The sequence below is a fragment of the Brachyhypopomus gauderio genome, chromosome 15, assembly GCF_052324685.1.
Source record: "Brachyhypopomus gauderio isolate BG-103 chromosome 15, BGAUD_0.2, whole genome shotgun sequence".
In the NCBI taxonomy this organism is placed as follows: domain Eukaryota; kingdom Metazoa; phylum Chordata; class Actinopteri; order Gymnotiformes; family Hypopomidae; genus Brachyhypopomus; species Brachyhypopomus gauderio.
The window spans coordinates 1,039,543-1,097,820 of NC_135225.1; the positions used below are offsets into that span (position 1 = coordinate 1,039,543).

Here is a 58,278-nt window from a genome sequence, read left to right on the forward strand (position 1 = left end):
TACAAACAAATAACTGGTAAGTGTTATTATGGTGTCCACGTCTGGACTGTAGGGAGTTGGCCAGAGGAACAAAACCAGAATGCTGTGAACCTCTCTTTGGTTTCATGGGTTTATTATTTACTTATTGATGAATTTGTGAGTGTGTTTGTGGTGTGTCTGATTCTCCTGGGCTGTGTGTGTCTCCTAGTGTGTGTGTGTCTCTCCTAGTCTGTGTCTGACTCTTGTAGTGTTTGTCTCTCCTAGTGTGTCTGTCCCTTGTAGTGTTTGTCTGTCTTTCCTAGTGTGTGTCTGACTCCTAGTGTGTGTCTCTCCTAGTGTGTGTCTGACTCCTAGTCTGTGTCTCTCCTAGTGTGTGTCTCTCCTAGTGTGTGTCTGACTCCTAGTCTGTGTCTCTCCTAGTGTGTGTCTGACTCCTAGTCTGTGTCTCTCCTAGTGTGTGTCTCTCTTTTGGATATCTTCCCCTTTTTTCCTTGCTAGTTTAGTTCAGTTTTCTGCTCACGGTGTCCGAGTCTTTTTAGAGCCCATGCTGTTGAATAAAAAGTGTTTTCCTAGCAGAAAATGGCATTCGTTGGTTTTCCTTCCACGCTGATCGTACAGTCTCTCGTTTGTCAACGCTAAACTTCTGTAGCTGTAGTTACTGTCCTTGCCTCAGTATTAAAGAGATAAATCAAAAGGAACTGTTTAGGTGGTCAGTCAAATATTTCTTTCTCTTTTAGCACTTGGGTTCAGCTTGCTAAGCTCCTCATGAAGCAGACACACACACACACACACACACACACACACACACACACACCCGCCACAGTAAATAACACGCTCATGTAAAACCACAACTCAGAACGATTCTGAAGGCAGATCTGGTGAACTTCACACCATGGCCAGTACATGACCTCTCAGACCAAGGCTTGATTTCACGTTACTGCATTAATTAAAATGACTTAAACACACCTGACCCATTAGTCAGCTGCCAGATTGACTAGGTGAGTTAGAGCAGTGACTAAACACTGCTGTATCTGGCCCACTTTCACACCCCAAGCTGGGATTTTTGGAATCTGCCTGTTTTATGACATTTATTTGCTTATGCAGGATTCTATTTGAAGGAAGTGAAACGAGTTTGAAGCTCCTGGTGTGTGAGTTAAACGTTTGGTGAGATTGTGTGTAACAGTGACGTCAGCCGCCATTTTCTCCTAAAACGTGTATTGAACAGATTCTAATGTTGTGTCGTAATAATTTGTAATAATTTACATTGAATGTGACTGCTTGAGTTCAGACTGCTGCAGGACACTACAGGACACTGACACACACACACACACACACACACACACACACACACACACACACACACACACACACACACACACACACACACACACACACACACACACTTATACACTTGCCCCTACTCTGACCTGTGGCACTGCACTGCACTGCATAGGACATGATGGTATCAGACCAATTCTGCCTTCCAGGAAGAACTGACTTCAGAACAGTTTGGAGTTGTGATTTTGCACAAGTGAATTACTTGTGAAGAGTAAGATGTTTATAGAGCTGCACAAAATCTTCAAGATTTTATTTGCAATGATGTGTCTTGTTTAGCAACTGCTCTTGAATTACATTTAGGAATCCAGCAGCACACACAGTGTATCACTTTGTTATATGCATATACTTTACACACACTCTACACACGCAATACACACACTCTACACATGCACTACACACACTCTACACACACTCTACCCAGAATTCAGCTGCTATTCATACTGTTGGGTACTTCTGGAAACACAAATACTGTTTTATCAAAATACTTAACTATAAATTATTCACTATAAATACGTCCCAGCTTCAACTGAAGGTTGGAGATTCTGGTCAAGAATTTGTTGATAGGTCTGAGAATTGATAGTTCCCCTTATTAATATAAAGTCCAGTTCTGGAGACAGAAAAACAGACCCAAACCTTCACATCTCCACCACCATGTGTTCACTGTTGGGAGGAGATTCTTCTCTTTATATGCAGTGTTGACTTTTCTCTAAACATGGCATCTGTGATTGTGGCCAAATAATTCAGTTTGGACCCATCTATCCAGAGAATGGACCTCTGGTTTGTCCAAGTGCTCTCTGGAGAAGTTTAAGTGGGCAACTTTGTTCTTTCTTGAGACGTCCTTCTAGAAACTCTCATGAATGCCACATGTACTGATTTGTCGCCTGCTTGTAGACACATGTACATTAATCCCAGATGCTGTCAGAGAGCTCTGCAGCTCTCTGGAGGTGATGTGTGGGTTGGTTTTAATATTTGTCTGGTGCTTGTTGGTGTGAGTTTTGATGTCCGTCCTCTTCTGGGCAGAGTTGTGGTGATGCATTTGTGAATGATTTGTCTTACAGTGGAATGATAGAGCTGGAATCTTTTGGAGATGCTCTTGTAGCTCCCCAGACTGATGGGCTTCACCACCTTCATCCTGATGTCCTCACATGTCTCTCTTCTTCTCTGCAGTGATGATTTGTGTGCTTTGTAGTTCAAATCTTTTCCCAAGGATGTCTCATTTGGTTGGTCTGCTTAACTGATTACTTGAGCACTCGCATGAGTCTTTTACCTAATTAAATATCAGTGTGTGTTATTCACATGTATCAGTGTGTGTTATTCACATGTATCAGTGTGTTATTCACATGTATCTGTGTGAATCGTATTCATCACTTCCCCCACAGGTTAGTGTAGAGGGCTTCTCCTCAGTGACTTTACTGGGCTTGGAGCCCATTGTATGGTTCAGCCCTGGAGTATCTCACACACAAGCTCTATCAGGTTCAATCGGGAGCCTTAATTGTGGACCCTAGACTACTGTACCAGTGCTCGGATGCAAGGGCAGCTGTCTTGTTTACTTAATGATTTCCTGGTTGTTGGTTGCAGTGGGATTGCCACGATTTAGTGCTCCATCACAAGAGCCTGCTTGAATAATCTACTCTACTTTCAGCTCAATCCCGCACAGCACAATATTAATTGTTGTGTGTCTAGTAATGTCAAGGAAAAGTGACGTGCTTTCATTCACGTTCAGTGTGTTTAAAATGGGCAGTATTTCTCCACATTGTTTTCGCAGGCGGAGCGAGGTGATTTGTTCTTGTCCAATTGGAAATGCATGGTTGGATTTATCACTGCTAGAGCCAGAGACTCATCTCATAAGTCACTCACACAGTACAACACAGTGGGAGTAAAAACAAGAGCAGGAATAACAGTCCAGGTTCCCCGGAGCTCCTGCTACAAAACACCAGCAGCTTGGTCCATTACGGCCATATTACACAGTGAGACTATTTTGCCACAAGGTACAAATTAGTATATTAATGCTTCATTTTTAGTCTCTGTTCCTTGTGACCTTAAAAAAGTCCTTAATGCTCTATAGATTACAACTTAGTGTTTTATAGATTATGACTTGGAACTCTTTAGAGTGCAATAACCCAGCACAGTGACAGTTTAAGTTGTAATTCACCTGTCCCAGATGCTCTGGGAGACACTGATACTGACACAATAAGACATTTGTGCTAGAACTGAACTCTTCCTCTTCAGGAAAACATCCCCAAACAGGCCGGGCCTTCCTGACAGATAATTTGATCATTTCTGTGTCCGATTGAGAATTCATTCTTTGCAGCAAAATTGGCCAATAAGCAATTTGCAAATGAGTTCGACTGTATTTAATCTAATTCACTGAACCTGGGAAAACCCTCTAGGAGAACGCCTCAGAATTGATCTTCCACCCACTTGACAGTAACTGAAAAGGACGCTCGGCCTGTGTATCATTCTAGATTAGCAAAATTACAATCCATAATGAAATAAAAATTGACCATTTCAGTAGAGTTCTTTGCACAGTGGATGATCACCGCAGGCTGCAGTGTGCCATTTAATCTGCAATCCATGAAAAAGCTTGATTAAGTTGCACAATGCCACGCTGCATCTCCGTCTGTTGAGGTAATCTACAGTAATGAAGAGGAACTCCATCCAAAGTGGTTTGTTTCACATGTTCTTAAATGTGTGTCTTGTTGCAAAAAGCAACAAGAAAAAGCAGTTGATGTCCTTGCAAACAGAGCGAACCAGAGGAAAAGGGAAATAATAAGAGGAATATTGAATAAAAACATTGCATCCTGTTTTCTAACAGCAACAACATGGCCTACAGAGACCTTCTTCCTGTCTACTGTTTACAGTAATGATGCGTTGAGCAGCACGTCTGCTCCACCGCTGACCTTCCTCCTCTCCGTCACTACAGGGATGTGTAGAATTGCAAATGCTAATTACTTGACCCCTTAAATTAATTTTTTGCAGTGCTTGCAGGTCACCAGTGCCCAGCAGAACACACCAGGGCTAATGAGAGGACCCAAACCGGACAAAAACTGTAAGAGATCTGCAGTTTCTCCACAGGCTGCCTGGGCTTCCTTCCTATTGCTGATTAGCAAAGCAGATTATGAGTAAATCAACTCATTTTGGCTTTTGATGTGTTTTTTTTTCCCGTTCATTAACCCACAGCAAAGTTCATTTCACACTTAGTGGCTGAACAGTGATGTGGTTAATGTCCAGGGCAGGAAATGTAACTTAGATGAGATGCTGTATATCTAAATGAGATTCTGTGTAGTTAAATGAGATCCTGCATGTTTCTGGGTCTTTTTTTATTTATTTTATTTTTACCTATTCTAGGACTTCACTCAAATCCAGATGTGCACAGTGGGGCAACAGATGTTCATCCAAATAACATTAGATGAACACTGTCTGTGAGAGTAATAGATTATTTTCCAGTAAGATACAGAACTTGTGCTTATGTGGAAGGTGGCGAGGTTTAGTGTGAGCACAGACGTCGTGGTCATCAGATGCCATTACAGTCTATACTCACTGAGAACAGCATTACGAACCTCCCCAGGGACAGAAATGCACTGCGGGCGAATGTAGGATTGTGTGTGGTTATAACAGACTAATGAGGAACAGGACAAGAGCTTCAGGACAGTTGGACATTCACGTCCTGTCCTCTGTGACAGCTCCCAAACCCAAACCAGCAAACACTGCATGTTAATGGTGAACATTCCTACAGGATCTCACATATGATCCAGGATCAAAGGACAGTACATCAGTTCACCTGCTGCTGGCACCACTGTGTTTGGCCTGGGCGGCTGTGTTGGTGAGGGCTGTGCTGTTTGCTTTCAGTAGATTAGCGGAGTGATACTAGGCTACTTTTCAAACACATGACACAACAGACGTGTTGCAGAACTCACCCCATACTGCACTGAGCTCATGTTTCAGGTGTAGCTCCTGCAGTGAGTGTTTGACGTGTCTTTATTTATCAGCCTGTGTGTTGTCTGGATGGTAATTCCCAGGCCCTGGATAAAGACGTGAGATAGCGGAAGAGGGAGAAAAATGAGAGATCTCCTCAATCTTCTCTGCACAGAATGAGAACAGATCCTTTAGCCGAGTGCTGATGACCGGTACTTGAAGCTTAAAACAATCCCCAGGACCCTGGTTTGGTTCCTGTGTGTGTGTGCGTGCGTGTGTGTGTGTGTGCGCGGCCAGAGTGCCTGGAGCCGTGTTATGGAAGAGGAGCTCCAGTTCTGTGTTACTGCTGCAGGGCCAAGCCGGACCCAGGGGGGATTCAACAGGACAGATACTTGTACCAGCTGCCTATATATGCTACAAACACAAAAACACAAAACAAACTTGAGCCCTAAGTCTGGATTCATTTCTCCCACAACTGTGTCCTTGTTACCAGCATTCAATATATTACTCTGTGCTTTCACATTTTGTCATATCTGAATGTGATATTTCTATCATTTCAGTTAGTTGCAGACAGCTAGCAAAAGTAAAGCTATTCCAATATTCTGTCTTTGGACAGTGCTCGTCTGGCAGACTAACAGCTCATCTGTGATAATGAAGGATTCTTTGCCAAAGGTTTATTCTTCAGGAAACCTTTCAGCCTGGTGCTTGTTAACACCACACAGTTCCCAACACACCTGAAGCAGCTCATTCTGAACACTGAGAGCAGTGATTGGTTTGGAGGATCAGTGGTTTGGAGTGTAAGTGAGGATCCTTGGTCCTGATGGCTCGTTAGGACTGTTCTACAAATGGCTTAAACGAAGAGGATGTGCAGCCCCATTAACATTACATTACCTGTGAAATTCTTGCACTCACCTTTCACAAAGCAAGATTTGTCACCGTGCTTTAGGATAACAGCCAGTCGATGCAACGCTTAAATGAGCAAGATATTGACCCAAATTCACAAGTCAATGCACTGCTGCATATGCGAAGAGGTGCTGCTGGTTTAAATCAGACCATGTTGTGAGTTCATAACCACCTTTGTTACCAAGACACAAGTCCACTAAACGCCAATGCAATTGCTGCACATTAATCTTGCATGTATTCTTACATGGGACAATCTCCCACTAGCTGTCCAGACTGCAGAGTGTCTTGTCATCCTCAAATGTAGGCTGCAGGTGCACCGGTTTGTTGAGTACCTAAATGAGCACTAATACTGCAGACACACCTGTTTGTTGAGTACTTAAATGAGCACTAATACTGCAGACACACCTGATTGTTGAGTACTTAAATGAGCACTAATACTGCAGACACACCTGTTTGTTGAGTACCTAAATGAGCCTTAATACTGCCGACACACCTGATTGTTGAGTACTTAAATGAGCACCAATACTGCAGACACACCTGTCTGTTGAGTACCTAAATGAGCACTAATACTACAGACACACCTGTTGTCCTTGTTGTCCATTTGTTTATGGATATTTGTGCTGCTAGGTATGAGTTTTAATTCCTGTTTAAGTTTGATCCCATATTTATTTGGAATACTAGATAATGACATTGATTCCTGTAGTTTGGTAGTAGTCTGGTCAAGGGGTTCTTGAATTCTGACCAATCTATGCTACGATGTAGGATGTATTCTGTGAACAGATGCAAAGGACTTTATAAGTTGCTCTGCATAAGAGCTCCTGTTAAATACCCTAAATTTAAATATAAATGTACGTCATGTTTTTTGATAAGGGTACTTATCCCAGAATATTTCCCAGAATTCCACATTAGTGTTGAAACAATACAGACATGAGTGTACTGAGCCTTTTTTAATTTTGTTTTGTTTGCATCATAGAAAGTCAGGAGATTGTGTGTGTTTGGGCGGCTATCTTACCAAAAACAAACAGTAGTGAAAAAAGCAACATCTGGCAGCGTGTGGCGTTTGTCCGTGGGAGGCTGCAGAAAGAGAGATATGAGAGTGTCCTCCTGTAGGGGCTGTCTGGCACTACACCTACTCTTCACTCTTCATCTCACTGTCTGCTCAACCTGCAGTGCTCTGAAAACCCCTCACACAAGGTCAGGAACGCAGGAGAAACTCTGATGATCACAGCAACCATGACTCCATCATCACATGCAGAATTGTGAGCATTGATAATGCTGCTCCTGACAGTCTGTCTGTCTGTCTGTTGGAGATTTAAACTTTACCCAAATGTGTTTGATCAACCAAGACAATTTTGTCTCCAAATTTTGCACTTGAGCTGCAAGGGAAGCAATGCACATACATTTATAACAACCAAACAAATTAGGATCATGTCTTAGGTGACGTTTGAGGTAAATGTGAATATATGTGATTTTCTGTAGAAAATCTCTGTAAATAAGATTTGGCCGATTCTTTAGGAATTCATTTTAAACTAAAGATGATTGTTTAGCAAGCATTAGTTAAAACACAAAACATCACACTCACTTACGTTTGTCATTGCAGGCACTTTTGGCTTCTTAACAATTTTGAAAAATTTGACCAGAACAGATTAGCACACTGTAGCACAGACACTGAGGATGTTGTTAACATACTGCATGCAGCATTTGGACAGGGCCAGTGTGCCATCATCAGTATACAGTGAGTGATCAATATACAGTGAGTGATCAGTATACAGTGAGTGATCAATATACAGTGTGTGATCAGTATACAGAGTGTGATCAGTATACAGTGTGTGATCAGTATACAGTATACAGTGTGTGATCAGTATCCAATCCAATCCAATCCATTTTATTTATATAGCACTTTAAAACAACAAATGTATACCAAAGTGCTGTACACATACTGAAAGAATAAGAAACATAAAACAGCACAAATATAAAATTTAAATTTTGTGTTTAAATAAAAACACCAAATTTAGGAAGAAAACACACAACACAACCCAAAGCTATAGAAACAAATAAAGCACTAAGAAAATCAAATTAAATCAAAAGCCAATGAAAAAAGATGTGTTTTTAAATGAGATTTAAAAACGGCGAGTGACTCAATCTGCCTAATGTGCAAAGGAAGGTCATTCCACAATTTTGGACCCGCAGCTGAAAAGGAGCGATCACCTCTGCACTTTCTCAGTGTCCTCGGAACAGTAAGGAGGCACTGATCTGTTGACCTAAGCGAGCGTGCTGGGCTATAGTGTTGTAATAGGTCGGACAGATACTGGGGGGCGAGACCATGAAGAGATTTAAAAACAAATAAAAGAATTTTAAACTGATATACAGTATACAGTATACAGTGTGTGATCAGTATACAGAGTGTGATCAGTATACAGTGAGTGATCAGTATACAGTGAGTGATCAGTATACAGAGTGTGATCAGTATACAGTATACAGTGTGTGATCAGTATACAGAGTGTGATCAGTATACAGTGTGTGATCAGTATACAGAATGTGATCAGTATACAGTGAGTGATCTGTATACAGTGTGTGATCAGTATACAGAATGTGATCAGTATACAGTGTGTGATCAGTATACAGTGAGTGATCAGTATACAGTGAGTGATCAATATAGAGAGTGTGATCAGTATACAGTGTGTGATCAGTATACAGAGTGTGATCAGTATACAGTATACAGTGTGTGATCAGTATACAGTGTGTGATCAGTATACAGTATACAGTGAGTGATCTGTATACAGTGTGTGATCAGTATACAGTGTGTGATCAGTATACAGTATACAGTGAGTGATCAGTATACAGAGTGTGATCAGTATACAGTGTGTGATCAGTATACAGTGTGTGATCAGTATACAGTATACAGTGTGTGATCAGTATACAGTGTGTGATCAGTGTACAGTGTGTGATCAGTATACAGTGAGTGATCAGTATACAGTGTGTGATCAGTATACAGTATACAGTGTGTGATCAGTCTACAGTGTGTGATCAGTATACAGTGTGTGATCAGTATACAGTATACAGTGAGTGATCTGTATACAGTGTGTGATCAGTATACAGTGTGTGATCAGTATACAGTATACAGTGAGTGATCAGTATACAGAGTGTGATCAGTATACAGTGTGTGATCAGTATACAGTGTGTGATCAGTATACAGTATACAGTGTGTGATCAGTATACAGTGTGTGATCAGTGTACAGTGTGTGATCAGTATACAGTGAGTGATCAGTATACAGTGTGTGATCAGTATACAGTATACAGTGTGTGATCAGTCTACAGTGTGTGATCAGTATACAGTGTGTGATCAGTATACAGTGTGCTGTTTTAAACAGCTGGTGGCTGCGTTCCTCCAGGCTGGGGGTGAAGAAACACTTCTTATGTTGACAGCTGTTTTGAATTCCTGAGATCTATTATATTAACTCTGAATGGGATTTTGCTGTTGTGGTATGGTGAGTTGGTGACCACCAGCCAGCTTAAATTAGGGAAATATTAATGTCGTGATTTGGACATTAATGATGTCAAATAAAAGACAATTCCACAAACATTTCCTTGTACACACAGGCTTATTCAGGAGAACAGACAGCCAGGAAACACAGGAGCCAATCTCACTATCCCTACCAGCTCACCGGACATTATGGAAAATGGCTGAGAATTCAATTTGCATAGTAATGGCCAGATAGTGTCATATTCTATGCTTGGCCATGGCATTGAGGACAGGGTTTGGTCTTCAGGCTGAAGTCCTGAAATGTGTGGGCCTGCAAAACGCTCCTCACATCCCCCAAGCATAAATAAATGAATGCAAAACAGCTTTGACTGACCTCTGTGATATCACAGGTCTATGATAAGGTTTAAAGGGGCACTCAGACTAAAGACATTACAGTGACAAAGAGTGACTGAAAATGACTGGCTCATAGGTAGCTTACGGTTACATTTACACCAGTTAGCAGACACTCTCGCCTAGAGTGACTTACAAAAGTGCTTTGGATCCTCTAAGGACATTACACCACAAACCTCCATACAGAATTAATTTACTTACTTATTAATAAATGCATTCATTTATATAAGTAAGAGAAGGATTCATTTTATGTAACTAGCAATTGTTCAAGTGCTTCTTGATCAATTGGTTGGTTTTCAGTCTGAAGACAGCCAGGGACTGCAGTGATTGGACAGTGGACATTCCAGACAGGAACTTGAGGGTGGAGCTTCGAGATGAGTCCATGAAGAACTTAAGGCTGGAGCTTCTGACTCCCACACTTCATTCACTATTAATACAAGCTGACCTTTCTCCAGTGCAAAACTGTGTGGTAGGTACCAGTAATCAGAGGCATGTTAGTGTTAAAATGAACAAATATCCTAAACCTAGATCATAAAAAAAGATCCTAGCAGTTTAGAGTCTGTTGTCAGCACCCAGAGAGAGAGAGAGAGAGAGAGAGAGAGAGAGAGAGAGAGAGAGAGAGAGAGAGAGAGAGAGAGAGAGAGCGCTGATCTCTTTCCTCCGGGTTTATAACTCCAACCCTTTTAAAACAGCACACCCAGCCGGAGACACTGGGGTAACTTCAGTGTGGATATGCTTCCTCTCTGATCACAGTTTCACGGGTTTTTCCTTCAAGCCTTTCGTTTGGTTTTATTCTAAAGCTTTCTGGACATAGCCCAGGATAGAGATGTGCTCAGCGTGCTTGGCACAGAGCTGGTGTTACACGTCCCACACGGAGATCTGCAGGAATTCACAGGCCATGATCAACACTCAGCACACACAGAAAGCTCATTTCTGTCACACTACGTGGTTTGTTTTGTGATGACTGTCAACGTTTTTCCTCACGCTGTGCCCACATTACACCCACAGCTGTAACACCCTGGGTCAGTCACCTGCTCCGGTCACACACGGTCACACCAGCCTCCACACTGGCCCACTGAGTCACACACTGGGATGTTTTCACAAAACCTCTCTCAGAGTCAGTTTTTGTTTTTGAATCAGTGTTTGACATATGATGTCTGGAAGGAGAGTAGATCCCAGATCTGATCCCAGCTCAGCACTTTCTGTGTGATGAACACTGTACAGGCAGTGTAACACATCTCACACAACTGCACACACAACACATAGACTCATGTCAGTAATCAAACCTGGCAGTAACAATTAAGCCCCGCCTCCTGTGGGCACATGTTGTTCTCGGATCTCTGGGCTATTAAGAACTTTTGCTTTAGTTTTGATGTGTGCAGGAGGACGCGAGACCACAGAATGTTCCCTCTGTCCACTGCAGTGGTGGGTGTGGTCTGGGTAACGACGGAGGAAGTTGATTGGCTGCAGTGCTGTAGGGAAGAACTGTGCTGTTTACACCTTCGTTAGTGCACTGCAGCCCGGAGGAAACGCTTATCAGCTTGTGACAAATGGTCACATTTACATTCACTGTACAGGCAGTTTGATTCGTTACACAGATACTATCTCCATAGGCCATTGTTGCCTAGCAGCATTTCTGAAAAGTACTTTTACTGCTCATTTGCTATCTCTCAATTATTAAGCAAACAATTGTTCTTTTGATCAAATAATTACATTTCCTATTTTATTCATATCAGGTTATGTTTGTAATTGAGAAATTAACTTACTCTGATCAAGATATTCTTATCACCTGCAGAGCGATTTCAGCCGTCTGTGCACAACCAAACTCGTGCAAGTGTGCGTGATTGTGAGCTGCTTCATACCCACACAGCGCTTGGGTAGAATATAATCAGAGAATTTGTTCATGTACTCCATAACTCACAACTTTAAATCATTGCTGGAATGCTGTTTCATTTTGACTGGAGAGATGATGTGATGTTGTTGCCTTCTTATAAATGCCACCCCCCCCCCCCCCCCCCTCCCCATTGTTTCTCTCAAGGTTTCTTCCGCAGTTTGTTCTTGCCACTGTCGTACTTGGCTTGATCACTGGGGGCTTGGACAATGATGTTTGTAAAGCTGCTTTGTGAGAACTGTTGTAAAAAGTGCTATATAAATAAATTTTGATTGATTGATTGACTATTCAGGTTTCTAAATGGCTGGCATATGTACTGTTCAGGTGTGGGAGGCGTGCTCTCATGGTCCCATAGTTTTTACCACCTGTGCTAAGACTCCTCGGTTCACTGCAGTGCAGCTAGCGAACCCTCTTATGGTTCAGTGACAGAGAAGAGTCTCCACGGAGCTCTAGCAGACATGCGTTTGGTGCTGAGGGTGAAGTGGAACCTGTTTACACTTCCTGAAGAAGAGCAGCCTCTGGTGAGTGTCCTTCAGCAGGTGGGAGGTGTTCAGCGTGAGAGATGTTTTCTTATGTGATGTTCACACTCTCAGCCTCCTCCCAGTTTATGTGGAGAGGGTGAGGAGACATGAACGTGGATGAACTGAAGTCTACAATGATCTCACCCAGAAGCTCTTCTACTGTGTCTCCTTAATGTTAGACACACGCCCCACTACAGCTGTGTGTGTAGTGAGCTTCACCTCCGTGCCTGTAGAACAGGCTGGCCTGCGTTCCCCAGTGAAGAGGGTGACGAGAACTGGACCGAACATTCAGCACTGCAGCACAGGCCCAGTTAAACACATCCGGGTCTTAGCCCAAGTGTGCAGCACCACACTCCCCTCTCAGGATGTATTTGCACATGTGTCAGAACTCTGTCAATAATAACCAGCTAAAAGAACTTCCAGAACTTTATTGTTTAAATTTTTTTGTTAATAGTAATTGAAAGGTGATATGTTTTCCTGAGCATTGATTTTATCAGTCCAATTAGAGATTTTTATTGTTTCATTTATTTTTACTTTAGTATCTGAAAATGTTTAGGGGGCTTTTGGACAATCGTCTAAGGCTTAAGCTCCGCCCCTCACCCCGCCCCTCACCCCACCTGTGCCCTGCAGCACCCCAGGACGTGAGTGTGTGTGACTGCCATGTACAAATCTACCGGTGAGGACATTTATAATACATGAACAGAGGATTCCCTGGTCCAGGTTGTTGAGGTTATACACCAGTTTTGTGGGATAATTGCATTATTCTGTGTAATTATACTACTGATAAATAGTATAATTGCATATGTATTTGCATATGTATTTGCACATGTGATGATATGTATTTCAGGTGGACAGGACACTTTACTGAGCTGCAGTCCAGTGTCTGTCTGAACAACTGCAGTCTGTGTCACTGGTTTTCCAAGTCCACCATTAACAAGACAGTGGTTGGGCAGAGTTAAACAGACAGCACGTTCTGACCTATCAAAGCACCCCACTGCAAGGTACTTCATAATATATTTACATTATTGCATTAATAAGGAAGATCATAAAAAATCTTTTAACAGCCTCTTTACAGTCATCTATTTGTGAAGCCGTAGAGCACCTTATCCACTCTGAGATTTAACACGGCCACAAACCAAATCTCTTAACGTTATTAACACACAGTAAATTCTGATGGATCAATAAAGGCCCAGAAGCAGAGTGCAGTAGTCTCAGCTCCTGCCCACACTAACATGTCTCCTCAATCACAGCAGCACACAGTGAGACCATTAGAGAACGTCGCTGTCGTGGTCTCTCCTGTCCTTTGGCGAGGATGATTTCTCATGCGCTGTAATGATGCGAGATTTGGACGGCCTGGCAGAGATGTGTGTGTCTGCAGGGCTGAGTGGTGATCAGTAGGGCTGGGTGGTGATCAGTAGGGCTGGGTGGTGATCAGTAGGGCTGAGTGGTGATCAGTAGGGCTGGGTGGTGATCAGTAGGGCTGAGTGGTGATCAGTAGGTCTGGGTGGTGATCAGTAGGGCTGGGTGGTGATGAACAGGGCTGGGTGGTGATCAGTAGGGCTGAGTGGTGATCAGTAGGGCTGGGTGGTGATCAGTAGGGCTGGGTGGTGATCAGTAGGGCTGAGTGGTGATCAGTAGGGCTGAGTGGTGATCAGTAGGTCTGGGTGGTGATCAGTAGGGCTGGGTGGTGATCAGTAGGTCTGGGTGGTGATCAGTAGGTCTGGGTGGTGATCAGTAGGGCTGGGTGGTGATCAGTAGGGCTGGGTGGTGATCAGTAGGGCTGGGTGGTGATGAACAGGGCAGCCTCCCCATGGGCTGATTCAAGACCCGTAAGTCACTTCATATACAAATATAAACCGCTATATGAAAAATGACTCATCTGTACATAGATCAGCAATTTCTGATCTGAGAACAGAAACATGACGGCACTGTGGGTTGATGTTGGGGTTGTTTTCACCCTTTCTGTACATGTTTGCCAGTCTTGACTGAATATGTAACATTTAATTTAAATAATATTAGTAAATATTGAAGAAAGTCAAATTTCTATTTTATAATAGAGTTAATATTCAGTTATCCATAGAGTTCCCTCCCCCTTTTTATCTTTTCATGTCTAAACAAGCATGAAGACTCTTCCTTCTTCAGGGGGCTTATGCAGGATCAGAACGGTGGTCGTCAGCCGTGGTCTTCTGTGATCCAATGCTGGTACCGTCTGAGTGTCTCACCGTCTCACGGGCTCTAGGCAGAGAGGATCTGCACCAGGTACTCAGCTGCACGTTCTGACACTGTGTCCTGCTTAACTGAACACAACACACCATTTTGTTTTCTGTAGCTAAAGGGCAGAAGAGGATAGAAGTTAAACAGTAATCGATGAGAAGAGCTGATTGGTGGGATTGTGTATCGGGGTGAGAGCTGATTGGTGGGATTGTGTATCGGGGTGAGAGCTGATTGGTGGGATTGTTTTGGCGTGAGGAAACCTTTTGTGCTAAGGGTGCATGTTTTTGTAAATGTGAAGGAAAACGCAGGTGAGGGTTAAATTATGCTGTGTGTGTGAGTGTGCATGTATGTGTTTGTGTGTGCGTGCGTTTGTGCATGTATGTGTTTGTGTGCACTGTGCATGTATGTTTGTGCGTGTGTGTGTGCGTTTGTGTGTGTGTGTGTGTGTGTGTGTGTGTGCAGAGCAGGGCTCCATGCGTCACAATCAGCAGGGTCTGGTTTCTCCATGAGTCTGGAGTGCTCTACAGGGAAGAGAGCTCCATGTTCCATAATGTTCTGATAGAGGAGAATCCTCCTCCTCTAGAGATTAGACACCTGCCCGTATTACACAAGAGATCAGACAAAGGGGAATGTCATTATCAGAATCATCACACACACACACACACACACTCACACACACTCTCACACGCACTCGCGCGTATTCACGCACACACACACACACATGCACACACGCACTCACATATATTCACACACACACACACACACACGCACTCACGCGTATTCACGCACACACACACACACACACACACACACACACATGCACTCACATATATTCACACACACACACACACTCATGCGTATTCACGCACACACACACACACTCACATGTATTCACGCACACACACACACACACACACTCACGCGTATTCACGCACACACACACACACATGCACACACGCACTCACATATATTCACACACACACACACACTCACACGTATTCACGCACACACACACACTCACACTCACGCGTATTCACACACACACGCACACACACACACACACTCACACTCATGCGTATTCACACACACACGCACACACATGCACACACGCTAGTGTACAACATCATACAACTGCCATCATACTTGGTGGTCATGCAGTATTGGTAAGTTGATTAATTTTAGAGCTTTTAAACTCAATTTCTTTCTATGGCTTTATTCATTTATGCAGGTCTCATTTACCAAGGATCATTCCCAGGAAATTAGACCCTAAAGTCTCTTTGCTCCCTACATCCGTCCTCAGAGTTCCCTCATTATTTTAATTGGTTACCAGTACCCATTCACTATCAAATCCAGTCTAAAGTGTCTATTTGAGATACACTTTTAATCACTATATTTAATTAAATTGAATGTCCTCGTTTAAATTCATAGCTTGTAGGAATATTTGCTTTTACGATTTTGTTTACACTTATATAAATGATTGATTAATAGATTTAGTAATAGATAGTGGCCCTTAATGCAGATTATACGGCTTCAGTTTCCTTCCAACTTTATCATCAGTGTATTTATGATCTAGATGTTGTACATACATTTTATGTTGTAACTAGCGTTGTTAATGTAGTCAGTGCATATTTTGAGGCGTGTGTGTGTGTGTGTGTGTGTGTGTGTGTGTGTGTGTGTGTGTGTGTATGCCTATATGTGTGAAACATAGAGCAAGAGTGTCCCTCAAAAATTTGATTTTGACCTTTAAAAGAAAGTTTAACAATATGGTTTGAGATATACAAATACACAGATATCATTTAAAATCTCCCCCGTGTTCCTCTTGTCTCTGTTCCTCTAGTTTGTCCCTCACATGGTTTGACAGAACGTTCACTCCACTGGCCACCGTACAGTTACTCGTCCTCCAAATACTATTATGATAATGACATTTCCAACATTGATGCAAAATGTACAATCAGGTATTGTGTCTTTATGCACTGGATTCAGACACCTGCCCCCCCCCCCCCCCCCCCCCCCAATATTTGGAGGACAACTTTGTTTTTATGTAAAAATCGAATTAAAACAATTCAGTATAATACAGTACAATAGTGATGAAAATACCATGCCAAATTAAAATGATACTGATGATTAATTAATACAAGATTGGGGTTAGATGGACCACACAGGAGAGCAGAGAAAAGAGGGGGAGAGAAAAGAGGAGGAGAGAAAGTAAAAAGGGGGAAAGACAGAAGGGCAGAAAGAACACGGTACAAATGACCACTGTGATGGTTCAACTGCTGCTCCTGTAAGAAGAACAGAAAGTGAACCTGAGACATACAGCACTGGGAAACTACACAAGTGATGTGTGTGAGTGTGTGTGTGTTTATGTGAGTGTGTGTGTATGTGTGAGTGTGTGTGTTTTTTGTAAGTGCTACAGAGGATAAGTTTGTCATAAAATGCACTTAATAATGAGGGTAGAAAGCTTGACAACATTTGCTACTAAAGACACCTGCACTTTTTAATGACATCACCTGCCATAAACCGCCAGCTCATTTCAGAACCTGTGCAGTCTGCTGGTGTTCTGAATCCTTCATGTGAAGATCTACTGGTTCTGCCCAGTGAATTTTGACGTGTGGCTAGAGTTGGTCCTTGCTGACACATTTCTTTGTTTGACATAGAAGATGTTGTCTTGACCTTCTGGAACTCTTGCTATTCACACATCTAATGATTCTGCAGATTCTGCATGCACCTGAAATACAGACGTTGAATATTTGGAGTTGGCAGTGCTGCCCGAGCTCGTACTTCCCTTATGTTCATCTGAACATTTGCACATCAAAGTGCTGTCAGACCTCTTAATCCTATCACACACTGCTAAATGGAAGTCAGCCTAATGTGTCCCTGTAGCTGGCTTTGTCACCGTCATTTAGTTCTTTCAAGCTTAAAATTGAGACGCTTTTTATGTGACATTTGGTATTTCACAAACATTACATCTTAGCTGTGTGTGTGTTTAAAAATAAGGAAAAGGCAATTGCCTGGGAGTGACTTTCTAATCAAACTCTCTCTCTCTCTCTCTCTCTCTCTCTCTCTCGTTGTGGTACCAAGTAAATTTGATTACTTCCGGTATGGATTTAGCAGACAGATGAGCATATGAAGAGACATATATTGAAGGTAGCACAACCTCACCACCCTCAGTGTGATGCTGGTATCTTCTCCTTGGTCGGTTCTGAAGCGTTACTCCTGCATGAGGTCCTGGTTCACTATGACTCTTTGACTTCTCTCCGTGTCAGAAGCTGAAAGCCCCTTCACCACAAATCTGCCATCCCAAACCCTCGTAGACGACGTGAAGTGCTGTCTGTTTATTTGGTTTGAGTAAAGAGCTTTATAGCACTGGTCTCTTCCACAATCTCCACGTCAAACTCTTGCCTCTTCTTGGACTGTGACAATCCGCCTGCGTGCGTGTCCTGCTCACTGGACTACACTTCCTGATCCTGAAGAGAACTGGTTATCCATTTGCTGACTAAACACAAATTTCCAATGTGTTAGTCTTCATCTTTTTATCAGAGGATAAAGGTAAATCATGCCATAATATCAGCTTTGGACAAAGTATAAATTCTAAAAGCATCAAATATTCATTTTTTTAAAACAATCTCAGCATGGTGTTAAAATGATCTGAAGCACGCAGATACAACCCAAGGCAAGTCTTTTTCTGTATGCGTTTAGTCAGGTCTGAATCCTCACCTGAATGCTAATGTTGCTTTGTTTCCTGCAGTCAGAAGAGAGCTGTGTTGATTGGCTGGGCCGGCCGGCCGCTGTAGGCTGCGTTCGTAACGCCCACTGGGCTTCAGCGTTTCCAATCTCTGCTTTTTTCACTTTGTGCTATTTGTGTTTAATAAGAAAGCCAGACAGGGTTCGGTTTGCCGAAAGCTTCAAACATTATGACTATTAAGATATGTTAGAGCGTGCATGTCTTTAAACACTCTCCACTTTCTCATGATTTCTGTTATGTGTCAAGGCTGCCGGACACTTTGCCTGCAGGAAGAGCTTCTTCTCTGTTCCAGATACTGGCAGCAGATGCAGAGCAGCGTCTGGTAGGTGATCATCAACCTAGCAGGTTCTTCTCAGCCCTGGGGAACATGGAGGACCTCTGGAGAACTGCATTCTTCACTGGCCACTCCTCCAATGTGATGTTCCCTCTGGGATTGACCTGGAATCCAGGAACAAGGAAATATAGGCCTAGAAACTCTCCTGAGACACGAGACGAATCAGCTGGTTCTGCGCTCCCTCGCCGCACACTCCAGCCGTAGAGGAGAAGTCACGGAGGTTGCATCGCAACTAGGGGAACCGCACCAGTCTACTCTCAGGGTGGGGAAGATCTCAGGAGTTCTCAGGATGGTTCAATAACAGTTGGGCATGAATCTCGAGATTAGTTGATTAGTTGATAGACACTACACTAATAGACACTACACTAATAGACACTACACTGATAGACACTACACTAATAGACACTACATTTATAGACACTACACTAATAGACACTACACTGATAGACACTACACTGATAGACACTACATTGATAGATACTACACTAATAGACACTACACTGATAGATACTACATTGATAGATACTACACTAATAGATACTACACTAATAGACACTACAATGATAGATCCTACATTGATAGATACTACACTAATAGATACTACACTAATAGACACTACAATGATAGATCCTACACTAATAAACACTACACTAATAGATACTACACTAATAAACACTACAATGATAGATCCTACACTAATAAACACTACACTAATAGATACTACACTAATAAACACTACAATGATAGATCCTACACTAATAAACACTACACTAATAGATACTACATTGATAGATACTATACTAATAAACACTACACTAATAGATACTACACTAATAAACACTACATTGATAGGTACTACACTAATAGACACTACATTGATAGATACTACATTAATAGATTCTACACTAATAGACACTACAATGATAGATCCTACACTAATAAACACTACACTAATAGATACTACACTAATAGACACTACAATGATAGATCCTACACTAATAAACACTACACTAATAAACACTACACTAATAGATACTACATTGATAGATACTACACTAATAAACACTACACTAATAGATACTACACTAATAAACACTACATTGATAGGTACTACACTAATAGACACTACATTGATAGATACTACACTAATAGATACTACACTAATAGACACTAAATTGATAGATACTACACTAATAGATACTACATTGATAGATACTACACTAATAGATACTACACTAATAGACACTACAATGATAGATCCTACATTGATAGATACTACACTAATAGATACTACACTAATAGACACTACAATGATAGATCTTACACTAATAAACACTACACTAATAGATACTACACTAATAAACACTACAATGATAGATCCTACACTAATAAACACTACACTAATAGATACTACATTGATAGATACTACACTAATAAACACTACACTAATAGATACTACACTAATAAACACTACATTGATAGGTACTACACTAATAGACACTACATTGATAGATACTACACTAATAGATACTACACTAATAGACACTAAATTGATAGATACTACACTAATAGACACTACATTGATAGATACTACACTAATAGATACTACACTAATAGACACTACATTGATAGATACTACACTAATAGACACTACACTAATAGATACTACACTAATAGACACTACATCGATATATACTACACTAATAGACACTACATCGATAGATACTACACTAATAGACACTACATTGATAGAAACTACACTAATAGACACTACAGTAATAGATACTACACTAATAGACACTACATTGATAGAAACTACACTAATAGACACTACAGTAATAGATACTACACTAATAGACACTACATCGATAGATACTACACTAATAGACACTACATTGATAGAAACTACACTAATAGACACTACAGTAATAGATACTACACATTGATAGAAACTACACTAATAGACACTACAGTAATAGATACTACACTAATAGACACTACAGTAATAGATACTACACTATCAGAGGTCATTTGTGCTTCACTGCTCACGTGGTAATTTACATGTACTCATTAATGCCAGAGCTTAAACTAATAAAAAATACTAACAGTCAAACATACTAACATAAAAATAACTGTATACTCACCTAGGGAATTATTTGCACCCTTTAATGACAATAAATGTAATTAGACACACGTATGTGCAACAACAACAAAACAATATTGAGGTCAATCACTCAAATTAAATAAAACTATTCTTTCAATATTTGTAATATTCTAACCACAGGGAATCGTGTGTCGTCCCCCTATCCATCAGTGCGGACAAACACAGGAACGTCTGGCAGACGCGCACAGACAAGGTCCTCCATTAATCTACACAGTGAGGTGTAATTAGGAGCTGCTGTATGAGCGGACATGATGCCATAAATAACCAGAAAACAGAAGGGCAGGAGCCCGAGGAGAGAAGAGCTTGTCTGATAATGACCCTACACAGGAGACAGAGGAGAGAAGAGCTCGTCTGATAATGACCCTACACAGGAGACAGAGGAGAGAAGAGCTCGTCTGATAATGACCCTACACAGGAGACAGAGGAGAGAAGAGCTTGTCTGATAATGACCCTACACAGGAGACAGAGGAGAGAAGAGCTTGTCTGATAATGACCCCATGCAGGAGTCAGAGGAGAGAAGAGCTTGTCTGATAATGACCCTGTGCAGGAGCCCGAGGAGAGAAGAGCTCGTCTGATAATGACCCTGCGCAGGAGTCAGAGGAGAGAAGAGCTTGTCTGGGAACGTCAAAGTTGTCTTCTAATGACCCAGAGGTCCATGTGTCATCAAGGATCATTGATTAATGCTTGAGTCTTAACTGCAACTGTCTCTGTCTCTGACGGAGACAGCGTCACTCCTTTCAGAAATATGATACGTGGGCCAGGGGTGGACAGTAGAGGCCCATGAGAATTAATAGAGTTAGGGTTAGGATTAGGGTTAGGGATAGGGACAGGGTTATGGTCAGGGATAGGGTTATGGCAAGGAACTTCAGGTGCTAATGGGAGAGAAGTGGAGGAGAGGGAGAGAGAGAAGGAGGGAGGGAGGGAGGGACAGAGAGAGAGTGAGAGGGGGAGGGAGAGTTAGAGAGCGACCTCTGCAAACTGCTTCTACTGATGACACATAGAGAGAAAGACGTGCTCTCACTCGACTGCTTTGCTTTGCCATTCATAACAGGAAACCAGAACTGATATTCTTCTCACTCTGTTTATCCATCCAAAGATCAAATTGTCCCCAGAAACGCACTTTTAATTGAATGATGCAGCAAAATTGATCTTAAAGTTGCTAATGAGTCTTGAGGGTAATTTATAGTTGTTTGGTGAGGCAGTCGGCCTGATCTGATTAGATGTGAGGTTTCATTAGCGCTTTGCTAATGGCTTTGTGAAAGAGCATGTACCTCCCCCTTCTGAATGTTAATTATAGCGTTAGCAAACCCTGTGGTGGTGAACTCACATCCAGCTCGTACTGTATTCACATTTATTTGCAGAAATTGCTGTGCACACAACCAAAACCTCAAAGGGGGTTCAACATGGACAATCTGAACCAGAGCCCAACCGAAGGTCCCTCTAATGATGTCACTTCCTGTTACTTCAGTAACCCTGTCGAGTGGAGCAGCCATTAGCATCACCAGTGCTCATTAGTCACTGATTTATTTCTATTGCACTTTTATCTGGTTTATATTTTGTGATCAAAGTGACCTGTATATATTTGACTGGTAATGTTATACCAATGAGTGCTAATGTCTGTTGACCCTATAATCCACTTGAACCCTCAGAACCTCTGTCAGCCGTCCCTGTTAAACTGACTGTTTAATTTTACTGTGGTTATGTTTCACCAGTGACAAATATCACCTTGTGCAGTGGATTTTAACACCATAAATCTGCACACAGTGTCAGGAGAGAAGCCATAAAACATAAGAGGCCCTTCTCGCCTTGAATAACAATTGCACACGTGAAGGAGTCAGTCAGAACTGCCATTTTAATCTGCCATAAATCTCCCAGTCTCTTAAAGCCCTGGGCTGCAGGGCACTGAGGGTGTCTCATACTTCAGCTCTTCTTCAACAGTCTAATCTTCTAGGCATCCTCAGACATTACCATTCAACAACGCTGCAGAGAAAATATTGTTGCCAACCCCTTACAGTGTAATAATGCAGTGTCTAACACTAACCGAACCCTAACCACACTCTAACCCTAACCACATTCTAACCCGAACCACACTCTAACCCTAACCCTAACCACACTCTAACCCTAACCACACTCTAACCCTAACCCTAACCACACTCTAACCCTAACCACACTCTAACCCTAACCACACTCTAACCCTAACCCTAACCACACTCTAACCCTAACCCTAACCACACTCTAACCCTAACCACACTCTAACCCTAACCCTAACCACACTCTAACCCTAACCACACTCTAAGCCTAACCACACCCTAACCCTAACCACACTCTAACCCTAACCCTAACCACACTCTAACCCTAACCACACTCTAACCCTAACCACACTCTAACCCTAACCCTAACCCTAACCACACTCTAACCCTAACCACACTCTAACCCTAACCCTAACCACACTCTAACCCTAACCACACTATAACCCTAACCACACTCTAACCCTAACCACACTCTAACCCTAACCACACTCTAACCCTAATCCTAACCACATTCTAATCCGAACCACACTCTAACCCTAACCCTAACCACACTCTAACCCTAACCACACTCTAACCCTAACCACACTCTAACCTAACCCTAACCACACCCTAACCCTAACCACACTCTAACCCTAACCACACTCTAACCCTAACCACAACCTAACCCTAACCACACTCTAACCCTAACCACACTCTAACCCTAAACTGGTACCAGTAGTGAGGAACTGGTGTGTCCATCCCACTGGGACCAGTAGTGAGGAACTGGTGTGTCCATCACACTGGGGCCAGTAGTGAGGAACTGGTGTGTCCATACCACTGGGACCAGTAGTGAGGAACTGGTGTGTCCATCACACTGGGACCAGTAGTGAGGAACTGGTGTGTCCATCACACTGGGACCAGTAGTGAGGAACTGGTGTGTCCATCACACTGGGACCAGTAGTGAGGAACTGGTGTGTCCATCACACTGGGACCAGTAGTGAGGAACTGGTGTGTCCATCACACTGGGACCAGTAGTGAGGAACTGGGACCAGTAGTGAGGAACTGGTGTGTCCATCCCACTGGGACCAGTAGTGAGGAACTGGGACCAGTAGTGAGGAACTGGGACCAGTAGTGAGGAACTGGTGTGTCCATCCCACTGGGACCAGTAGTGAGGAACTGGTGTGTCCATCCCACTGGGACCAGTAGTGAGGAACTGGTGTGGCCTCAGGAGCAACTTTAACTTTGTAGCACATTTCTGACACAAGGTGAGTCAAGCACTTTACAAAGTCAAGCACTTTACAAATACAAAGAAAAATATCAAAGTACCTTATTGACTGAGAATGAAATAATAAAATAGATACGCAAATAGTGAGCACGTGTTTGTCAAAATAGTCACAACTTTCCTTCAGCAGAGTGAAATGTTTAGTGTTTCCACAGATGCCACATGGCTTTTGGCTTACAGCACCAGCAGAGATTGTGTGTGTGTGTGTGTGTGTGTGTGTGTGTGTGTGTGTGTGTGTGTGTGTGTGTGTGTGTGTGTGTGTGTGTGTGTGTGTGTGTGCGGTTCTCTCCTACTGGCCCGTGGCTACAGAGCTGGTGCAGGTTTTAGCCCCGTGAATCTCCAAGCCTTTTCCAAACAAGTGTACCATCTGTTCAAAACAGTGCTCATCTGTTCATGGGTTAATGTACATCTTATTGCATGCCCCCTGCTTCTAAAAATACCTCCTAAATGATTTACCCCCCCCCCACCCCCCCCCGTCTCGCAATTAAAACTAGCCCACAAATCCATCAAGATCCTCACAAGTCCATATTTGAAATGACAGGGAACAGTAAACCTATCTAAAGGCAATTTAACTTGGTGGAGAAAAAATATTAAAAATGTCCTGGGAGCCTGATGGGGGGGGGGTGTGTTTGGGGGGGGGGGGGGGGGGTGATTTATTATCCTTCCAAGGTGAAAAGTGCAGAGCTGCATAGTAGCAATATGTAGTCCCTCTGATTGAGGAAGAGGAAGCAATTACCACTGGATTTGATGATAAATGAACTGTGGTGAGGAGTGTTTGTTCTTCTGTGAGTTATGAGAACTGAGTGCTCTGTGATTCTGTTGTAATTAAGAAATCTGCTGGTTCAGTTTGAACGCCAGGGCAAACTGCAGAACACGTGTGGGTCATGAATGACATTGTAATGTAGATGATGAACACTGCTGTATGCTTCATCTAACAACTCATCTGGGAAAACACTGTTAAGGCAAAAGCCTGATTGATCCAGCTGGCCATGAACTCCCGTAAACTGAGCTGGTAAGGACGCATAAATGGCCACAGAGAAACATGTGAAGACGATCCTGAATAAATCTTATAACATTTTGCTTACTGTGTAGAAAGGGACAAGGGTTTTTATTTGATTGCATTAGATTTATTTTGATCTTTTCATCTAGAATTCTGACACACTGTGGGTCAGTTTAGTCTGAATCATGACAGGAACGGACTTGCTGAAGTCAGAAAATTGCTTTAATTACATCCTGTAGCTCAGAAGCTTCTGATATATTGTAAACATGTCTCATACTCAAAGTGGGCGGTCCACCCTGTGTTTGAAGGGGGCGGTCCACTCTGTGTTTGAAGGGGGCGGTCCACTCTGTGTTTGAAGGGGGCGGTCCACTCTGTGTTTGAAGGGGGCGGTCCACTCTGTGTTTGAATGGGGCGGTCCACTCTGTGTTTGAAGGGGGCGGTCCACTCTGTGTTTGAAGTGGGCGGTCCACTCTGTGTTTGAATGGGGCGGTCCACTCTGTGTTTGAATGGGGCGGTCCACTCTGTGTTTGAAGGGGGCGGTCCACCTTGTGTTTGAAGTGGGTGGTCCACCCTGTGTTTGGTGCTTTGCCAAAAAGTTTCATGGTGTGGGCATGTCCCTTCACATGTCTCTAAGCTTAATAAGAGACACTGTTTCTAAACATTAGCCCTGAAATGAGGAGATGAACATTCAGACTGCGTGTCCTCTCCTCCTGTGTGGTGTTTACTAACAGTGGACGCTGTCAGAAAGCACAAAACATAAGAGCTGGCCTGGCGAACTGTGATGGGGTCGTCATGGTGACCTGGCCCACAGGCTGGTGAGCTGTGATGGGGTCGTCATGGTGACCTGGCCGTGATGGCTGTGAAACAGATACTTGCTGTGCAGGACGCAGCGGTGTGCAGGCAGACTCTGGACCAGGGCCTGCCAGTCAGTGTCCAGCCCTAAGGGCGTTCTTCCCATCTGTAGGGGACATTAAAACTACGATACGAGTCCCTGTAACGTTTGTGAATTGGAGACATTTTGCAATTGGCAGTTAAATTGTGCAAGTTGATTGTATAAAGCTGCAGGCTACACTCACACTATTGTTACTGTATGTTGCTTGCACTGTGTAGTGCAGGGATGTCAAAGTCAAATACACCGAGGGCCAAAAAACCAAATTTGCTACAAGCCGAGGGCCGGACTGGTTCAATGTTTATTAAAACAAATTGAAATGATTGCACATAGCCTATTGAACCAAGACCTAACACAGTGTATATTATTTAATGCTTAAATGAATAAAGCAATATTTTTTTTATTTTCTTATGGATCTGTCAGTAATTTCAAGTGAAAACATTTTTCAACAAGCAAACAGATAAAAACAAACTTCCTTCAAAGAAAACATGTCCTGTACATTAAATGAATAAAGTAATAAAGGTTTGAAAAGTGCTGGAATTTAGGTTAAAGTACTTGAAAATGCTTGAAATTGTAACTACTTCGTTTCACAACAAATAGCTATCTGACTGAATCGTTCTCTTGTATTACATTAACAAATACGAGCCTCTTGTAATTCCAGGACGAAACATGAGAGAACGTGAAGACGTTAAGATTGGGCGTTTTGAAAATAAACAACCATTAAATAATGTGATAAAAAAGCGAATTATTTCGAATCATTTCGAATATATGTATAAATATTTAACTTAATTAAGTTTAACGTGCTGGTGCGCGCAAGGTTACAAAATTCGAGAATCGACAGCGTGCGACGCCCTCGCGCACGGGCGGAGCCACTGCGATTACGTCATTTTCGCCGCGCTGACTTGTGTGCGCTGCAGTGACTTCGCGGGCTACCGTTGCATTGTGGGGAATGTAGTTTTTGTGCGTGCAAAACACCAGCGGGCGGCTGTGGCCTGCGGGCCGGTTCTAATAGTAATTAAATATCATCCAGGGGGCCATAGATAATCAATTCGCGGGCCGGATCTGGCCCGCGGGCCTTGACTTTGACATATGTGGTGTAGTGTGTTACTCTCATGTGCTTCAAGAATCTTTACCCCATTTTTCTCTCAGCTCTGTTAAGGAAATTCCCACACTTACCCAAACCCAGATAGCTCACTACAGGAGGGTGTAGTGATCTACAGGAGGGTGTAGCGATCTACAGGAGGGTGTAGCGGTCTACAGGAGGGTGTAGTGATCTACAGGAGGGTGTAGTGATCTACAGGAGGGTATAGTGGTCTACAGGAGGGTGTAGTGGTCTACAGGAGGGTGTAGTGATCTACAGGAGGGTGTAGTGATCTACAGGAGGGTGTAGTGATCTACAGGAGGGTGTAGCTCCCTACAGGAGGGTGTAGTGGTCTACAGGAGGGTGTAGTGATCTACAGGAGGGTGTAGCGATCTACAGGAGGGTGTAGTGGTCTACAGGAGGGTGTAGTGGTCTACAGGAGGGTGTAGCACCCTACAGGAGGGTGTAGTAATCTACAGCAGGGTGTAGTGATCTACAGGAGGGTGTAGTGATCTACAGGAGGGTGTAGCGATCTACAGGAGGGTGTAGCGATCTACGGGAGGGTGTAGCGATCTACGGGAGGGTGTAGCGATCTAAGGGAGGGTGTAGCGATCTACGGGAGGGTGTAGCGGTCTACGGGAGGGTGTAGCGGTCTACAGGAGGGTGTAGCGGTCTACAGGAGGGTGTAGTGGTCTACAGAAGGGTGTAGTGATCTGCAGGAGGGTGTAGTGATCTGCAGGAGGGTGTAGCTCTCTACAGGAGGGTGTAGTGATCTGCAGGAGAGTGTAGCTCTCTACGGGAGGGTGTAACTCTCTACGGGAGGGTGTAGTGGTCACGGCCTTCACTCCAGACATGATGCCAGACACCCCGTCTCCTCCAGCTGCAGGAACATGATTCGCTGTACCACTGTGATTGACAGGGGACAGAGCAATAACTCCTCCCATCGAGAAAGCCGTGCCAGTTTTATTTCCTCCCGGCCACGGCTGACTATTTAATTGTCATGACAATAGGGTAACAGTTGTCATGGTGATAGGATGATAGGTGGCTTTTCCGTGGCACCACCCAGAAGCCCCTTGGACGGGTTCAATCATTAACTCCATTAGAGGCGTTTAGCTCTGGTCTCCTGCACTTTGGTTCATGCTGTGGACTCGGAGAGCAGCTCAGTTTGGTTCCTGGGAGAGAAAGAGAGAAGCTTCTGTCACGTGCGTTCTTGCGTTATCTGTAACACAGATGCATCACTGCCTGCCATGACAGCCTCACCGTCTAAGCAGAGGTGCTGCTCTGACTGCAGTATTCATTCTGCCCGGAGGAGAAATAAGAATGAGGAACTCGACCTTTAAACGACCTCCTCTGGCACTCGGCGCTGCTGGATGGAGTACTTAAGACGCAGCGTGTCCCCTGGGATGGGGACAACGTGCTGGAGCTTGGACACTTCTGGAGAGACTCATGGAGCCAGTGTTCAGAAGGGCTGGCCCCTGGAGTGTGGGCCTGCCCCGTGTGGACGGTGGGGGAATTACACCTGCCCACCGTCTCACAGCTGCTGTGATACCTCACTTGTATTGTTGGATCCACAGGTCTCTAGTTGCAACTTAACATCTGTGTGTGAGTTCCATGAAGTGATGGGTTAAAGTCACAGAATAAACATCTGGTTCAGTTTCCATCTGAGACCCAATGACAGTCTAATGAAGTTGTAAAATATACACGTCAGCTATGTCATAGAGAAAGTAATTAAATTGTCATAACTATTATAACAAGATGTATGATCACGTATGGACTTATGCCCCTTAAATGTGCCAAACTTCATTTACTCTTTAATGAGTATTGCTTGCAGACAAAGTGCTCTACAAGACGTGTTTGGAGAAGACATGTTGGAGAAGCACAATTAGTTATTGTAAGTACATTACAATAAACTCTGAGCAGGGGCCTGGGGCTAATTATACAAATACGTCATGTGAGTGTTCATCTGAAAAGAACACAGTTAATTGTTTGCTTGAGGACAAAGTGAGAGATGACAGACACTCCTGTACTGGTGTGCATGCTAATTCAGTGAGTGTTCAGTGAGTGTTTAGTGCATTTTCAGTGAGAGTCCGGTGAGAGTCTGGTGAGTGTCCAGTGAGTGTTTGGTGAGTGTCCAGTGAGTGAGTGGTGAGTGTCCAGTGAGTGTTTGGTGAGTGTCCAGTGAGTGAGTGGTGAGTGTCCAGTGAGTGAGTGGTGAGTGTCCAGTGAGTGTTTGGTGAGTGTCCAGTGAGTGTTTGGTGAGTGTCCAGTGAGTGAGTGGTGAGTGTCCAGTGAGTGTTTGGTGAGAGTGCATTGAATGTTCACATTGGGTGACTGAGTAGCAGCTAATTGTTCATTCTTGACAGAGTCATTGTTCAAATCATTCTCAGCACTACCAGCCTATTAGAATCATCAAGTAAAACGAACTTGCTGAGATTCAGATGAGCATGAATTGAGCATGAAGATGAGCATGAACATGAGCATGAAGATGAGCAAGGGTTAAATTTCTGGCTGGAACGGAGATCGATGTTCATCATGGCCACTCTGGAGCGGCGACATCCTTAACGAGCTGCATCGTGTTTCATTTTTCAGTCCAATTAAACGTTTCCAGATAGATTCGAGTGACAGCTGTCATGTAGCTTGACATGATGGTTGGGATTTTTTGAGCAGTGCCTGGAACTCTTTTGAGCACCGGTAGACCAGCGGAGATGAAAGCCGGGGATAAACCCTACAGCTGCCAGTCAAGTCCGCCCCAGACACCTGCATGTGATGCGATAAGGCAGAGGACACGGTCTGGCCCTGCGGAGCTGCCGGGGAAGAACCTCCCTGTGCGCCAGTTGAAAAGAAATCTTACTGAGTTTTACACTGCACAGCCAATCAATGCTTCTCAACTTCAAAGGCAGGCCTGCCGTCAGCCCGTGGCATGTAATCAAATATCGACGAGGTGACAGGGCCACATGTGAGACAATGGGCACCGACCTCCCATCTAGCTGGAGTTATGGTCCAGTTACTGAAATAATAGTAAATCCATGATGTGAAATATAATACTCTGTCTGGAAAATCATTTTACTCATTTTTGCTTTTACTGCTGTGGAGAGGAAGGGGCAGAAGACAAGGTCAAAGGCATTAATTTATCCTGCTCCACTGATATGCTGACGTTTTATTAAATGGAAATGAAAGAGTATAAATATTCCTGTGTGTGACAGTGGGGGACCTTACACGCCACAAGTCACAGTTCAGGGAGAGACGTCTGCACGAGGCTCTGCAGGCCTGTACATATTCACAGTTGGGTTTGCTGCAGTGTTTTGCATATTTATGCTTGTTCTTGTGGAGTTATTTCAAGGGTACCGTTGCTGTATTAATTAGCTTGTACAGTACCTCTCCTGTTTGTTCTGCTGTTTGAAGCCCGGCGTAACACTGTGTGAAGGTCTGCATTAGCAGAACGCTTTATCCTCTGAAACACAGTTGTTACTCAGAGCAGTTTTAACCTGCGAGTGCCAATAAATTGCAAATTCAACAAAAAAGTGTTGTGACTGAGTTGTGCTCTTCCTCCCAAATGCCTGTGAAATACTGTAATGCCGCGATAAAACTTCTGTAATGAGCTTTAATATTAGCCTGCAATCAAAGTGTCAAAACAGGGCTGATTTACCGTCTGCCCTGTGGTATGACAAGAGCTGAGCTTCTCACTGTTGCTTTAGGAAAGCACGCGCGTTAAAGTGAGTAACAGTAGCGTCGAAGGCCTTGATTATGAGGTGATCAAATAAGCAGCAGCCATTTCTGTCCTGGTTGTGGCGGGTGGTTGCTGGGTGGGAACGTAATGAAGCGTGTTGGTCCATACATCAAAGCTTAATTGTACACGCTCAGTAAGGCAGCGCAGTTGTTGCATATTTGCAGTTTAAAACACATAAAAACACACTCTGGTTTTAGTGGTGGAACCGGGAACTGGAGTGACCCAAGAGAACACACTTCACGGTCTTATGATAGGAACAGTGATGGCTTAGTTACCTTGAAAAAGTAATCCGATTTCTGATTACTGATTATTCCTTTAAGAAGGCAAAAATATATATTTTCACTTAGGAAAATAACAAAAATAGCAATGCACAGTTACTTGGATAAGTAACTTTAATCTGATTACTGGATTGGAAATAGTAACTCGTTAGATTACTCGTTACTGAAAAAAGTGGTGAGATTAGAGTAACGCGTTATTGACATCACTGGGTGGGAAGGTAGCGTTTTCTACAGTGATGGTGGGTCAACACAGTGAAGGTCAGTGCTGCACATACAGCTCATTACGGCCATTATTAAACACTATAGAAGATAGTGGTAACACTCTTACCTACAACTGTTACCTCCACCCTTTACCTCCACCTGTTACCTCCACCTGTTACCTCCACCTGTTACCTCCACCCCTTACCTCCACCCCTTACCTTCACCCCTTACCTTCACCCGTTACCTCCACCCGTTACCTCCACCTGTTACCTCCACCTGTTACCTCCACCCCTTACCTCCACCCGTTACCTCCACCCGTTACCTCCACCTGTTACCTCCACCTGTTACCTCATTCTGTTGGTGATGAGCAGAGAAGACTCCCATAATGTTGTGTGTCTCTTCAGTTTTATGTAGTTCATACAGTAATGTTTTTATGTATTTCAGCAGTGAGTGTGGTGTGTGTGCTTTCTTCAGTGTGTGTGTGTGTGTGTGTGTGTGAGTGTGTGCTTTCGTCAGTTAGTTTAGTGTCTTTTTTAGTTTATTGGTTTTTTTACCACCATTGAAAACTGGTTTAGGTTCATTTACTTTTCTGTGATTGAGTTTTTATTTGGTGTGTGTGTGTGTGTGTGTGTGTGTGTGTGTGTGTGTGTGTGTGTGTGTGTGTGTGTGTGTGTGTGTGTGTGTGTGTGTGTGTGTGTGAATGCATGTGTGTGTGTGCTCATTTGCATGCATGTATTTTAATATATTCTGTAGTGGAGGTGAACCTTTATGATTGAGTCTGTGTGACAGGTGAGTCTCTGTCGGTCAGTCTGTGATGCTGGTGAGTCTATTACATAGTCTGTGGTGCAGGTGAGTCTCGTCAGTGAGTCTGTGCTGCAGGTGAGTGTCAGAGAGTCTGTGCTGCAGGTGAGTTTTGTTAGTCAGTCTGTGGTGCAGGTGAGACTGTCAGAGAGTCTGTGCTGCAGGTGAGTCTATCAGTCAGTCTGTGGTGCAGGTGAGTCTGTCAGAGAGACTGTGGTGCAGGTGAGTCTATCAGTGAGTCTGTGGTGCAGGTGAGTCTTTCAGTCAGTCTGTGGTGCAAGTGAGTCTGTCAGAGAGTTTTGTGGTGCAGGTGAGTCTGTCAGTGAGTCTGTGGTGCAGGTAAGTCTGTCAGAGAGACTGTGGTGCAGGTGAGTCTGTCAGTGAGTCTGTGGTGCAGGTGAGTCTGTCAGTCAGTCTGTGGTGCAGGTGAATCTGTCAGTCAGTCTGTGGTGCAAGTGAGTCTGTCAGTGAGTCTGTGGTGCAGGTGAGTCTGTCAGTGAGTCTGTGGTGCAGGTGAGTCTGTCAGAGAGTTTTGTGGTGCAGGTGAGTCTGTCAGTGAGTCTGTGGTGCAAGTGAGTCTGTGGTGCAGGTGAGTCTGTGGTGCAGGTGAGTCTGTCAGTCAGTCTGTGGTGCAGGTGAATCTGTCAGTCAGTCTGTGGTGCAGGTGAGTCTGTCAGAGAGTCTGTGGTGCAGGTGAGTCTGTCAGTGAGTCTGTGGTGCAGGTGAGTCTGTCAGTGAGTCTGTGGTGCAGGTGAGTCTGTCAGTGAGTCTGGATCCAGATAAGTGTGAGTGCTCTTTGCTCCTCTTGGTCAGGGTGGTGTGTCTCTGGGTGGAGCTGACGGTGTGATGGAGAGGTTTGGTGCTGCAGGACCTGATTAGAGTCCCAGCGTTCCCGTCTAAGTGTGCTAACGAGCACACGACAGGCTCCATGCTCACACACACACCATCATTCACCTCTCACACCACACACACGCAGTGCAGAGCAGTCAACATCCCAAACGCCCTCAGCACTCAACCCACACTCCTCACACACACTCAACCCACACTCCTCACACACACTCAGGCACACACACACTCTATCACCATCTCTCTTTCTCGCTCTCCCTCTCTGCATTTTGCTCTTTTCTTCACACAGCCGTCGTTTGTCTCAGTCAACCCAGTGAGACGTAATCATTCTCCCACTGAGCAGGAGTTCATCTCCTCCACTTTAATTTAGCAGCACAGGAATCTGTTAAGGATTCAGAGCACAGCTACATGTGAGATCCAGCTCGGCCCTGTTGTAGTTATGAGATATGTTCTTGGGGATGGACCTCTGGTTCAGAATGGGCCACATTGGTTCAGTCTGGCTATAGTGCAGGAAAACAGGTTATGATTTAAACGGAGAAGCAGGTTATGATCAAAACTGTAAAGCAGGTTATGATTCATGTGCCATGCAACACTGTAATGATCATGCAGCTCTGACACTTAAATGATGTTTGAAATGTGGTGTAGGGGCTGGTGTGTGGATGACAGATTATATTATTATAAGATTATTATTATAGATAATTATTATAGGGATGACACTTAGATTATATTATTTCTGTAATAATCATCCAGCGACCTGGGTGGTGTGCCTACAATCAGAAGAATAAAACCTCATGTATGTGGGCATGACCCTGTGTGGGAGGGTGTGTATGTGGGTGTGGCCCAATGTGGGAGGGTGTGTATGTGGGTGTGGCCCATTGTGGGAGGGTGTGTATGTGGGTGTGGCCCAATGTGGGAGGGTGCGTATGTGGGTGTGGCCCATTGTGGGGTGGTGCGTATGTGGGTGTGGCCCATTGTGGGGTGGTGCGTATGTGGGTGTGGCCCATTGTGGGAGGGTGCGTATGTGGGTGTGGCCCATTGTGGGAGGGTGCATATGTGGGTGTGGCCCATTGTGGGAGGTTGCATATGTGGGTGTGGCCCATTGTGGGAGGGTGCATATGTGGGTGTGGCCCATTGTGGGAGGGTGCATATGTGGGTGTGGCCCATTGTGGGATAGGGTGCATATGTGGGTGTGGCCCATTGTGGGATAGGGTGCATATGTGGGTGTGGCCCATTGTGGGATGGTGTGCATATGTGGGTGTGGCCCATTGTGGGATGGTGTGTATGTGGGTGTGGCCCATTGTGGGATGGTGTGTATGTGGTGTGGCCCATTGTGGGATGATGTGTATGTGGTGTGGCCCATTGTGGGATGATGCATATGTGGGTGTGACTCATTGTGGGATGGTGTGTATGTGGGTGTGGCCCATTGTGGGATGGTGTGTAAGTGGGTGTGGCCCATTGTGGGATGATGCATATGTGGGTGTGACTCATTGTGGGATGGTGTGTATGTGGGTGTGGCCCATTGTGGGATGGTGCGTATGTGGGTGTGGCCCATTGTGGGATGGTGTGTATGTGGGTGTGGCCCATTGTGGGATGGTGTGTAAGTGGGTGTGGCCCTTTCTCTTGTTGGCTTCTACAAAAAAATCCCATTATTCAAATGTCCTAAACTGAGAGACAGCCTCTGATAACTTGTGCACTGTATATGATTTAAGTGCTTTTAGAGCACACCTATGATTTTAGAGTTGGCAAACAGGGCCTCAGAGATGGAGATTCCCAATTCTTTATTTGGATTAAGTTGCAGGCCATTCAGTTCAGATCATTTTCGGTCGGTCAGCTGGTGTGTTTGAGTTAGAAGGTGTCAGGCTTTAGTTTGCTGAATTCATCCACTATTTCTTATCACACTGAGCAGCATAGACAGAAAACACTTCCATTGTTTTGATCTGTCCCTGCAGTGGATGAAATGATGAACTGGTTGTGCTCCAGGCGATGACTTTGGGTTGGAGCGGTGAAGAGTGAGCTAAGATAAGAGCCGATAAGAGGTGTTGACCAGTAATGGTTCTGTCCACTCAGTGGTCCAATCTCGCATTGGAGCTTCATGATATGTTATCAAACATCTCACGCTGATGGCTGTGAAACTCATCACCTGTAATAAACACAAGCACACAGTTCAAAGACCTGCTTATCAGCACACATATATATCGTCTCAATAGGACTCTATAATAGGACATACACACACACACACACACACACACACACACACACACACACACACCCACACACATATATATACACACACACATACAAACCTTTACATCCATGACCCACTTTGCAGATAGCAGACAGAAGCTAAAGAAAAATAATGAATGTGATAAGTGTCTGTGGACTGTCCTTTTCATTGGCATATAATTATCATATAATTAACATATGATTATCACATCTGTCCCCTGCTGCCCCACTAATGAACTCACTCAGCCTTTCAGTTCTGAACATCAAAACATCCATAAAGGTCTCCTAGTGTTAATCACCATACTCAGCATGGCAATGTCATCCATCGGCATGGTCTCCCTGGTTCTGTATGCCTAATTCAGTCTACATGGTTCTGGTTCTTCCGGTCTGGTTCGGTCTGCATGGTTCTGCCTGGTTCTGGGTGCATGGTTCAGTGTGTCTAGTCTGTTTTGTCCTGTCTGGTTATGTCTGGTCTGCCTGTCTGGTTCAGTCTGTCTTGTTCTTTCTGGTTCTGTATGTAAGATACTGTATGACTGGTTATGTCTGTGTTGTTCTGTCTGGTCCTGCCTGCCCGGTTATTTCTGGTTCAGTCTGTCTGGTCCTGTCTGTCTGGTTCTGTCCTTTTGCAGATACAAGATTTCCTCTTGTTCTTCTCTTTACTAGTTAATATATGTGTCTCAGTTCCTATAATTTGAGCCTGCGTCCTCCAAACATCTGTGTAATAGGGTCTCATGTGAGCTCATGAAGAATTCATAGGAATTATAAAATGCTGTATTGATTTCTTTGGATTTCATGCAAATGAATTCATGAAAAACTGTAACTGTTTAATTTATCCCATCCTGACCTTAACTGTCTCTAGCTCCGGGCTGGAGTTGACTAATGTTAGCTCTGTTTTGCCGTTGATTCGTGTGACTTCTTAGGAATGAACAACCCCAAAGAATGAACAATCCCAAGGAAAGAGCATCTATTGTAAGATCAGGGGGAAGATATGTACGCTTTATTCATTTTGGATCAACTCTGTGTTTTGAGCAGTTACACTTTATAATTAGTTGGCACAAATAACCCCTATCAAAATCTGTGTCATCCAAATGTCAGTTACAATAATCATAATTAAAACCTCAAGCAGTTGCCCTTAATTTTAGATACCCTGGAGTTGGGGCAACTCTGCAGACACCTGACATCCCAGCAATCATAAACATGAGATCATTTTTATCTCATTGCTTTCTGTGTGGTCCTTATTTCAAGAATACTTTTAAACTTCTACGTTGTTGTAAAATCCCACATAACAACCTCAATAGCATCTTTTTAGTGAGACTCTTACCAGTCTTCTGACATTTTCGTTGGACGTAAAATCTGTCAGATGTGTTCAGATCTGTGTTTCCCAGGCCTGTTCAACCCTCGTCAAAGCTGCGTCATACAGGATCACAGCAGCCTGTAGGCAGTTGTCACTAATCATTTTTTTGTATGCTTTCTATCAAGGTTTATTGAAAAGGTTACATGTGATATATTTTTTGAATATTGTGATAAAAGTATATTTTCACAGTATAAAAGTCACAGCATATCTTTTAAAGGTTTTCCGTAATTTCTGAAGGTTTCAACATTGGCCGTACAGGGCAGTGCAGTTGCAGTGTGAAGATGTGCAGTTTTATGTCCAGCATCACTGGCGCTTTAAGAAACTGCAGTTTCAAACACATTTGGAGCTCATTTTGACTGCTACAGTGAACTTTGGCAGAGCTGCACAGTCTAATGATGTCTGTGTGTGGTTGGCGTGTTTGAGTGCGGTGGGAGGGGCTCCGTGGGTGGCGTGTTTGAGTGCGGTGGGAGGGGCTCCGTGGGTGGCGTGTTTGAGTGCGGTGGGAGGGGCTTCGTTGGGTAGCGTGTTTGAGTGCGGTGGGAGGGGCTTTGTGGGTGGCGTGTTTGAGTGCAGTGGGAGGGGCTCAGTGGGTGGCGTGTTTGAGTGCGGTGGGAGGGGCTCCGTGGGTGGCGTGTTTGAGTGCGGTGGGAGGGGCTCCGTGGGTGGCGTGTTTGAGTGCGGTGGGAGGGGCTCCGTGGGTGGCGTGTTTGAGTGCGGTGGGAGGAACTTCGTTGGGTAGCGTGTTTGAGTGCGGTGGGAGGGGCTTCATTGGGTAGCGTGTTTGAGTGTGGTGGGAGGGGCCCCGTGGGTGGCGTGTTTAAGTGCAGTGGGAGGGGCTTCATTGGGTAGCGTGTTTGAGTGCGGTGGGAGGGGCTTCGTTGGGTAGTGTGTTTGAGTGTGGTGGGAGGGGCTCCATGGGTGGTGTGTTTGAGTGCGGTGGGAGGGGCTCCGTGGGTGGCGTGTTTGAGTGCGGTGGGAGGGGCTCCGTGGGTGGCGTGTTTGAGTGCGGTGGGAGGGGCTTCATTGGGTAGCATGTTTGAGTGTGGTGGGAGGGGCTCCATGGGTGGTGTGTTTGAGTGCGGTGGGAGGGGCTCCGTGGGTGGCGTGTTTGAGTGCGGTGGGAGGGGCTCCGTGGGTGGCGTGTTTGAGTGCGGTGGGAGGGGCTCCGTGGGTGGCATGTTTGAGTGCGGTGGGAGGGGCTCCGTGGGTGGCGTGTTTGAGTGCGGTGGGAGGGGCTCCGTGGGTGGCATGTTTGAGTGCGGTGGGAGGGGCTCCGTGGGTAGCGTGTTTGAGTGCAGTGGGAGGGGCTCCGTGGGTGGCGTGTTTGAGTGCAGTGGGAGGGGCTTCGTGGGTAGTGTGTTTGAGTGCAGTGGGGGGGGCTTCGTGGGTGGTGTGTTTGAGTGCAGTGGGAGGGGCTCCGTGGGTGGCGTGTTTGAGTGCAGTGGGAGGGGCTTCGTGGGTGGCGTGTTTGAGTGCAGTGGGAGGGGCTCCGTGGGTGGCGTGTTTGAGTGCAGTGGGAGGGGCTTCGTGGGTGGTGTGTTTGAGTTCAGTGCTGCAGTGAGCAGGCACCTTCTCCCACACCATCATTTTCATGGTCTCTTAAATTCTCAGCTCATCTCCTAACCTGAGATGAACCCTCTGAACCCCAGTCCTTATGTTTTTGTCCCTGGCTCTTAGCTTTATACTTTAGCCTTTTGTTGCTGACAGTGAAAAGCGTTCAGCTGATGGGCGCTCTCTCCTGGAAGAGTAACTTCAGCCTGTGATGGCTCCTATTTCCTCTCAGTGTTGCGTTGCGTGTGTGTGTGTGTGATTTTGAAATAAGACTGCAGTGTAATCACCTCTTTATCTGTCCTGCATCTCTACAACTGCAATTAAAGCTCTTTGCCCGTCATCTACATCCACTGAGCACATTCACTCTCCATCAATCTGTTTCTAAGATGGCCATACCCACCTCTCTCTCACACACACACACAGACACACACACACACACACACACACACACACACACACACACACTTCTCCTGTGCAGATTGTTCATGCCATCCTGATCCTGTCAACGTTGCCCGAAGCTTGTTGTCCTTTTATCTGGGGTGATAATTCACAGTGTCACTCACACCAGCACTGTAAACCTTAAATGGGACCTACTACACCAACCCAGTTTGGAAATACGGACGAGCACAGGGCAAAACTCTCTGAGAGTCTGTGTGTGTCTGGGACACTTTATACTTCACAGGCCTTATAACTAAATAAATAGATACATAGATTGTAACATAAAAGAAAGTTATATATAGATTACAAAAGGATTATGGAATTTAAATTAAAATGTCTAAAGAGCCAAATAAATGAGTTCTTATTGGATAATTTCGAAGAGAAGATGCAGGATGTGTGTGTACCAGGTGCAGGGTGAGAGTAGGAGACGTGGGAGCATCACCGCTGGAAGACACCTGCACTGGAGACACCTGTGGACACCCACATGGGGCGGAGCCTGAAGGCTATGCTGTTGTTGATCACTTCTCATTGTAATAATATCCATCTGGTCTTTTGTGGCGTCTCTGTGTCGTCTCTGTGTCGTCTCTGTGGCGTCTCTGTGTCGTCTCTGTGGCGTCTCTGTGGCGTCTCTGTGTCGTCTCTGTGTTGTCTCTGTGGCGTCTCTGTGTCGTCTCTGTGGCGTCTCTGTGGCGTCTCTGTACATGTTGGCACTGGAGTTCTCGCCACTGCGCTTGTCTTCGCCGTGAGGCTCTGGGACGGCATCACAGTGGCTGGTGTAGAGGTTGTGCAGTGGTGTTTCCTGACTGATCAGACTAACCCTAACACAGGTGTACAAATCCAGACGTGTGTCGGCGCCTGCCTGCTAGTTAAGCTGTCTGACAGTGGGGACAGCGGCTTTAAGGTGATTCATTTCTGTGCCCTGTTCTTTCTGAAGCCATCGCTATAAACTCCACCATCGCTACTATTCTTTACCTACACCTGGGATTCTAGTGACAGCCCAGATATTGCTATGGAAGTTAGCAATGCAAACAGTCTTATTTGTCATTGCCCATATAACACACGGTGTCGTTGACTTTGGTCTGTTGTCATGTGCTAAATAAATCTACCTCAGTCTGGAAGAATGGAAGTAGGCCACATTCCTTTCTTAATATTTGCTGTCTCAATAAGAAACGTGTTAATCCGTGATGATCTGTGTGTTTAACCCAGTATCATTAGAATGATGACTTACTTTATAACGAAACTACTGTTCACTATCTGGATTTTGACAAACTACGTGGCAGCAGTCAGATCTGTCTTGGAAATTTACAAAGCAAAGGTTTCCATTGCACTCCTTGAACGGTTCCAGAGCCAGGGTTCTAGAGCCAGGGTTCCCGGAGCTAGGGTTCTGCAGCCATGGTTCCGGAGCCAGGGTTCTAGAGCCAGGGTTCTGGAGCCAGGGTTCTAGAGCCAGGGATCTTGCTTACAAAGCCAAAAATGGACTGGCCCCTCCCTACATGATGTCCATGGTCAAAAGCCGATCTGTACAGCGAACACTCAGAACCTCAAGCTTGGCTCGACTCAAAACTCCATGTTTAAAGTCTCATGGAAGACAAAGCTCCAGACTATTCTCCGTCCTGGCTCCAAGATGGTGGAACGATCTTCCATTAGCTGCTAGGACTGCAGAGTCAATTGCTATCTTCAAGCGTAGACTGAAGACCCACCTGTGTGTTGAGTTTTTACCAGAGCACTAACTCAGCTGATACCACTTGCCGTAGTTCTTAATTTGTATGTCTGTCTATGGTTATTTGTGCTTCTTGGCAAATGTCTAACTTGTAATGTTAGGCAATGTAGGTAATGACATTGACTCCTGTAGTTTAGTAGTAGTCTGACTCAATGGTATCTTGAATTCTGGCCTATCCGTACTATTTCCTAGGATGAATTCTGTGATCAGATGCAAAGCACTTTGTAAGTCGCTCTGGATAAGAGCGTCTGCTAAATGCCGTAAATGTAAATCTGCAGCCAGGGTTCTAGAGCCAGGGTTCTGCAGCCAGGGTTCTAGAGCCAGGGTTCTGTTGCATGTTCTTATTCATCATCCTCCACAGATTTCATTTGTTTTCTTTACTGAACTGTTTGTGTTCTCCTGCTCTGTTCTGTGTGATGCGATACTCTGCTGTTGGGTGATTTTAATATTCATGCTGACTCCAGCGTTCATGCTAATGCTCGTGTTAAATTGTGCATTTGCAGAGTTGTGGGACGTCACAGTGCTTTGATCTCACTCTACATGTAAACTTTTCCACACACAGCAAAGACCACAGCAAAAAGACCTAAACGAAATAGATAGATCCATTTCCTGCATCTTCTTCCTCTGCTAGACTGTTTGAAGAGCTTTAATTGGAATTTAAACACTTCTACTTAGTAACCAGTGACTACTTGTTAGTCACTGATTGTGAAACCCTACTTCCCAGTCCCTTGGAGCTGGTCCTGACGTGTGTGTTGTTTTTGCTGTGGTTCAGGCTCGTCACCTGGCTGAGGTGGTAGCACACTGACATCATACTGGGTCTCCTGGCAGCTTCAGGGTGGATGGATTAACATCTCCGCCCTCTCTACTGGTTTGCGATTCAGTTGCTGCTCTGCAGCCCAAGTCATCACTGGTTTACGGTTCTGTTGCAGAGTCCTTGCAGGTTAGTGCTGCTGGCTGCCCAAGTGTGAAGACCCAGAGGTCAAGGTTAAAGGTGGTTTAAAACTTTTTTTTCCTCCCAATTAAATCAATTTAGGTTTTGCATGTATTTCTGATGGAGCTAGTATCTTCTACAATATTTAGTGTTCACACTGGTGTATGTAGTGGTAAGAGTGTATAAATCTGGTACACCTTCATGTTTGCATTGACAGGATGTGTATTTGCAAAGGCATGTAAAGATACAGTGACCTCTACATTAAAAAGATACAGTGACCTCTAAATTATAAAGATACAGTGACCTCAACCTTATAAAGATGCAGTGACCTCAACTTTATAAAGATGCAGTGACCTCTACATTATAACGTGTCTGAACATATTAACAAAATGTACTTGATTTTCATATGTAGTCCTGCAGGGCTCATCACACAATGAGCAAAGCAAAATACCTCTTTAGGGATTAGATGCAATTATGGGCAGCTTTGGAAAGACCTTCCTTCTCCAGAGACTCGGGCCTGTTTCTCCAGAGACTCGGGCCCGTTTGGGCCCCAGAGTTGTGGACATCACAGTCCTGCTGTCTGGCTGCACTTTTCATGTCTCAGTGTTTGTACAATTTATCGTCTCCAAATAAAAAATGATCCCATCATTTTCCTGAAACCCTGAAAATCGTTTCCTTACGGCAAATGGAAGTGTCAGACAAAGATGAGCAAGAGGTTGGTTAGGACGAGGCTGTATTTTGTTAGGGATTTGTTAGGAGTCCAATGTCACTGAGCCCCCACCAGGAACCAGACAGCTAGGTGGCGCTGTTGCTGTTTGGTACAGTCACAAGTCTGGCTGTGTAAGGGAGGGGAAATGCAGAGTAAATACAGAAAATGCCTTAAGAAATCCAAACAAGCCTCCCATTCGTCTGCACTAACTGTCTCCATCTATCTCACACCATGGAAGTGCAGAATGACTGCCTCTCTCTGCATCGTCTAAATATCGCTCTACATTTTTATTTATTTTTGCACAGGGAGTCTGGCAGCAGCTGAGTGGTGGAGCCCTGTTGGGGCATGGTGTTGGGGCACGGTGTTGGGGCACGGTGCTTTAATGCTGCTCATCTTGTTGACCACTGGAAATATCTCTTCAGTTCCACAGCAAACAATGGTGAGAATTATTACCCCATGACCTTAGAGGAACCCTACAACAAATAAATCAGTAATGAACCACCTTGTAAATGTATAATTTACTTGTAGAATCTTATGTACTCGTTTAAACTGCTGACAGAGTGACTACCCAACTTTCCTTCATATTGTTGGAGAGTGCTGAGGGCTTTAAAAATAACGTAAACATGTATTTAATTTTTTATGTACGCAGTGTATGGTACACGAAGACACGTCAGAGTTTTCATTAAAGAAGCACTACAGGGTGAACAGTCTTATTCTTTAACATGAATGTTATGATTCATGAGACATGTTCCAGTTTTATACATACAACTGTTTCAGTTCACATGTAATTGCTATAATTTTCTGTGGAAATTTGTACCCAAGTGCTGTGCGCCAGTACAATAGTCTTTTATTTAGTGTTCCTAGCACTTCACAAAGCTGAAGCATAATTATGTGCTACAGTCAGTGTCTCCACTTCCTCTCCAAGTGTACCATAAAGTTTTCAGAGTTTGGTGGGATGGAATGCATTATTAAAGTTTTGAAGAACTTACTGATTTGTATTTTGGGCAAAGAAGAAAGTATGTTCCATATGCCAATAGCATTAGACTACAGGTTCCATATGCTAATAGCTTTAGACTACAGGTTCCATATGCTAATAGCATTTGACTATATGGTCTGTATAGCATTTGCTCTATTGACTATTTCTTTCTCGATGTTTTCCTTTCTGCGGTTCATAATGGGTGTGTGTATGCCATCCCCTCTGTGTTCATCCATATTCCTAAAGGCAGCACACACTCACATTTGCATGGAAGGAGGAAGCGACTTGTTGAATTCTGAGTGAGAGGAAATCATGAGTGAATGTTGGGGTGATGCTGAATCACAACCTTCAACGTCCTCTCACCCTAATTCTCCCTCATCTCCACCAAACACTGTGCTGAAATTTTTTGTCTTTTTTGAAGATGCAGGTTGAGGGTCTGAGTCCATATTCCACGGCCACACGTACAGTGCTGGCGTCTGTATCAGTGAAGTGTTCACATCTCAGTCTGTACTGCGTGTGTAGAGTATTTGAAGCTGAACTAGAAGAGTGATGTTTGAGTGGTTGGTGGCATGTTGTCCCGGGGGACAGTTTTTCTTTGAGTATGTCATGTGGTGACGCTCTGCAGCGTGCCCTATTGCTTACGCCGACATTTGATTTATTAGACCTGATCACTGGGGTATTGATAGAGGAGAAATAAAGAAGTGTTCTGAGCCCGCTTGGGGAGTCTAAACATGGCCATAAATTGTTTTCCATGTCCTTGTTTTTATTAATATGTCTTGCCAATTGAACCATAAAAAAAGAATTTGTTATGAAGGATGTTATTGCCCCACTGGTGATGCATCTAGCAATTTTGTGCACATTTAGACGAGAACAAATGACCTGCTTGGAGACACAAATATTCAACATAAAAAGGTTCTTCACTGAAGGACCTGCACAAGAAAAGCTGAGGTATAAACACAGAAATAAACACACATGGAAAGGTGAAGAACTCAATTATTCAACGAGACCTTTACAGCATGGAATGGTGTATGTAAGCGCCTCAAATATGTAGGCAACATTGTGATGACAACCTGGATATATATTTATTATATCCTCGTATTATTTTCAATTATAGCTTGGTTATAAAAATGTATCACATGACTGGGCCTCTGCAGTCAGTAAGTGATCACAATGATAAATGAAATAATCTAATTTTTTTTTGTTTTTACATCTAATCTAATGTGACCATTCTCCCCTTCCATATGGATCCCATCTCCAACCCTTCATTATAAATAAATAAAAAGTCCAAAAACAGTGTTAAGAAAAAAAGACAATAATGCTCAGAACCCATCACCTCTGTCTTCACAGCTCCAGCAAGCAATATATTTCAGTACCAGTGTAGTGATCAGCTCAGGAGAATTACGCCTTTTCTCTTGTAGTGTAATGTAGGGTAGTGTAGGTAGGTAGGGTAGTGTATTGTAGTGTAGTGTATTGTAGGGTAGTGTAGTGTAGGGTAGTGTAGGTAGGGTAGGGTAGGTAGGGTAGTGTAGTGTAGTGTAATGTAGGGTAGGGTAGTGTAGTGTAGTGTAGGGTAGTGTAGTGTAGGGTAGGGTAGTGTAGGGTAGGTAGGGTAGTGTAGGTAGGGTAGTGTAGTGTAGGTAGTGTAGGTAGGTAGGGTAGTGTATTGTAGGGTAGTGTAGTGTAATGTAGGGTAGTGTAGTGTAGGTAGTGTAGGGTAGGGTAGTGTAGTGTAGGTAGTGTAGGGTAGGTAGGGTAGTGTAGTGTAGGTAGGGTAGTGTAGTGTAGGTAGGGTAGTGTATTGTAGGGTAGTGTAGTGTAGGGTAGGGTAGTGTAGTGTGGGTAGGGTAGTGTAGTGTAGGGTAGGTAGGGTAGTGTAGTGTAGGTAGTGTAGTGTAGGGTGGGTAGGGTAGTGTAGTGTAGGTAGGGTAGTGTAGTGTAGGTAGGGTAGGTAGTGTAGTGTAGGTAGGGTAGTGTAGTGTAGTGTAGGTAGGGTAGTGTAGTGTAGGTAGGGTAGGTAGTGTAGTGTAGGTAGGGTAGTGTAGTGTAGTGTAGGTAGGGTAGTGTAGTGTAGGTAGTGTAGGTAGTGTAGTGTAGTGTAGGTAGGGTAGTGTAGTGTAGGTAGGGTAGGTAGTGTAGTGTAGGTAGGGTAGGGTAGTGTAGTGTAGGTAGGGTAGTGTAGGGTAGGGTAGTGTAGTGTAGGTAGTGTAGTGTAGGGTAGGGTAGTGTAGTGTAGGTAGGGTAGGGTAGGGTAGTGTAGTGTAGTGTAGGTAGGGTAGTGTAGGGTAGGTAGTGTAGTGTAGTGTAGTGTAGGTAGGGTAGTGTAGGGTAGGGTAGTGTATGTATCCTAGGATGTATTCTGTGATCAGAAGCAAAGCACTTTGTAAGTCGCTCTGGATAAGAGCGTCTGCTAAATGCCGTGAATGTAGTGTAGTGTAGGTAGGGTAGGGTAGTGTGGGTAGGGTAGTGTAGGGTAGTGTAGTGTGGGTAGTGTAGGGTTGGGTAGGGTAGTGTGTGTAGGGTAGTGTAGGTAGGGTAAGGTAGTGTAGGGTAGTTCAGGAGAATCAAGCCTTTTCTCCTGTAGTATAGTGTAGTGTAGTTCTGGAGAATCAGAGCTTTTCTCCTGCAGAATGAAGCTAGTACTTCCTTCCAGTGCTTCAGACTTGCTTTTCAACCCAACTCTTTCACCTTAAGGGCTAAATTGTCCCCAGTGGACTACCAGCCCTGAGTATTCAAAACAGTTTATGTTGCTCCAATAAGCACGATGAACGGGCTCCGGCTAAGGTCATGAGTTTTCCCCCATTATTAAAGGAAACTGCAAATCCCTCGAGATGGTTTCTAATACCATACTGAACAAAATGCACTAACAATTTGTTATCTAGGCTGTTCTCTGATGGAGACCCACCCTATACTGTTATGGTGTCTAAACTTTCACTTATTTTGAGCTCTAAAGCTCCTGTAGCTCTAGAAAGTGAAAAGTATTCTATATCTATATGGATTGAAATAGCATTGTAAGAATCATATATTTTTTTCCTTCCAATGCATTAATTCCTATTTCTGTCAATTAGTCTAAAAGATACGAGAACTTTACAGATCTTCAGTGTCATGCTTATGTAGGGTGACCATATATTCATTTGGGAAAACCAGGACACCTTGTAGCTGTGATATTTACAGTTGGTTTATTAAAAATGCTTTTCAATAAAAGTCAACAACATAAACCCCAATAATAAATGAAGTCCAATGAAGGTAATTTAAAAACCAGGACATTTCCTCACTTAAAAATAAAAAACCTGGGACGCCCGAGACAGGACGTGAAATACGGACGTTTGGTCACCCTAGCTTATGAGAATTTTACAAATCATAAATCATTCTTATGAAAACTTTACAAATCTGCTGTGTCATGCTTATGAACCTTCCTGGAAGCTTTTCCTTCTCTCCCTAAGTTTAGTGTGTGTAGTGTTAGTGTGTCTCTCCCCTTTGTTCAGCTATATGAAAGTGTGGGGTTTGTGGGGTTTGTGTGGTTTGTGTGCACGTGTTTCATGACATTTTGCCAGTGAAGTAACACCAATCTGCTCTAACAGCCTTTGCTATTCAATTTGCTATTTAATTATAATTTAGGTTTTGCTGTGCAACTGAAAAAAACAGCTAATTTGGGGTTTTATTAGTGTGTGTAAAATGAATGGAAAATTAAACCAGCATAGACGCTGGTCCAGCTGGGGCTGTTCTAAAGCAGTCAGGGAGGGGAGGAGGGAGGGCGGAGCTAAAGGCCCGGCTTTTGGTTGCTTTGTTCTTCATTCAGTGGGTGTTTGACCCAGACGGGAAGCATCTGTGTCCACCGGGACTCATTAAGCAGTGTGTGTGTCACATGCACCACTCGCTGTAACGCTGCTACAGAGGCTGCTTCATTTATTTTATTTCCTGAAAGAATTTGCGTTGCTATGGCCTTAATCCTTTGCTATCTCATCACAACTAGTTTTCCTTTGTTATTATATTAATGGTTGTTGTTGCATTGTGTATGTTGAAGGTTAGGCTAGGGGCATCAGTGTTACTGCGGTGCCTTAAAACAGAACAAAAAAATACTCATATTATATGAGCATTATATGATAAATGGTGAATCATGATCAAGATTTCATTTTTCAAGTTTGCCTTTTGGTGTGAGTCTGTGTTCCTGTGTGACGTGTAGCTAATGAGCCAAGCATTAAATATGAAGTAACGGTGAAGTAATTAACATGCCTGGGGACCGAGTGTCTCCAGGTTCAATTACCTCAACTAAGTCTCGTCTTTTTTGGCAATGTCAACAAATTAGCGCTGCCTTTGCCCTACAATTAAGTGCAGAGTCAAGAGACCAATTTGTGAAAACCATCCCAAGACTCTAGCCCACTGTTTTACAAACTAATTCATGCCTCATTAAAAAAATACATTGAAACGGATTATATTGAGCTGTCATCCCAAATTCTCTGACATTCTTCAGTGACCTTCACAACTGGCCAGTGACCATACAACTTGGCTTGGAAGTGTGTAATGTCTCATGAATGAAATTTACAAGTAACGACGGTGTGTTGCAGGCCATATGCAGTGGTCGTAATTTCCCAGATCTGAAGTGCCCAGCACAGCAGTAAAGAGAAATGAGGTGCGATTACTTTTACTGCTCTGTAGTTCTTTCTAGTTCTGATTTTATCATGATTTAAGCCAGCACCATGTCTTCACACTGGACTCAGGGACAGTTTCATTGCTTTGTGCTTGTTTCTAAGTGGTTTGTGGTAGTTCTGTCTGATACTTCATAGACTCTATTATTCTTCTATGGGGCTGTGTATTGAGCTGTTTGCATCTCAAATGTATATCTGCATTCTGTGAAATAACTGCACTGTCAAAGTCCACAAACATGACTCACTTGTCATGATCATATCTGTAATCCTGCCATGATGGTGTTTTTGTTGTGTACAGGAGTGTGTGATCTTTTCTGGGCTTCAGTAACTATAATGATTGTTTACATTTTGCCCTGTTTCCTGACTCTGTTTCCCCGTGTCAGTGATGTAGCCTCTTAATCAAACATTAAACAGCATCACATTTGTTCAGCGCACTAAATCAACAGTCCTAAATTCAGTCATCTGCAGCGGCTCTCATCCACTTATCAGTAATTACCGCCACTACAGCGGTGGGGACAGGCTGCTCGGCAGAGGGAAGAATAGACCGTGATGTTTAGTAGTAATGAATCACTGCTCTGTACAGCCATAATCAACACTACATCTAGCACTGTTTTAAAATGAAAATATACAATATTCAAGAGTATGCTGTAATATTAGCTCCAGTACGGGACTCACGCGTGGGGTTCTCCTGGGGAAGCCCATCCCAGCGCAGGTACAAGCTGCTCCGTTAGCTTCTTGCTGTGTGTTGTTGAGCAGCAGACACCACCCTGTGCGGTGTGTGAGGCGCCCAGCTGAGACGGAGACCCACTGCCCCGTCGGGCGCCAGTTGAGCTGCGTAGTGCTGGATTCACACCCCCTTGTGCACCCAGCACTGGAGTAATGCACCATGGAAACTCTATGAGCACGGTGAGACTTCCAAGTCACTGTTCTGGTTCTGTATTTCGTTTATATGTGTGAAATTATTGGCAGACTCTCTCACACTGTCCTGGCCTTGCTGCGGGAGGCGGAGATAATGTCTTTTTGTCCAACTGCAGCTGATTAAATTGAATCATGATTACATTTAGAGAAAATGACGAATGGCCTCGCCTCACCAACCTTGAACCTGGGGCCCCTCTTAAATCAGTTTACTGCCTGTGTGTAAGCTTGTTATGAAGAGTATCCAAGTGAGCTGGTCTTTGCAGTCCTCTGCGCCCAACACAGTCTTGTCTTTTCTGATTTATTTTGACATTTTGTGTCTCTTAAGGGTTCACAGAGACCTGATAGACCTACAAAACACAAATATTTCACTTATGCCAGCAGCAATGTGTGTTGGCACTCAGTATGTAAAACGCACTCTCGTTATTGGTGGAGGTTTTCTGTAGCAGGTTTAAATTGAGTAATGGGTCTGATGGAAATAGCTCGAGAACTTCTGATTGGACACAGGGGATGTTATTTTGCATAACAGTCAACATAGTTAACAAAAGCATAAATTACTGTTCATTATTTGCCTTTATTTCCATATGATGGGGAAAGAGCCAATAGGAGAGCTGGGTGATGTAAGGGAATAAGAGAGGCTGTGTGCAGTTCTTGCCTGCAGCAGTGATGGCCCATATGAGACATCCAGCTGTCACTGCTGTGTTTAGAAATGATGCTTTTACACTGCAGCCTATTCCCCCCCATAGAGGAGAAGCAGAGGCATTAACTCGCTTTACAAAATAAAATAGCTGAGTTACAAAAGAGCAGGTTCTGCCCTGGATGGACCGGGTCTCATTTACGTCCAGTTCTGACTGTGCGTCTCGGTAAACAGGGCACGTGTCAGAGCAGATGTGTGCAGCAGCGTCGCCGTGGTTACGTGTCGAGGGAGCCAAACAGGAAGCTGTCACACAGTCCTTAACCCATCATCACTGAGAGTGCTGACACACACACACACGCTTATTACACACAATAACTTTCAGTTCTCAGTAATGGATTTTACTGAGGAATGCATCAAAAAGAGTGAAGTCACCGCGAAGTCACCGCAAAGTCAGAGCAGAGCACCGCCTCGCCGACCGACACTGCTGTGAGATTGAAGGAAAATCCTTCAGCTCTCAGTCCAATTCCAGCAAGAAGAGCACATGTGCACTTTAGAACTAGAAGGTATGGACAGAATCACCACATATTCATATTTCTGCTCCAGTAGCATTACTCCTTAACAACGTAGTTTTGTTTTTTTTTCTCACACTACAAACTTTTTTCCGTAGTATTGATTTCACTAAGATAAAACCTATTTCTACATAGTAATTAGTAGCAGTTGGTGCTATTGGGATGAAAATGGACCCCACACAGAAACACTACTCAGAGAGAGAGAGAGAGAGAGAGAACACAGTGCTCAGAGTAGTGCATCACACTGTGTAGTCGTAGAATTATGTCTACCGATTCAATTCATCAGCCAGCCAATCACTCGCCTCTTTTCTTACCTTACCCTGACCTTTCCCTGACCTTTCCCGGGTCATGTGTTTCCTCTGTCCTAGACTCCACCCTAGAACATCACAGTCCATCATAGTCCACAGTCCAAGTTTGGAGTTTGGTCTACTTCTGTCTGAGGGGTCCTGGGGTTTGTTCTTGGGTTGCTGTCTATGAGGTAAAGACTGTGGTAGCAAAACTGATACAAGCCCTGAGATAACCAGCACAGCAGAAGTTAAAGTGGCCAGAGTTTATGTGCTCCTTGAATTATTGAAGTCGATTTCATCGGTCCCAGCCCTCCTGTTTCTTGTCCTCCATGTAAGGACAAGGGGGTTGAATTAAAGACACAAAGCTTTGACCACCTGCACTCAATCCAGCCATTATCCCCTCTGCCCTCTGCCAGGGGCCACTTCCTGTTCCTGCCTGCTTTGAAGTATGGACTCTGCACTTTTTGAAGTTCTTAATTTGATGCAGTTAAAGGCCTACTTTAGGAGAGGGTGTATTTACGCCCAGGTTACTCACACATGTCTGTGAGGAGAGTATTGAGGCCAGCTGTCCACAGCTTTAATAGTCCCAGACACTTCAAGGAGGTGTGAGGACCTTGGGCGTCCCCGTAGGTCTGTTTTAAACACATCCATGTGTATACTTCTGTGACCTTCCCAGCCTCTCTGTTTTATTTAGCATAACAATGAGGCCCCAAAATCTTGTTGTCAAAATGGTATTTTGTTTGTCCACAGCCATGCTGTTAGGGTGACTGGTGTAGTTCTAGGAGACGCACTGAATTTTACAGATTGTCTAAGAGGCTCCATTCGAGATCATGTGACATTTGAGGTGGTGATTGCTGGTGAACTCTCTCTCTACAATTATTCCCACTGTGACATTAATCGTCTAATTGGTGCGCCCGTCGCCGTGACGCTCGTGATGGTGGCTTCAGCTCCGCCTCCCTCCTCCACACATCGTTATTCCACACCTAAAAGGTTACACGAATTTTTGGCAGGATGCCATTTCTCAGACTAGAGGAGTAATCGTAATAAATCAAATCATTTTCTGACAGTGGTGGCGAGGGGCACATGCACTGTGATGGGGAGCTATTGGATTTTTGGTGTGTTGAGATTGTGTTTGCATTGCAGAGCAGACGCTGGTATTAAGAGTAATGACCAGGTGAAGCAGGTAATGTCAGGCGGGTTGCTGTTTTCCTGATACATGCTGGCGGGTGAAAATGATGACACTTTATCTATGATCACACTCTCTGCTTTTGTTCACTCACATTCTTGCCTAATGACCCTTTTTGGAATGATGGTTCTCTTCTACTCTGGAAGGCATTTCCAAAGTTTTCTTCTTTAATAATTTATTTGAATGTATATTTATTTACATATTCATATATCCATACATGTCTGAATCTGATTCATAGAGTCCTGTTGCAGCATAACCGCCTTGGTTCACTCACTTAATTATGTGAGTTCATGGGCAGCTTCAAGCTCAAATTCTGTCTCACTGAACTCTGCCCACTATCTTAATGAAACCTACACCAACCCCAACCTCATCACACACCTCAACACATACCTCAACCCCAACCTCATCATACACCTCATCACACACCTCAACACACACCTCATCACACACCTCATCACACACCTCAACCCCAACCTCATCACACACCTCAACACACACCTCAACCCCAACCTCATCACACACCTCAACACATACCTCAACCCCAACCTCATCACACACCTCAACACACACCTCAACACACACCTCATCACACACCTCAACCCCAACCTCAACACACACCTCATCACACACCTCATCACACACCTCATCACACACCTCATCACACACCTCATCACACACCTCAACCCCAACCTCATCACACACCTCAACACACACCTCAACCCCAACCTCAACCCCAACCTCAACACACACCTCAACACACACCTCAACACACACCTCAACACACACGTCAACCTCAACCTCATCACACACCTCAACACTTTGTTTCTGTGCATCTTCTGGAATCACTGTCCTCTTCCCATTACAGTGCTGACTATGTTCACTCATTCCCCACTGTGCAGATTTTAAACTTCATACCTCGAGCTAATATGTCGGCTCACCTGCAGTTACTTTAAAGTTATTAGAAACATCTCTAAGAGAAGAACTTCTTTTCTTCAGATTGATTCAGTTGCTTTCCTAAACCAAAACTAATGTAATCTTAGTTTTTTCCCTTCAGAATCCCCAATGGCAGGATATAATTGGTAGAAATAGGTAATGGAATGAAAGAATGCTTGTCAGTCTTCACTTCTGCACTGAGCAGGATGTGATGGTGAGTCTTTGTTTAAAACCCAACACGCACTCTGAGCAGGAGGGCTGCTGAATTCTGTTCCAGCTGTCTCTGCCTGCAGATAAAGCACTGGGCTGCGGTATAAACGGATGAGGTGGGGGGGGGATCTCTCGCTTACACACACACACACACACACACACACACGCACGCACGCATGCACGCACACACACACACACACACGCACACACACACACACACACATAGACACAAAGATCGAGAGTGAGAGAGCAAACATGGCTTCGAACTAACCATGAGGAGATTACAGAGCCGTAGCTGAGGGGCCTTGTGCATGCACGCTGGCCACTGGATGCAGAGAAGCTGTTTAACACCCTTCACTGGGACCTTAATCACCAAAATGGCATTACTACAAGGTCTATTCTGTTTAGTTTTTTCTTCCTTTCTTTTTCTGTGGCAACTTTCTTGCTGACTTTCAAAGAGGTATAAAATTATTTTCAGACAAAAACATGTGTCCTTGAAAAAGAACAGACCTACAATACCAAGATAAGTTTTAGTGTATGATACAGAGAAAAGGGTCCTGAGATAAGGGTTCTGTATGCTACTGAGGTATGGGTTCTGGACCCAGATAAGGGTTCTGTACGCTACTGAGGTATGGGTTCTAGACCCAGATAAAGGTTCTGACATGTCGCTGTCCACACTGTGTGTTTACATTTAAAGAACATTTAAATAAATAAAAAAAACATTTTCCCCCATCATCAACGGAAATGGTCAGCTAACTGTGATTGGTCAGGTGTTTGTGATTGGTCAACTGTGATTTGTCAGGTATTTGTGGTTAATTGGTCAGGTATTTGTGGTTAATTGGTCAGGTATTTGTGATTGGTCAACTGTGATTGGTCAGGTATTTGTAATTGGTCAACTGTGATTGGTCAGGTATTTGTGGTTAATTGGTCAGGTATTTTTGATTGGTCAGGTATTTGTGATTGGTCAACTGTGATTGGTCAGGTATTTGTGGTTAATTGGTCAGGTATTTGTGATTGGTCAGGTATTTGTGGTTAATTGGTCAGGTATTTGTGATCAGTGTTCAGAGGAGGTAGCAAACACTGTTCTGAGGGAACTTCAGTCATCATACTGAACATACTGGATCATAAGATCAATCACATAAGAAATGAGCCAAAATTGGGCTCATGTTTTGGTGAGGACAGAAGATTTGTGTCCTGGCCGGTTGCACTCCTGCCTATTACACTCCTGCCTGTATCACTCCTGCCCATCACACTCCTGCCCATCACACTCCTGCCCGTATCACTCCTGCCCATCACACTCCTGCCTGTGTCACTCCTGCCCCTACCACTCCTGCCCATCACACTCCTGCCTGTATCACTCCTGCCCATCACACTCCTGCCTGTATCACTCCTGCCCATCACACTCCTGCCCATCACACTCCTGCCCGTATCACTCCTGCCCATCACACTCCTGCCTGTATTACTCCTGCCCCTATCACTCCTGCCCATCACACTCCTGCCCGTATCACTCCTGCCCATCACACTCCTGCCCGTAGCACTCCTGCCCATCACACTCCTACCCGTATCACTCCTGCCCGTATCACTCCTGCCCAAATCACTCCTGCACATATCACTCCTGCACGTATCACTCCTGCCGTTATCTCTCCTGCCCTTATTTCTCCTGCCCTTATCTCTCCTGCATGTATCACTCCTGCACGTATCACTCCCGCCCGTCCTCCCACTGTGGGCCTCCTTGCTACATTAATCAGGCTATCTGGCTGAAATCTGCTGTGAAATTAACCTGGCTAAATACCAATGACTGAAGAGGTGTTTGTGCACAGTTTCAGAGAAAGGGGGTCTAATTTTTGGTGTGTGTGTGTGTGTGTGTGTGTGTGTGTGAGAGAGAGAGAGAGAGAGAGAGAGAGAGAGAGAGAGAGAGAGAGAGAGAGAGAGAGAGAGAGAGAGAGAGAGAGAGAGAGATAGTTTGAGGTGAGGTGGGGGAGTAGATGTTATAGGTTTGAGATGACACACTGAAATCTATGTCCCTGGGCAGATCATTTAATAGCAAATTAAATCTTGTTTGGAGTTTTTAAGACGCTGGTGGAGAAGACGACTCACTGGGCAAGAAGATCATTTCACAAGGTCATGAGGTCATGTCGGTGTGTACTGCTTTCGATGGACACAAAGCAGTATCGGATATCGGGTCACAAATGAACAGATGAATCAGGTAATGGGTCTTACTTGGTATTACTTGGTTTCATAAGGCTTTTCAACACATTCTCTGTATTATACCAAGATAATTGTTGTTGTGTTGTCCTGTGTGTAGACAGGTAAGAGTGTGACTCTGTTGGACTGTGTTGTGTTGTCCTGTGTGTAGACAGGTAAGAGTGTGACTCTGTTGGACTGTGTTGTGTTGTCCTGTGTGTAGACAGGTAAGAGTGTGACTCTGTTGGACTGTGTTGTGTTGTCCTGTGTGTAGACAGGTAAGAGTGTGACTCTGTTGGACTGTGTTGTGTTGTCCTGTGTGTAGACAGGTAAGAGTGTGACTCTGTTGGACTGTGTTGTGTTGTCCTGTGTGTAGACAGGTAAGAGTTTGACTCTGTTGGACTGTGTTGTGTTGTCCTGTGTGTAGACAGGTAAGAGTTTGACTCTGTTGGACTGTGTTGTGTTGTCTTAGTTCGTTTTTGTTCTCCAGTGTTTGGTGTTTCGTGCAGACACCACTTGACATCATTCATCTTTACTAATGGGTCCCACGTGGTGAGATTAAATACAGAGTGTGGTTTGTAGTCTGCTGAGGAGTCCAGACTTTACATGACCTTACATGACCCAGAGCAGAGGATGGTGAACCTAGATCTGAGTAGACACAGCGCCCCCTGTGGGTAGCAGTGAGATGGGTGAAACCCTCGTGGCAGTGTGGTTGACCACCACGAGTTGAGTAATTCATTCTATATTTATTACTTTGTAATTTGTTACTCACGAGTTGAGTAATTCTTTGTATATTTATCAAAAAAATAAAGGGAACACTAAAATAACACATCCTAGATCTCAATTAATGAGATATTCTAGTTGAAAATCTTTATTTATTACATAGTGGAATGTAAATTAAAATTATTATGCCATGGAGGTCTGGATTTGGAATCATATCTCAAAATCAAAGTGAAAAATCAAATGACTGATCCAGGCTGATTCAACTTCCTCAAGTCAAGTTAAAATTAGTCTCAGTAGTGTGTGTGGCCTCCACGTGCCTGTATGACCTCCCTACAACACCTGGGCTCCTGATGAGGTGACAGATGTTCTCCTGAGGAATCTCCTCCCAGACCTCGATTAAAGTGTCAGTCAACTCCTGGACAGTCAGTGGTGCAACATGGCGTTGGTGGATGATGTCCCAGATGTGATCGATTGGATTCAGGTCTGGGGAACGGACAGGCCGGTCCATAGCATCAGTGTCTTCATCATGCAGGAACTGCTGACACACTTCAGCCACATGAGGCCTAGCATTGTCATCAGAAGGAACCCAGGGCCCACTGCACCAGCATATGGTCTCACAGTGGGTCTGAGGATCTCATCCTGGTACCTAATGGCAGTCAGGGTACCTCTGGCTAGCTCATGGAGGTCTGTGCGGCCCTCCAAAGAAATGCCTCCCCACACCATTACTGACCCACTGCCAAACTGGTCATGCTGGAGGATGTTGCAGGCAGCAGAACGTTCTCCACGGCATCTCCAGACTCTGTCACATCTCCAGACTCTGTCACGTGCTCAGTGTGAACCTGCTCTCATCCGTGAAGAGCACAGGGCACCAATGGTGAATCTGCCAATCTTGGTGTTCTCTGGCAAATGCCAGTCGACTTGCACGGTGTTGGGCTGTAAACACAAGTCCCACTTGTGGACGTCGGGTCCTCATACCACCCTCATGGAGTCTGTTTCTGACCGGTTGAGCAGAAACATAGATATTAGTGACCTCCTGGAGGTCATTTTGCAGGGCTCTGGCACTGCTCCTCCTGGTCCTCCTTACACAAAGGCGGAGGTAGCGGTCCTGCTGCTGGGTTGTTGCCCTCCTACGGCCCCCTCCATGTCTCCTGGTGTACTGGCCTGTCTCCTGGTACCTGCTCCATGCTCTGGACACTGTGCTGACAGACACAGCAAACCTTCTAGTCACAGCTCACATTGATGTGCCATCCTGGATGAGCTGCACTACCTGAGAAACGTTTGGGTTGTAGACACTGCATCATGCTACCTCTGACAAAACTGCAAAAGTGACCAAAACATCAACCAGAAAGGATGAGAACAGAGAAAAGGTCTGTGGTCACCACCTGCAGAACCTCCTTTATAGGGGGGTCTTGCTAATTGCCTCTCATTTCTACCTGTTGTCTGTTCCATTTGCACAACTGCAGGTGAAATTGATTCACAATCAGTGTTGCTTCCTAACTGAACAGGTTGGTTTCACAGAAGTGTTGTTGGAGTGTTCCCTTTATGTTTTTGAGCAGTGTATGTCCCCGTTAACCAGAGTGTATTATGTGAAAATGACTTTTTTCAGAACATGAAGAGGGGAACAGGCAGTACACACATAAAAATAAAAAAAACAACAGATCACCAATTGCAGCTTTTGGTTATGGAGGCAGACAGGCGTGTGTGTGAGGTCCCGTCTGCATTTGGTGTGGGACCGTTTTAGCAAAGCACACAAAAAGAAATGCCATGGCAACAACCCCAAGGGTAGAAACATCTGAATGTTTATACTGCAGAACCTACATAAAGCAGTTCAGCCTGACTTTAGAAACACGTCAAAAATGTTGATTTTAGTTGGTTTCTAACATGTACACATTCTATATGCTTTTAGTAGATAATTTTACTCACGTTTCTGTGGAAGTTTTTGCATTTTTCACTTCTATGTTCAATTTGACACATTTGCCTGTCTGGTTTGCTCTGTGAGGGGAGATGTGAGCTCTGTGTTCTCTAAAAGCATCAGGGACTTTAAGCCAGCAAGACTTCAGAGCTTTAAAAAATCCCAATGTCTATCTGTTTTTTATTTCTCTTTCTCTACCTGTACATCCATTCTGTCATCCGCACTGGTTGTGGATCATTCACTTTCTCTCTTTCTCTGGGTTTTAGAGAAAAGGTGCATCACCACTCCGTGAAACATGGTGGTCTCTACTTTAACACATTCATTAATATTCATGAGCTGGGAGGTTCTTTATAGAGTCAGAGCAGACATGCCACTTGAACTCATCTCACTGGCTCCATGTCCAACATCCCTAATGCATAAAGGACAGAAGCAGGTCTTATCTTCAGCGGAATAACTACTGCTGTCAGAGACGGGGATGTTTAAAAGGAATCCAGACAGAACGGGAGCATGTTGTCAGAAGACGCATAAAGACATTACCCAACATGCTCTTCTGTGTCTGCCTCTGATGTCCGAGTCCACTAACTTGGATTTTTTGAGAACTGCTTATTATTCAAAAATGTCAACATTACAAATTAGAGTTCTGGGTGAGTAAACAATTTCACTGTGAGTGGCATGACAGGAGATGGTCTCATACTTCATATTTATTTTTAACTAAATTAGCTGAATTTTTTTCCCAGTCGCTAACCTGATTTTAGTTCTGCACAATAGCAACCATCTGTGCGGGAGGAGGAGTCCGTCGTGCCCAGCGCTGGCGTCATGGTGGCAGGCAGCCTGTGTAGTGAACAGCCCTGTTGGTGTGTGTGTCACACCTCACCTGCCGCTCTGAACCCAGATTATAGAGACACGGCTGCCTCATCCATACTGGGGCTCGTCCCAGCCACAGAAGGAGTCATACTGTAACAGAAGTAAAACAGAATTCATTAGAGAGTTAGGAATTACTTATCCACAATAGTCAAAATGAGGTTTATTTATTTGTAACAACAATAACATTTATTCATATCTGTCCCTTTTCATTTTAATCCAAAAGCCTAACATGCTATCATATATCATGTTATATGATGACCAAGGACATTACAGTACTACACATCATCAAGTAGAGGATCTTTAAAAGCGTCTTGTGTTGAGTGT

General features: G+C 44.2%; 1 long non-coding RNA gene across 1 annotated transcript; it reads right to left on the minus strand.

The window, feature by feature from the left end:
* Window positions 1–34,750: 34,750 nt before the first annotated feature.
* LOC143476921 (uncharacterized) lies at window positions 34,751–48,527 on the minus strand. The gene is made up of 4 exons (XR_013121419.1): window positions 48,210–48,527; window positions 36,534–36,644; window positions 35,293–35,332; window positions 34,751–35,129 (listed from the first exon to the last, which is right to left on the minus strand). It is a non-coding gene; the product is annotated as an uncharacterized LOC143476921 (long non-coding RNA).
* Between the last annotated feature and the right edge of the window lie 9,751 nt (window positions 48,528–58,278).